The 60,948-nt window shown below is 50.6% G+C and overlaps 1 protein-coding gene across 2 annotated transcripts; it reads left to right on the forward strand.

Annotated features, from left to right (window-relative positions):
• The first annotated feature begins 30,150 nt into the window (after window positions 1-30,150).
• Window positions 30,151-60,149, forward strand: Cep72 (centrosomal protein 72). Of its 2 annotated transcripts, XM_004666115.2 has the most exons (12): window positions 30,151-30,238; window positions 36,558-36,685; window positions 38,035-38,227; window positions 39,864-39,972; window positions 42,656-42,834; window positions 44,842-45,051; window positions 47,749-48,053; window positions 49,853-49,991; window positions 50,920-51,116; window positions 54,679-54,805; window positions 58,374-58,485; window positions 59,656-60,146. In XM_004666115.2, the coding sequence occupies exons 1-12, from the start codon at window positions 30,160-30,162 to the stop codon at window positions 59,819-59,821; spliced, it is 1,944 nt and encodes a 647-aa protein (XP_004666172.2). In that variant the 5' UTR covers window positions 30,151-30,159; the 3' UTR covers window positions 59,822-60,146. The 2 variants fall into 2 exon arrangements, with proteins under 2 accessions (XP_004666172.2, XP_044994936.1); XM_045139001.1 differs by lacking the exon at window positions 44,842-45,051 and having other exon boundaries at window positions 59,656-60,149.
• The last annotated feature ends 799 nt before the right edge of the window (window positions 60,150-60,948 follow it).

Consider the following 60,948-nt stretch of genomic DNA (forward strand, 5'->3'; position numbering starts at 1 on the left):
GCTTAACCACTAAGCCATCTCTCCAGCCCTCAACACCTCTTTTTAAGTAAACAGTGTGAGGAAACTACGTACTGACTAGGCGAAGACAGATGCAGCTCAGATAACTACCCAAAGATTTATGTCCAGGAAACAAACTCCGTGAAGCAATATAAAAACTGCACACAGTCCAACTATGTGGTCTGAGGGACCTGCTTCCTCCTCTCTGAGCAGATGGGGCTGCCTCTGCCACGAGCTCATTTTCCCCGTACCCTCTCTGCTCTTCTCAGTGCCAGCTGTGACTACCAACCCACACTGCGTATCCTGCCCTGCTGGAGTACAAGGACATCACTCTGGGTTCTCCCCACACAGTGTCCCCCCGCCCCCGCTCCATCCATCCAACATGGAGGATTTCTGTCTGGTTCACAGCGACTCCAGGGTGGCCTCAGAGGTCCACGCTGTTCACAGGAGTTCCCCACTTTGGGGACATCCTCCAGTCTCCCCACCTCCAAGGTCCCAGCAGCCCAGTTAGCACCCTCTGGGGCTCAGCTGTTCCCAGTCTTTCATCAGCTTCGCACAAAGTTTCATTCAAAGAAGCCCTTGTGATCAGGCTGTTGGTCCGGAGCCGTGCCATGAACACATGGGGACCTTGAGACAAGAGTGAGACCCTGATGCTCAGGGCAGCTGGGGGAGGTGTGAGGTCCCAGTACATGGGGAGCCTGAGAGAGGGGTGAAGTGCTTGATGCCAGACAGACCCCAGGTCCCACACAGCATCTACCCCCCTGCCTGGGGTTCCACCTCCCCAAGGCCCAAAGAACCTGGGCTCCAGCGTACCCAAAGGGTCCTCCTGGTTTCCCACTTTGGGATGGAGGAATGAGGTCCTCTGGTCCCTATATGATTCCCATGTCCCGGCTCTGTGTTTGTAGGTGTCATGGCTAAGGAAATCCCTCCTCGGAGGTCAGCTCCAAAGCCTCGAAGTTCCCAGGATGCTGCCAATGCACCTTGCAGAAGGAAACTTGCCAACCATACTTCACTCCCAGGTCTGAAAAAGTTTTGAGCTTCGACACTCAAAGGAAAAGAAATGGGATCTGGGGTTGGAGAGATGGGTTAGCGCGTGAGGCGTTTACTTTCAAAGCCGAATGGCCCAGGTTCGATTCCCCAGGAGCCACGTAAGGCAGATGCACAAGGTGGCACATGCATCTGGATTTCATTTGCAGTGGCTAGAGGCCCTGGCATGCCCATTCTCTCTCTCTCTCTCTCTCTCTCTCTTTCTCTGCTTCTTTCCTTCTCTCCTTCTCTTACTCTCTCAAATAAATAATTAAATAAATATTTTTTTAAAAAAAAGAAAAGGAAAGAAGTGGGATCTGTCATGAGGCTCGTGGTGAAGGATGACTTCTGATACTGAACCCACCAACGCCCCGTTTTCTAAAACGTTCTGGTTTCACTGCACTCTCTAAGGTCAGCCTAGGTGGGGACTTAGGATCCTCCTGTCTTAGCCCGTCGACTGCTGAGATTCTACCTGCATGGGCCCAGGCCCGGCCTCATCTGTATTTAAGTAACTCATGGGCTGGAAAGATGGTTTAGCAGGTAACTGCGAAGACTAAGGACCCAGGTTCGATTCCCCGGCACCCACATAAGCCAGATGCACAAGGTGGTGCACGTATCTAGAGCTCGTTTGCAGTGGCCAGAGGCCCAGGTATGCCCATATTTCCCCCACCCCTTATAAGTAAGGAAATAAATAAGTAAAATATGAAATAAGTGAAACTCAGAAGCTGTGATAAGAGGCCTCCTTTGCTGCTCCTGATACATGGAGTCCACGGGGCTGAGACGCCCCAGTGATGCTTTGCTCAGGAATGGGAGCCTCCATTTCTCTCTTGCTTGGCCCTGTGGGGGAGGGGGTGAGCTCTGGACGCAGCCCCTCGGGGATTCCTGCCACAGGCCACTCATACTCATTAATCTCTGCCACCCTGGGGGGGGGGGTCACTCGCTCACTAAGCACGGTGTTCATAGCCACTGGGAAGTGAAGAGGACGTAGCTTTGCATCCTAGCTATGAAAATGTGCTAAGCACTGTGGGACATCAGAACCGGGGGGGTGGGGGGCGAGGGTGGGAGAACTGGGTTTCTTTATTTCTTTTTTAAAATTTTTTGTTCATTTTATTTATTTATTTGAAAGCGACAGAGAGAGAAGGAGGCAGAGAGAGAGAGATAGAGAAAATGGGCGCGCCAGGGCTTCCAGCCACTGCAAACAAACTCCAGACGCGTGCGCCCCCTTGTGCATCTGGCTAACGTGGGTCCTGAGGAATCGAGCCTTGAACCGGGGTCCTTAGGCTTCACAGGCAAACGCTGAACCTCTAAGCCATCTCTCCAGCCCTGGTTTCTTTATTTCTTTATGTTAGCTCAACCTCCTATCCCCACATGCAGCTCCCAAGAGGACACAGAGCCCTGGCCACCTAGTAGCTGGCCACCTAGGACAGGTTTCTCCTTCTGGGAGTAGCAGGTAAACCTGGGCCCCCCACCCGCTCGGTTCCGCTTCGTGTGCTGCGCCGTGACCTGTGTCCGTGGCCCCTCAGCGGCCAGGCAGGGGTGACACAGGCCCAGCCTCCGCTCCCCGCTCGGCTCCTTGCAAGGCGTCGGCTGTGCGTGTCAGCCTTTGTCACCAGCTGTCCTACCCATGATCCGATCACCTCCAGATGACCAGCCCTTCACTTAACTGTCCGCAACAACCTCGCACCTATTCTCCCTTGGAGATGTGCCATCCGTTCCACGCGGCTTTCCTCTGGAGCTGTCCATGCAGAGGCATTTAGTACCAGTATCGGCGTTTGAGGTCAGCCTTTGCGTGGACGACATAATAACCTGAAGGAAGGTATCGAGCACTTCAAGGGGACCAGCTGAACACACACAAGGGACACAACCGTCTCTGGGTCGTTCGGGCACAGGAAGATGATTGCCAGGCACAGAGGACGTCCCCAACTCTGGGCAAGGGACAAGTGGACCGAGTCTATGTATGCTCACAATTCACCCAGCCCTCTGCTTGCAGAGCCCACCTCCCCTCTATGCTCCTTAAAACCCAGTGGCTGGATAGCCTGCCTGGAAGAGGCAGGAGGCAGAGAGCCCAGTGGGCATCTGGGATTCAAGCAGCCTGTGAGAGGCCCAAGTGACCAGGGACCAGAAGACCAAGAACCTAGTGACCATGCTTGTCACGGAAAAAAAAAATGAGGCTACTGGACCACTATTGGTGATGCCCAGAGAGCAAGAGACCAAACAGCAAACAAAAGCGCTACCACCAAACATCAGGACCAAAACCTCAAGCTGACACAGGCTGCTTACCCAGGACGGACAAGAGGGCCACCAGGGTCCACGTGGTGACGAGGAAGGGAGGCCGCACGGAGGGCCACTGCAGACTGACCACCGAGAACCCACTGCCGTTCTGCGAACGGAGGGACTCTGGCCCCAGACCCGAGCCTGCAAGGGCATGGGGACCGGTGGCGCCCACCAGCAAGGCCAGCAGCATGAGAAAGCACGGGCCCAGCCCCTGTGCCCGTATGTTGGGGTGCATACTCCCTCTAAGCCGAGTATCCACCGGGGGTTTTTTAAGGGGCAGGCCTCATCTGGGCGGAGACCTACCTGGCTGCTCTCTAGCCATCAGGACAGCAGGCTCCCCCACGCCCAGCCTCTGCCCACAGACCCTCCCCTTCACTGACCACAGGCCCAGCCTTGTCCTGGGCAGCACGTGTCCCCTGCCATCTCCAGATGCCTCCCCATTGAGCAGCGGGTCTCCTTGTGGCCACTTCCTCCAGGCAGGAGTTCAAAGCCATTACTCACTTCCCTGTCCTCGGAGATAAGAGGTCACCCGTCCACGGAGATTAATTTCTGCCGGCACATAAAATAAAAGCAGATGAAGAAGTGGGGTTTAATGGGCTCCTTATCAGGTGTTTTGGTCTCTGATGGGAACAGCACTTGGGCGAGAGAAACTTCAGGTCACGCCCAAGCCAAGCCAATGCTGTAATGCCGCCCACTGTGGAGGCTGCAAACAGGGGCTCTCTGCAGAGCCCCTCGGGCTTCTGGTGGCCCCAAGACCCACTGGCTCTTTCCAGACCCTCTTTCCAGGACCCCAGGCTGGGCCCGTGTCTCTGCTGGCTTCCCTGTGCCACCGTCTTTCTCCCTTAACTGTGCCAAGGTGGCCTCGCTGTAGGGGATGACCCCTTACTTTCAACCCGAGGTCATGTGGTTGCTGAGGAGGAGGTGTTTTTTTTTTTTTAATTTTATTTATTTATTTGAGAGTGACAGACACAGAGAGAAGGACAGATAGAGGGAGAGAGAGAGAATGGGCGCGCCAGGGCTTCCAGCCTCTGCAAACGAACTCCAGACGCGTGCGCCCCCTTGTGCATCTGGCTAACGTGGGACCTGGGGAACCGAGCCTCAAACCAGGGTCCTTAGGCTTCACAGGCAAGCATTTAACTGCTAAGCCATCTCTCCAGCCCAGGAGGAGGTGTTTTGCATAGTCAAGCCACCAGGAAAGGGGACACAGACAGTCCTCTGGCCTGTCGTGTGGCCGGTGAAGAGTGGGACCCCAGGCCTCCGTGGGGACTGATCAGGTAGGACCTGATCAGGTAGGACCCTGTGGTCAGAAAGGCTGAGATTCTGAACAGAACAGGCTGTTACAGTTTGACTCGAGTTGGAACGGGAGGTACCCATGCGACGTTCAGAATGAATGGGCACTTGGAGAAATAAAGTCCAGCTGTCGATAATCACGTGTGCACGCAAGCATGCGTGTGGCTCAATATGTCTGCTCCTGCACACGTTTTCTCCACTTTTCTGGGAGAGTGCCCAGTCCTGTCTTCGAAGCCCCTTCTCTGCTAAGAAAAGACATGTGGACTCCAGCTAAACACAGACAGCATGATTCGAAAAAAATAATAGAAAGAAGGGGCTGGAGAGATGGCTTAGCAATTAAGGAACCTGCCCGCAAAGCCTAAGGACCCAGGTTCGATTCCCCAGGACCCACGTAAACCAGATGCATGCGGGGGCGCAGGCATCTGGAGTTTGTTTGCAGTGGCTGGGGCCCTGGCGCGCCCATTCTCTCGCTCTCTCTATCTTTCTCTCTCTCTTAAAACAAATAAATATTAAAAAAAAAAAAAAAGAAAGAAAGAAAGTATGAGACAAGCTGAATCACGTCAACTCAGAAAGTCAGGAAGGGGCCCCAGGGTTGTGAACAAGAAGCCACGGAATGGTTGTCCACGACCTCCGCTGCCATTATTAACGTGGTCAGGGACAGTCTTTAACTATCCCTCCGGTCAGAAAGCTAGGAGCTAGAAGCCTATTGTAGATGAATCAAGGAGACATCTGGGGGAACAGTATGCTTGCATACCCTCAGACAACCTTCCATAAAACGCTTGTTAAACGGGCTTGTTTAACAGCTTTAACTTTTATTTTTTTATTGACAACTTCCATAATTGTAAACAAATATCTCATGGTAACTCCCTCCCTGCCCCCACTTTCCCCTTTGAAACTCCACTCTCCATCATATCCCCTTCCTCCCCCGCACCTCATATCAGTCTCTCTTTTTAAAACACTTTTTTTTTGAGCTGGGCATGGTGGCGCACGCCTTTAACCCCAGCACTTGGGAGGCAGAGGTAAAAGGATCACCATGAGTTCTAGGCCACCCTGAGACTACAGAGTGAATTCCAGGTCAGTCTGGGCCAGAGTGAGACCCTATCTTAAAAAAAAAAAAAAATAGGGCTGGAGAGATGGCTTAGTGGCTAAGCGCTTGCCTGTGAAGCCTAAGGACCCCAGTTCGAGGCTTGATTCCTCAGGACCCATGTAAGCCAGATGCATAAGGTGGCACATGTGTTTGGAGTTTGTTTGCAGTGGCTAGAGTCCCTGGCTCACCAGTTTTCTCTCTCTCTCTCTCTCTCTCTCTCTCTCTCTCTCTCTCTCATTACTGTGGTAGGGTCTCACTCTAACCCAGCCTGACCTGGAATTAACTATAGTAGTCTCACGGTGGCCTTGAACTCACAGCAATCCCCTAACCTCTACCTCCCGAGTGCTGGGATTAAAAGCATGTGCTACCGCGCCCGGCTTCATTCTCTCTTTCTATCTCTGTCTCTGTCTCTGTCTCTCTCTCTCTCTCTCCCACTTTCACTCTCTCTCTCTGACACACACACACACAAATAAATAAATAAATAAAATATTTTAGAAAATGTTAAATGAATTTTGGCTTCGGATTAGGGAAGAATGTCCAATAATTTCTGCAATAGTTCTAAAGCTACCTGGGCTGTAGTGTATTATGTAGTCATGGAAAGGGGCATTCTCAGCGTTGACCATTGTCCATCAATTCGGAAAGACACTGAAGATGCTCTCCATCCTACAGGAACAAAGCTTCAGACAAGATTTAATCCTTTATGCAAAAATAAACAAGCATACCCATCTTATTAATATGTGAATTTTCTCTTGTCTTTAAAAACAGCAAATTTATGTGCACAAAAGAATTATTTTAAAATAAATCTTATGATTTATTATCAGTCAATGTTTGATTTATATACCGAGTTTATATCCCTACATACTCAGAGTTGTGTAAAAATTTCTCAGGCAGGGCTAGAGACATGGCTCAGCAGTTAAGGCGCTTGCCTGCAAAGCCTAATGCCCTAGTTTGACACCCCAGGGCCCACATAAAGCCAGATGCACAATGTGGCGCACATGTCTGGAGTTTGCAGTGGCTTGAGGCTCTGGCATCCTCATTCATTCTCTCTCTGTCTCCCTCTCTCTCTCTCTCCTCTCAGTCTCCTTCTGCTTGCAAATAAGTAATTTTTTAAAAAACTTTTGAAAAACCTCAGGGAAAAGGAGAACTGGGCCCTGGGGCCGGAGAAGATGGCTCAGCGGTTAATACCTTTGCTGGCAAAGCCAAAGGACTCTGGTTCAATTCCCCAGGGCCCATGTAAACTGTATGCACAAGGAGGCGCATGTATCTAGAGTTCATCTGCAGTGGCTGGAGGCCCTGGCGTGCCCATTCGCTCTCTCTCCTCTCTGTCTCTCTCTTTCTCCCTCTCTCTCTCTTTTTATCAAATAAATAAATAAAACATACATATTTTTAAAAAACAGCAGAACTGGGCTCCGCAGAGTTCTGAAGGCGTCTAAAGGGGTGAGCTGACGTGGGGCTGACCACTGACCAAGCTCCACCTCAGCGCCATGTCTGCCTTGTTCAGGGTTCTCCACCCACCCCTTTCTGACAGGAGGCTGGTACCATCTTCTCCCGGCCTCCTGTGCATTTAGGCAAGCCTATGCTCCAGGGTCAGCACCTTGAGACTATGCAATGGACATCTGACACTATGACCCTTGCCCTTGGGTCCTGGAGCCTCTGCCCTCCCTGCATGGAGGCTGCATGGGAAGCCTCTGCAAGCCGGCACCCCGCCCAGGGACAGGACAGGGACAGTCAAGTGTTTGTGGTCATTGGGTTCCCTCCAGCCTGTGTATAGACAGTGGTCAGCAATGGTATTTTTTTTTTTGTCCAGTGGTTGCTTTGGCCTCACTTTATAGCACAAGGCTCCCCAAAACCTGAGAGCGCCAGGAGGGTGGCCTATGAACAAGCAGGGGTCCGCGGAGCCCATGAGCAAAACACTCCTTTCACAGGACCCTCAAGTGGATGTCAGGACCTCCTTCTCCCATTACCTCTGCCTTCCTTACATCCCACCCAGTGTCGCATGGGCATCTGAAAGATGGCTTTGTATGTGTTCTGCCCTGTGTCTCCCATGACAGTGGGCCCACAGTGCCCCCTGCTTGGATCAGTAGAGTCGCTCCTGGCACTTATTCTTCTTGAGCCTGTGCTTCCACACGAGTGTCTCCCCAACCTCGATTTTTGTTCCCGTGAGAGGCGCTGATGGTTTGCCCTTCAAATACTGGCTGTGGACAGCGGGCTGGGCCCTGAGCCAACTTATGCCCGAGTCAACACCAACGTGTCAAGACTGCGGGCACTGTGAGGGCATGCAGGGCCACGGGTGGGCAAGCCACTGTGTGGCTCACAAGGGAGCCAGTGCACACGTCCCCTCTGTGCCTGTGATGTTAGCAATATTCACCACTGATGGCAGTGGGCAAATGTCCTGTTTGTTTCCCTGAAGTGAACCTTCAGCCTTGAAGTGTAATCACAGAATAGCTGCCGGGACTGTGAAGAGAGTTACAAGAGTCGTCACCGCAGGACAGATGTCACCATCTTCAACGGCCAGCCCCTGGAAGCAAGGATGCTCCTGAGGGCAGGAGGGAAGGAAGGTGAGTGTGGACGTGTTGTGACTTTGTGGAGGACGGACAGAAATCACAGCAGGGCTGGGCAGCAAGAGGGCTGGGTTTGCTGGCTTCCCTCATGTGGCCGCTTTGCACAAGTTCCAAAGAACGAAGAGGGGTTCAGAAGGGGAAGGTATAGTCCCCCTTTTGTTTATTCTGTGTGCTATAGCTGAGACTGATGACTCAATCCATCATCTGACACCAGACACAGTGCCCATCTTTGTGGGACGACAAAGAAACCAGCTGTGGTGGTTTGATTCATGTTCCCCCCCCCATAAACTTAGGTGTTCTGAATGCTAGGTTTCCAGATGATGGAGATTTGGGAATTAAAGCCTCCTGGAGCTCCAATAGATTATCGTGGATCTGCCCGGGTCACCTCTTAACTCCACTGTCTTCTGTTGCTTAGTCTCTGGTGTAACGTCTACCTCTCTCCTGAGGGCTCCTAAGGCCTTGGAGCTCACCAAAACCAGCTCGAGTTGTCCACTCTAGGTGCTTTTTGGAACATGTGGATGAAGAACGGGAAAGACAGTCTCTCGGGGAAAGTCAAGGGGCTCATGCCAGATAAGATGAGACAGAGCTTCGGGCCACCCACATTCGGGGGTGTGGCCCTGCCCCCGAGTAGAGTCATGTCCAAAGGAGGCCAAGTGGGGAGATGTCTGGCAAGTAAGGAGCCGGGATTTTGTTGAAGGCAGTTGGTGGGAGCGATGAAGGGTTTCAGTAGCAGAATGTGGCCATATCTGCACACTGGGCATCCCTCTGGCTGCCAGAGGCTTATCCCATCAATTACCAGGGCCTGTCACCCACTGACCATGGATAGATGGTGTGATGGCTTTAGTCCCTGGTTGTCAACTTCACGGGATTTAGAATCACCACGGAAACAAATTTCTTGGTATGTCCATTGGGGATTTTCTAGGTTAGAATAATTGAAGTAAGAAAACCCACTCTAACTATGTAGGGGAAGAGGATGCCATTCTAGGGGATAAGGGTTCCGGACTATATAAAAAGGAGAAAACTTAAGCCAGGTGTGGTGGTGCACGCCTTTAATCCCAGCACTCAGGAAGCAGAGGTAGAAGGATCACCATGAGTTCGAGGTCACCCTGAGACTACATAGCGAATTCCAGATCAGCCCGGGCTAGAGTGCGACCCTGCCTCAAAAAACAAACATAAAAAGGAGAAAGCTAGCCAAGCATGGGCTTTCGTTGTACTTCCCACTTGCTCCCCACTGGTTTGATGATGTGATTGATGCTGGCCGTCTGCTCTTGAGGGGCAATCGTTACGTAACTGGTTGGAAATTAGCAGCCTTGGAAGTTGTTGTGGATGGACTGCTCCCTTAATAATCAGCTGTGGACCGTACCTCCTATGTCTTTGTTTACACAGTATTTTTTAATATTTTATTTATTTGAGAGAGAATGCTAGAGAGAAAGATGCAGAGAGAGAGAGAGAGAGAGAGAAAGAGAGAGGTGGGCGCACAAAGGCCTCTAACCACTGCAAATAAATCCCAGACGCATGTGCTATCTTGTGCCTCTGACTCACATGGGTACTGAGGAATCAAACCTGGGTCCTTAGACTTCACAGACAAGTGCCTGAACCACTAAATCATCTATCCAGCCCTCTTTAATTCTTTTTAATCAGCTCTGTTTATAGAATTTGGGGGGCAGGGTGTTTCAAGGTAGAGTCTCGCTGTAGCTCAGGCTGGCCTGGATTCACTATGTAGTCTCAGGGTGGCCTCAAACTCACAGTGATCCTCCTACCTCTGCCTCCCAAGTGCTGGGATTAAAGGCATGTGCCACCACACCCGAATCTTTAATTATTATTATTATTAGTGGCATTATCATGAGAGTTAATACTAATGTATGGAGTAATGAATAAACAAAATTTCATCTTCAGCCTCTAAAATTATCATATGAAATAGATATTGTCATCGTTTCAGTATTACAGGTAACGAGAAATGAGATCCTGAGTGTCAGGCCATCTCAGAACAAGGAGCTGGTTTAGGACCTGGGCGACTGAGTTCTAGGCCTGAAATGGGGACTGGGTAGATGGCTGATCAGGTGAGAAGCTTTTTAAGTTCAAGCCCCAGCACGCCCACAAAAGCTCATGCACACCTGTCACCCCACTAGTTTTTTTTTTAAAAAAATCTGAAGCCAGAACCAGGCATGCTGGCGCACACCTTTAACCCCAGCACTCGGGAGGCAGAGGTGGGAGGACTGCTGTGGATTCGAGGCCACCCTAGGACTACACAGTGACATCCAGGTCAGCCTGAGCTGGAGTGAAACCCTACTTCAGAAAAAAAAAAAAAAAAAATCTGAAGCCAGCCTCCTCCGGCCTTCCAGGTCTGAGTTCCTTGCGCGGTCAGTGAGTGGGCAGGTGCAGCCCTCTGGAATTGGACCTGAGGAGATAAACACCCCAGCGCACTCCACCCTGGCCCCACAGACACCACAGAGGAAGTGGAGAAATGAGCAAGAATGCTGCTCTCTCAGTTAAGCTGGTATCAGCACAAGGGTGATGGAGAAAGATCCTGAGATCAGTCACTCAACACCTACCAAGCCAGAGATCCCGAGGCTCCTAAGAGCCCATCACTGAAGTCGACTTAAAATGCTCCCAGCAGGGCTCAGGGAATTTTGCCGAAGACGGGGAGGAAAGATTGTTAGAGCCATAAGTTGGGACATTTTTGCACAGAGACACTGCCTCTCCCCCATAACTGACTGCTGCCCCCATAATGACCCACAATCTCCATGGGGTTGACCTGCGTCCCCAGTGAGGAGGGCCTCTTCAGAAAAGGGGCAGGGAGGAGGGAAAGGATGGTACCAACCTGTGCTGTCTGCATACTAAATATATCCATATCTAACAATAAAAAAGAAAGAGGGGCTGGAGAGATGGCGTAGCGGTTAAGCGCTTGCCTGTGAAGCCTCCAGACCCCGGTTCGAGGCTCGGTTCCCCAGGTCCCACGTTAGCCAGATGCACAAGGGGGCGCACGCGTCTGGAGTTCGTTTGCAGAGGCTGGAAGCCCTGGCGCGCCCACTCTCTCTCTCTCCCTCTATCTGTCTTTCTCTCTGTGTCTGTCGCTCTCAAATAAATAAATAAAAAATTAAAAAAAAAAAAAAAAAGAATGTAAGATCCAAAGGAAGGGGTAGGACTCCTTACAACGTGCTCCTCCAGACACAAAGTGGTCTGCATATCCATGACCTCACAGTGCCTGACACTACCTACACAAGACCATCATAACAGGAGGAAAAGATCATGACATCAAAAGAAAAGAGAGGTTGACTGAGTGAGGGAGAGGATATGATGGAGAGTGAAGTTGTGATGAGGAAAGCGAGGTGTGAGGGAATTATCATGGTTTATTGTCTATAATTATAGAAGTTGTCGATAATAAAAAATAAGAAAAATAAGAGTGCCTTTCTCAGTGTTGTTCCCTTTCATCTCATGAAGTTCAGAGTTGGAGACAACTAATTAGTAAATAATTTTTACATCTATGTCAGATTCTCCCACATACATGTGCCTGCATGGCACGGGAAAGGTGCAAATAGAGTAGAGGCCATCTTTCTTCCACTCTGTCTTTTGATGAGTGATGGCCCAGAACAGCTTAATTATTAATTATTAATTAAAAATTAATAACTGTGTGAGGAGAGCCATAGCTGTCACAGAGCCACTCAGCCTGCGTTGGGTGTCTGGTGTTGGCTTTCCTGGCGTAAGGCGGCTACCGTGGCTGTAACTGCTGACTGCAGACTCTGCTCTTATCATCCCAGAAATATCCAGCTTTCTATGGAGTCTGGACTGAAGTCGATTTTAGTCTCCTTGGCAATTAGCAGCCAGCTGGAATGTCAGAGCATGAAACAATGTTCTCATTGTGCAAGAAACAGGGCTGGACGGATGGCTTAGCAGTTAAGGCGCTTGCCTGCAAAGCTAAAGGTCCCAGGTTTCATCTCCCAGAATCCACGTGAGGCAAATGGACGAGGTGGTGCATGCTTCCGGAGTTCGTTTGCAGCGGCTGAAAGCTCTGGCACACCTATTCTTTCTTTCAATCTCTCTCCCCCCCTCCCCAACTTTCTCTCTCAAATATAAGTAAAAATATAATATAATATATATAAATTATAAATATATATATAATATAAATATATATATTATATATAAATTATAAATATATATATTATATATATTTATATATATTATATATATATTTATATATATAATATTATATGTGTATATATATATATATATATATATATATATATATAAACCGGGTGTGGTGGTTCATGCCTTTAATCCCAGCACTTGGGATTCAGAGGTAGTAAGATTGCCATGAGTTTGAGGCCAGCCTGAGACTACAGAGTGATTTCTAGGTCAGTCTGAGCTACAGCGAGACCCTACCTCGACAAACCAGAAAAAAATATTTAAAAAAAGAAAGAAACAGGGCTGGAGAGATGGCTTAGTGGTTAAGGCATTTGCCTGCAAAGCCTAAGGACCCAGGTTCGATTCTCCAAGTCCTGTGTCAGCCAGATGCACATGGTGGTGCATGCGTCTGGAGTTTGTTTGCAGTGGCTAGAGGCCACAGTGTGCTCATTCTCTCTCTCTTTATCTCTCTCTCTCCTTCTTTCCCCCTCCCTCTTTCTCACAAACAAAATAAATAATTTTGTAAAAACGCCATCTGCTTCAGACTTTGAGAAAATAGTATAAAGCCTCCTTGAACACCTGGGTTCAGCACCACGGTTCCTTTGGCCTACTCACAGCTTGAGAGTCCCTTGCATTACAGTGTATTCTGAGCCTTGTCTGAATTCATTCGGTGGCACACACGACCAAGGAGCAGAGGAGATGCCAGGGCACGTTGTGGTCACACACACCCTGGGGACCTCTTGTTTCAGACAGCTCAGATTTTCACCATCGGGCGAGGGAATAATTAATTCTGCGTCACCCAAGATCAAAGTCCCAGATAGGTGGCTTCAGAAACCCCAGACTCAGCGGGATTCTGCTGTCTAGACTCAGCTGAGCAGGAGTTCAAGTCCTCTTAGGACCTTGAGATACACCCGCGCCTTGCAGACGTGCCTCACTGGGCTGAGCCTTAAGTAACACAGTTGGGCGCTGGCTGCTGGCCCTGAAGACATCTCTCATGACGTCAGCCATCCACACAATTCAAGCCACCACCCAGTCCCACCCAAGCTGTCCTGGATTGCTGAGAAGCAAACGTCCCAGAATTTGGCAGTCGGAAACAGCCAGCGTGGCGTAAGTAGCTGTGTAAGGAATACGGGGGTGGTGAGGGGGCTGGTTCCATGGCAGCATCTCTTGCCACTGTGCCAGCTCCGGGTGGGGCCGGGGCACGCTGAACTCTGTGACCGGACTGAAGGATGTGTGCTCCCAGCTCACGTTCACCAGGCGGGCCAGGGCACCGGGACCTCTGCTTGAGGTTGCCAGAGCTGATGAGCCCAGAGAACATTCTGGATGTTCCCATGGTCTTCTCCGTTGCCTCCGCATCAGCTTGCTTCCACTGATTTCAAGGTCAGCGCTGGTACGATGACAGAGGTGGCCGCGTATTCACGTGGCTCCTTGAGACGGGGCCAGGGTTGACCGTGAGGGGTGCTTTGCTCTCAGTAGATGCCAGTTCACTGTGCAGCTGTGTTTCCAGTGCCCAGAATGCCCGCCCCAGTGATAGGCTGTGTGTCTGCTTAAGACCCTGACAATGGCAGTAACCCCTCACCCCATGGTCTCCCCTTTGGCCTGCAAAGCCAAAGGGCCCAGGTTCGATGCCCCAGGACCCACGTAAGCCAGATGCACAAGGGGGCGCAAGCGTGTGGAGTCCGTTTGCAGTGGCTGGAGGCCCTGGCGCACCCATTCTCTCTCTCTCCCCCACACTCCCTCTTTCTCTGTCAAATAAATAAATAAAAATAAAATATTTTAAAAAAAGAAGGGGGGCAGTCTGAGCCTCATGTGACTAGCGAGAACTACTCCCCAGGGATCCATGGAGAGGGGCCCACCCAGCACCCTGCATGACCCATCTCACTATCTCATCTCTTGGGCTGTCACAGTATCCCAGGAGCAAGGGGGCGATCACTGTGTGGAAGGGGCTAGAGGGACATCACAAAACGTGGTCACAGTTACGCCATCTCATTATCAGCCACTGATGTTAATTTCTCACCATGCCTGACGTGTACGTTGCGCCCCATCGCAGGGGCATACGTGCCAGAGGGAACGCGGCGTGGCGCTTGCTGTGAGCAGCAGCTGAAGCGTCGGGCGCTACTGGCATTCTTGGAGTTCATCCGGGACAAGGGGATGGCAGTGTATTATTGAATCTTCCCATTGCTGCAGGCCTTGCCTTTAAGACGCTGGAAATATTCTGAGGAGGATAAATAGAAAGATGAGGGATTGGTGGCCCTCATGTTTTCCATACAATTTTAGAGTCTTCAGTCACCAAGTGCCCCTCCCCACCGCCACCCTTTCTATCTCTTAAATAACAATAAAAAAAAAAAATTAAGCTGGACATAGTGGCACACACCTTTAATCCCAGCACTCGGGAGGCAGAGGTAGGAGGATCGTCGTGAGGCCACCCTGAGGCTCCATAGTGAATTGCAGGTCAGCCTGAGCTAGAGTGAGACCCTGCCTCGAAAAACCAAATAAATAAAATAAAATTTTTCTGAAGCTGGGTCCAGCCTCCAGCACTTGCCGTAGCTCTCACTTTCTAGCTGGTCTAGATTTCCATTTTTCTCTGACATCTGCACATGACTTCATTCTTTTCCAATGCCTTCTTGCAAATATGTATACCCCCACCCACCCTTCTGGGGCTCCTAACGTGGTCTTGGCTGAAGCACAGACCTAACCACTACATGTCCCTCCTGTGAAGGTCCCCCCATGGTATCCACGCACCAACTCTCCTGACCACCGGCACCACCACGTGGCTTTGGACTTGTGTCTGTAGCTCGTATATAACAGGGAGTCGCGTGATACATTCAAACTCAGCCCCTCACCTGAGCTGGCCAGAATCACGAGCAGACACTCCATGCTACCAGCCAGCCTCAATGACCCTATGTCCCTGGGGTGACAGGGAGAGGAGCCCCGACCTCCCTCTGGCTCTCTTGGCCTTAATTCCAACCGGTAAGAGAACCCCATTTCCAGGTCAGCCATGATGTCATACCAAACTGCAGAGGAAACCTTGTCTTCGGGATCAAGGAAGGGGATCAGCCCCTGTGACCCGAGAGGCCCATGTGCCCGAAGGAGAAGAGGCCAAACGCTGAGGCAGGGGCGCCGGGGCCTGCCTGGCAGCCTAGCCAGGTGCCTCATCTCTCAGTTTCTGGCTGTGCCTCATCAAGGTGTCTGAGGGACCAGGCTCCCCCTGCAGGCCCTGCACGGAGTTTGCCTGTCTCTGTAGCTCTGTGCGACAGACATTCTTGGGCACTCGGAAGCTATCCTGTGCTCTCAGCTCCTCTTCCTGGGCTCTCCGGGGCTGGGTGGCATCGCATTAGATTTTCTGTGGTTCTGCATATTCTAGTTTCCTCTCTTCAAACACACACATCAGGGCTGGAGAGATGGCTTAACGGTTAAGGCACTCGCCTAAGAACTAAGCATGAGGACCCAGGTTCGATCTCCCAGGACCCATGGAAGCTGGATGCACAAGGTGGTGCGTGTGTCTAGAGTTTGTTTGCAGTGGCTAAAGGCCCTGGTGCACCCATCCTCTCTGTATCTGCCTCTCTCAAATGAATAAATTAGAAAAAGAAAGCTTATTTATTTATTTTTGGTTTTTCGAGGTAGGGTCTCGCTCTAGCCCGAGCTGACCTGGAATTTAAACTGCAGTCTCAGAGTGGCCTCGAACTCATAGTGATCCTCCTACCTCTGCCTCCCAAGTGCTGGGATTAAAGGCGTGCGCCACCACGCCTGGCTGGAAACTAATCTTTAAACACACACACACACACACACACACACACACACACACACACCACATCATGGGCCCGTCCTACTCCATGACATCTGAATCCTAGACATCTTTCTAATTTAGTCATATCTTCCAAGACCCTATTTCCAAACCAGGACACAGGCATGGGTGTTAGCATTTGAACACTGGGCCCATGGGTGGGGCACAAAGCCTCACAGCCTGTGCCTTCTTTTGCAAAGGACTGGGGTGGCCGCCCTCACAGAACTTCAGCTGCTTGGCCCCCAAAGGCCATGGTGATGGGCCCACCTCCATCTAAGATTCCTATCGGGCACAGAGACAGAGCTCTCTAGTGAATGACAGGTAACCAGTATTCAATTAAATGTTGATTGAAAATGAGAGTTTACAGCCGGGTGTGGTGGCGCACGCCTTTAATCCCAGCACTCGGGAGGCAGAGGTAGGAGGATCGCCGTGAGCTCGAGGCCATCCTGAGACTACATAGTGAATTCCAGGTCAGCCTGGGCTAGAGTGAGACCCTACCTCGAAAAACCAAAAAAAAAGAAAAGAAAAGAAAAGAAAAAGAAAAAAGAAAAGAAAATGAGAGTTTAGAGCTGGAGAGAGGGCTCAGCAGCTAAGGCGCTTGCCTGCAAAGCCTAACAACCCAGGTTCGAGTCCCCAGTACCCATGGAAAGCTAGGTGCACAAAGTGGTGCAGGCATCTGGAGTTCCTTTGCAGCTTCAGGAGGCCCTGGCATGCCCATTCTCTCTCTCTCTCTTTCTCTCTCTCTCTCCCCCCCTGCAAATAAATAAATAGAAATATTTTTTAAGAAAAAAGAAAATGAGAGTTAAATTACTTCAATGCTAGTGAAACCATTGAAGAGAAATAGCTTGTTCTCCCCTGGGCTGGGTCGGAAGGCACATAGAGTGTTCACAAATGCCAAATCAAGAGGACAGGAAAGGCAGGCTGGCATGTTCACAAGCATAGCCGGCAGAAAGGGAGGAAGGTAGGGGCTGGAGAGATGGCTTAGCAGTTAAGGCATTTGCCTGCTAAGCCAAAGGATGCCGGTTCAACTCTCCAGGACCCATGTAAGACAGATACACAGGGGGGCATATGCATCTGGAGTTCTTTTGCAGTGGCCATTCTCTCCCTCCCTCCCTCCCTCCCTCTCTGTCTCAAATAAATAAAAATAATTTTAAAAGACAGATATATGAAACTGATTAAAATTGAGTCCTATCTTTATACCATCTAGAAAATCCATGTTACATATAAGTGGGTAGGGAAGTTAAAAGTAAAACAGGGGCTGGAGAGATGGCTTAGCGGTTAAGCGCTTGCCTGTGAAGCCTAAGGACCCCGGTTCGAGGCTCGGTTCCCCAGGTCCCACGTTAGCCAGATGCACAAGGGGGCGCACGCGTCTGGAGTTCGTTTGCAGAGGCTGGGAAGCCCTGGCGCGCCCATTCTCTCTCTCTCCCTCTATCTGTCTTTCTCTCTGTGTCTGTCGCTCTCAAATAAATAAATAAAGATTAAAAAAAAAAAAGTAGAAGAGTTATACCAAGCAAATGCCAGACAGAAACCCTGCAGTATCAAGGCCAAGGTGAAAGCAGCAGAGGGTCAGAGGACAGGCGACACTCCCACAGTGACCACAGGCCAGTTCACCAGCAGGACACCATGAAAGTGTGTACACCCCTAGCAACATGACCTCAAAAGCTTCTGGGCTGCAGGGAAACTGACAGCCTGTATTAGAACTGGAGACGTCGGACCAGGGTCAGCTTGGATGGCCGGCTCATGATGCCCAGAGCAGGGCTGAAACAGCACAAATTAATTTATTCATTCATTTATTTATTTATTTATTATTGGAGAGCGACAGACACAGAGAGAAAGACAGATAGAGGGAGAGAGAGAGAGAATGGGCACGCCAGGGCTTCCAGCCTCTGCAAACGAACTCCAGACGCGTGCGCCCCCTTGTGCATCTGGCTAACGTGGGACCTGGGGAACCGAGCCTCGAACCGGGGTCCTTAGGCTTCACAGGCAAGCGCTTAACCGCTAAGCCATCTCTCCAGCCCCACAAAATAATTTCTGTGTCAGAGTGCTAGATCCCAAAAGCCCAGGGATGATGTCTATGAGACGTCTTTGCTGGGCTGCCAACAGTCCACTGAACAAGTCCTCAGACCGATTTCCCTCTATGCTCTCATGCAGAGGTTGCTTAGCGTCTCCTGTGAGCACCCTAGTTCTGGGGAGTCAGGAGCTATGCACTGCCTCGTTAGAGCCTGCCTCCAGAAACAGCCACACTGGGCCTTAAGCTTCAGTGTGGGAATAAGAGGCCACATCAGTCCTTCCCCATGCCCCTCACAATGGGTAAAAAAGTGGACAGAAAGCTGGGCGTGGTGGCACACACTTTTAATCCCAGCACTCGGGAGGCAGAGGTAGGAGGATCGCTGTGAATTCAAAGCCACTCGGAGACTACACAGTGAATTCCAGGTCAGCCTGGGCTAGAGTGAGACCCTACCTCAAAAAAACAAACAACAACAACAACAAAAGAGGTCTGGAGAGATGGTTTAGCGGTTAAGCGCTTGTCTGTGAAGTCTAAGGACCCTGGTTTGAGGCTTAACTCCCCACGACCCACGTTAGCCAGATGCACAAGGGGGTGCATGCGTCTGGAGTTTGTTTGCAGTGGCAGGAGGCCCTGGCATGCTCATTCTTTCCCCCCCTTTCTCTCTCTCTCTCTCTCTCTCTCTCTCATTCTTGTTCTTGCTCTCTGTCTAAAAACACAGTGCACAGAGGAATATTTATAGTAGTTGCTTCTATTGTGAACAATTAATTAGAGCATAAAGAAATGTTCATACTTAAAATAGAAGAAAACTGAAAACAATCCAAGTTCCCACCTTAAGATTTGTTTTGTTTTGTTTTTTTTGAGATAGGGTCTAGCTCTAGCCCAGGTTGACCTGGAATTCACTATGTAGTCTCAGGCTGGCTTGAATTCATTGAGGCCCTCCTACCTCTGCCTCCCGGGTGCTGGGAATAAAGGCTTTTGCCACCACACCTGGCAAGAAATTATTATTATTTTTTAATTTTTTGGTTTTTCAAGGTAGGGTCTCAGTCTAGCCCAGGCTGACCTGGAATTCACTATGGAGACAGAACAGGTATTTTGGGAACCTGTGAGCTGGTGTTGTGAGCAGGCCACAGCATTCATGACTTGGTTTAAATGATGAATTTTTTTTTTAATTTGATTTATTTATTTGAGCAAGAGAAAGAGGCAGATAGAGAGAGAGAGTGAGGGGGCAATCCTCCTACCTCTGCCTCTCCAGTGCTGGGGTTAAAGGCATGCGCCACCACTCCTGGCTAAGAAATTATTTTTGAAAAGTGAAAATTAAGAGGTAGAGAAGTAAAGAAATAATAAAAAGGAGTCAATGACATTGAAAACGATACAATTTTTAAAAAAAAAATCAATGAAATTAAAAGCTGGCTATTTGGAAAGATCAATGGGATATGTAAGCCTTTAACCAAGCTGGTGAAAGAGGGAGAGAGGGAGGAAAGAGGGGGGAAACGAGAGATGGAGGGGGAAAGGGAACAGGGGGAATCACGGAGTATCAGCAATGGTGAGGGAACCCTATAATCAACCCCACAGACTTCCAGCAGAGGAAGGACCTTTCTTAATGCAGTGAAAGACACCATCTGAAAAATCTCCAGCCAGCATTACCCTTCATGGTGGAAATCGGAGCCTTTCTCCTTGAAATGGGGGTGGTTGGGGGGGGGGCTCTGTTGTCACCATACCTTGCCGGGCCCTGAAAGAGTACCAGCTAGTGCCACAAAAGGAGAAGGAGATGCCCAAGCCTCACGGGCTGGAAAGGAGGAAATGAAGCAGTCGGTCCGCAGATGGCATCACTGTTGATGTGCCAAATTTCCAAGAAGTGAATAAGAGCGACAAGCTGTGATACACTCCCAGGAGAGCTTGACAAGCCCCAGAATGCAGACGTGCAGAGACCTACCTGTACGGGGCACGGGTGGCTGGTACCGCTCCACCATCATGCCGGAGTCACCCTAAGGAACCCCAAGCAGCTAATGTGTATAAGATTCAAACATGTTCCCCACAGAGCACCTAAAAAGAGGTTGAGCCTTTTAGCCACGGAGACTAGAAAAGAACCACCAGAACATGATCCTACTAAGGCCCTAAGAGAGAGCACAAGAGGGCTGGAGAGATGGCTTAGCGGTTAAGCACTTGCCTGTGAAGCCTAAGGACCCCAGTTCGAGGCTCCATTCCCCAGGACCCACGTTAGCCAGATGCACAAGGGGGCGCATGCACCTGGAGTTTGTTTGCAGTGGCTGGAGGCCCTGGCATGCCCATTCTTCCTTTCCCTTTCTCTCTCTCTCTGCCTCTTTCTCTGTCTGTCACTTTCAAATAAATGAATAAACATAAAACAAAAAACAATAAATAAAGAAGAAGAAGGAAAAGAAAGAACCAGGGCTGGAGAGATGGCTTAGCAGTGAAGGCTCTCGCTGGCAAAGCCAAAGGACCCAGGTTCAATTCCCTAGAAGCCATATAAAGCCAGATGCAAAAGGTGGCTCATGCATCTGGAGTTCATTTGCAGTGGCTGGGAACCCCTGGTAGGCTCATTCTCTCTCTCTCTGTCTCTTTCTCCCTCCCTCCCTTCCTCCTTCCCTCTCTCAAATAAATAATTTTAAAAAAGAAAGGGAGGGAGGGAGAGAGAGAGAGACGGGTGGCAGACAGGTAAGGTGGAGGTGCTGAGCCAGGATCTTGCCCACTTGCTGTCTAGTGCACTGGCTGGAGTTCAGTAGATCTTTTGGAAAACAGTTACCCTGAGACGTGCTCATCTCAGGGCCTAGCCATGCCTACATTTTACCCTGGAGAAACTCAGCTTGTCCCACCAAAACAACCAGCATGCAATTGTGCTTCACTTCAAGGTGTAGAGGATGAGCCATATGAATGGAGAGATGGCTTAGCAGTTAAAGTGCTTGGCTGTGAAATCTTAAGAACCCAGGTTCCGGGGCTGGAGAGATGGCTCAGCGGTTAAGCGCTCGCCTGTGAAGCCTAAGGACCCCGGTTCGAGGCTCGGTTCCCCAGGTCCCACATTAGCCAGATGCACAAGGGGGCGCACGCGTCTGGAGTTCGTTTGCAGAGGCTGGAAGCCCTGGCGCGCCTATTCTCTCTCTCTCTCCCTCTATCTGTCTTTCTCTCTGTCTCTGTCGCTCTCAAATAAATAAATAAAATATTAAAAAAAAAAAAAAAAAAGAACCCAGGTTCCGCTCCCTAGCACCCACGTAAGCCAGATGCACAAGATGGCACATGCATCTGGAGTTCGATTGCATTGGCTGGAGGCCCTGGCACACCCGCTCCCCCCCCCCAAGAATCCCCCCACTCTCTCTATGTATATATCTGCCTCTTTCTCTTGCTCAAATAAATAAATCAAATTTTTAAAAAAAAAAAAAAATTCATCAATTAAACCAAGTCGTGAATGCTGTGGCCTGCTCACAACACCAGCTCATAGGTTCCCAAAATATCTGTTCTGGATTTTCACTTCAAATCCTCGGTTTTTCTTGAAACACCTACAGGTTCGGCACAGGGCACAGAGGTAGAGAGAGACCTCATACCCGAGTGATCGGGTGAGGAAACGGGCCTGACAGATGAGCAGAAAGATGCCCCCAAGCGAGAAGAAACATTAGGTGGAAAGGTAAGAACGGATCTGTCATCTGCAACTCCTTCGGGAGGGTCCAGTCCAGGTTCTAGAAAGGACCTGAAGGACCTAAGTGCAATCAAGGGGACAAGGCCCTTTTACGGGAATGAACCAGCAAGGCTCCGAGGTCCTGGCCTGCTGCACCCTCCTTTCTGGGACACAGGAAGCCAAGAAAGATAGTAGTCGGGGCACAAGGCCAAGGGTCAGAGATCCAAGGCTGTGTCGGGACCCGGAGCTGGGTGCAGGCGCGGGAGGAGTTGGCAACGAGAGTCCTCCCCGGATGAGCTGCTCCTGACCGGCGCCCGGTGGATCTTCCCTGCCAACCTTGGCAGCCCGTGCCTCCACATTTCCCTTCGCAGTTTTCCCATGGCTTCGTGTCATACTGCCCATCTTACCTCGGGGTTCCAAGACAAGGGTTACAGCGGCAGGTCAAGAGGCAGTTGCTAAACATCCCTTGAAGTCACTGGGAGTTCTGGTGTGTGCTGCCCTACTGGTGGGCCAGGTGTGGAAGCTTCGGGACTTCAAAGGGCCTGAGCAGGAAAGAGGCCGTGAGCTCAAATAGGTGAGTCAAGCCTATTGTTCCGCGTATCTGAAAAAAAAAAAAAAAATCAATTGGGTCCAAAGCAAAAAAGAAAAGAAAAAAAAAAAATGGATTGAACCAGTAAAAGTGTGGCTAATTGGTTTTTAAATGACATGCTTTTCCTGATCCTTGATATGGAAAGTGACCTGAGATTGAAAAATAATCTATGTGAACTAGGTTCTGACAATGGTTGCTAGAGGCAGAAAATACCACCTCAGTAGGAGACGCCACAGAAAAAGCCACATGGACGCGCTGCAGCAGCAGTGGGCTGGAGAGGGACAGTCCCTTCCAAGTGTCCCATCTCCGTAAACTATAAGCACAGGCTTCTCTGAGTGGGCTCTGGGTCAGAACCATGCAGGTCACTGGGTCTTTGGGCCTTTGATTTGGGACCTCAGCTCACACTCTTAAACGGTCGTCGTTGTAAAAGCACACAGGTTCAACGCAGGTAAGGTCGGCAGGTCACTGTCCCTCTGTGTAATCCGCAGGGCCCACGCGCTCAAGACCCCAGAATGCCTAGAAGGTTTGGGGCCTCTTGGGATGACCGTGTGTGGATGCCAACAGCGGCTGGCAGTGGGGTGAGGGCAGGAGGCAGTTGCTTCTGGGCTCCGGACAGGCAGAGGACTAGGACTCGGAAACCATCTGTCTGTCCCCCCAAAGCAAGCTCAGAACTCTGATACAGACCACAGCCGTGGACAGGAGCTCTGCAGGACGGTCCTTGCAAACTGCAGTGCCATCCAGCTGGCATCTCTGGAACTCGTAGCGAGACCATGGATCTGTGTGTGCCGCTCTCTGGGTTAAGGCTCCATCAGGCTGATGGCCGTCTTCTGGTATCTGAAACACAGTGTGAAAGTTGTCTGAATCAAATGTGTCAAAGCTACTAGAAATTTTTTTTTTTTTTTTTTTTTTTTTTTTTTTTGTGGTTTGTCAAGGTAGGGTCTCACTCTAGCCCAGGTTGACCTGGAATTCACTATGCAGTCTCAGGGTGGCCTTGAACTCATGGTGATCCCCCTACCTCTGCCTCCCGCGGGCTGGGATTAAAGGCGTGCGCCACCACGCCCGGCCAATTGAAATGAATGTTTTAAAAACATTTTTATTTATTTGCAAGTAGGAAGTGAGATAGAAGAGAGACAGACCGAGAGAATAGAATGAGAATGGGTGCACCAGTTCCTCCAGCCACTGCAAACAAGCTCCAGACACATGCGCCTCCTTGTGCATCTGGCTTATGTGGATACTGGGAAATCAAACCTGGGTCCTTAGGCTTTGCAGGCAAGCAGCTAAACAGCTAAGCCATCTCTCCAGCCCTCAAAATGAACTTTTTTATTTGACAGCTTCCACAATTATAGACAATAAACTATGGTTATTCCCTCTCCTCTCCCACATTCCGCCCCCCTCACAAATCCATCTTCCATCATATTTCCTCCCACTCTCAATTAGTCTCTCTTTCATTATGATGTCTTAATCTTTTCCTCCTATTATGATGGTCTTGTGAGGTAGTGCCAGGCACTAAGAGGTCATGGATATCCAGGCCATTTTGTGTCTGGAAGAGCTCATTGTAAGCAGTCCTACCCTTCCTTTGACTGTTATATTCTTTCTGAATGAATTTTTAAAACACAGAGGTCTGCCTGATTGAGCCAGAACCACGGCCGAGCACAGAGGCCACTCCTTCAAGGACACTGACCAGCAATGGCTCATTCGTTCAGGTTGACATCACCTGCTTATTGGATATTGTAGCCAAGGATAAATGCTTCAAAACAATGTGTGTAGCCTTTGTTTCCCCTTTTTTAAATTAAAGGGTTTATTATTGGCTTACAGGTTCAAAGGGAAGTCTGTCTATCATGACAAACAAACATCAGTCACATCAGTAGGGTGAAAGCGGAGATAGACACACAGAAAGATGAATTATCATGGGCAGCCTTTTTAATAAGCCTTTTTATTTATTTCCTATATATATACACATATGTATATGGAGAGAGAGAAAGAGAGAGCAACAGACAGAAACAGAGAACATATGGAGCCTCTAGCCACTGCAAATGAACTCAAGATGCATGCACCAATTTGTGCATCTTGCTTATGTGGGTCCTGGGGAATCGAACCCAGGCCCTTAGGCTCCAGAGGCAAGCATCATAACTGCTGAGCCATTTCTCCAGCCCACGGGTAGCCTATATAATTTGCCTTTGAGAACCTTCTGTCCGCCCACCCCAGCCACTCAAATATGCCCACAATGCACTGCGGTTCATGTGGGTCCGTTCCCACGGCCCTTCTCAAGCACATTTAGCAGTCTTGGAGACCATTATGTAGGTTGAATGAGCCTACCTCTGCTCACACCTCAGCGCTGCACTTTTGGCCTCCAAGACTGAGAATCCAACAAACCTTGGGACTGGAGAGATTGCTTAGTGGTTAAGGCACTTGTTGCAGAGCCGAAGGACCCAGGTTTGATTCCCCAGTCCCCATGTATGCCAGATGCACAAGGTGGCCCATGCATCTGGAGTTCGTTGGCCGTGGCTGGAGGCCCTAGTGTGCCCATTCTCTCTCTCTCTCTATCTGCATCCCACTTCAATCTCAAATAAATAAATAAATAACACATATTTTAAAAAAAATAAAACCCTGCCCTGTTTCAAGGGAGTGAGTCTGCAGTAATTTGGTAATGCAGCCACAGAATCTATTACAACACACACTTTATAAACCTAGATACCAGGACACAATGATAGTTTTGAGTACAGGTGTTGACTTTTCTAGTAAAAGGATCAAATGTAAGTTTCCTTTAAAAAAAATAAAAAAACAATTTCGGGGTGGCTAGAGAGATGGCTTAGCAGTTAAAGCACTTGCCTGTGAAACCTGAGGACCCACGTAAGCCAGATGCATAAGGTATGTGTCTGGAATTCATTTGCAGTAGCTGGAGGCCCTGGCATGCCCATTCTCTCTAGCTGTCTCTTCTTCTCTCTCTTCTTTCTCTCTTTCAAATATAAAACACAAATACATTTTTTTATTTATTTGAGACAGGCAGAGGAATTGGCACATCAGGGCCTTCTGCCACCACAAATAAACTCCAGAAATACACACCACTTTGTGCGTCTGGTTTTATGTGGGCACCAGGGAGCGGAACCCAGGTTGTAAGGTTTTATAAGCAAGTGCCTACAACCACTGAGCCACCTCTCAAGCCTAGCCATTCCCTTCTTTTTTAAATATTTTTATTTATTTGAGAGTGACAGACAGAGAGGCAGGCAGAAAGAGAGAGAGAGAATGGGCACGCCAGGGCCTCCAGCCACTGCAAAGGAACTCCAGACGCGTGCGCCCCCTTGTGCATCTGGCTAACTTGGGTCCTGGGGAATGGAGCCTCGAACCGGGGTCCTTAGGCTTCACAGGCAAGCGCTTAACCACTAAGCCATCTCTCCAGCCCCGCCGTTCCCTTCTTGCCTTGAACAAGCTATGGTGTGTGGAGCTATAGCACCCATGGAATAAACTAATACCAACACGTTCTGACTCTGGGTTTCTCCCTGAGTGACAGATTAAATAGTGGCATAGAAGCTGGGCATGGTGGCCCACACCTTTAGTCCCAACACTCAGGAGGCAGAGGTAGGAGGATCACCATGGGTTTGAGGCCACGCTGAGGCTACATTGTGAGTTCCAGGACAGTATGAGCCAGAGTGAGACTTTACCTCAAAAACCAAATAAATAAATAAAATAAAAATAAATAATAAGACCAGGTATGGTGGTATATGCCTTAAAAAAAAAATACTGCCGGGCGTGGTGGTGCATGCCTTTAATCCCAGCACTCGGGAGGCAGAGGTAGGACGATCACCATGAGTTCGAGGCCACCCTGAGACTACATAGTGAATTCCAGGTCAGCCTGGGCTAGAGTGAGACCCTACCTCGAAAAACCAAAAAAAAAAAAAAAAAAAAATACTGGCATTGAACAACTGTCATTGTGGGTAAAGGCATTCCCCCCCACCATCGTGAGATTTGTGAAGGTGGTATGAACAGAATGTTTGGCATATACCACACAGTGAGTGCATGGCCGTGAGGTGTGTGACTGTGAGAAGGTTTTGAGGTGTCTGTGAGCTCAAAGGTGGGCTCTGTTCCACTTGGGCAGATCAGAACAGAGACCAAGGAGGCCCAGGAGCTGGAGAACGTACAAAGAAGTGGGGAGCCAGAGATCAGGTGTGTGGGGGCCGGATGATGGTCACTAGCCGGGGTCCAGCAGATCAGAGCCCGAGCCCTGTGGGCAGGTAAAGGTTGATGTAGAGAAACTGGACTGGGGAGACAGCCCAGTCCGTAAAGTGCTTGCCTGGCAAGCATGAGGACTGGAGTTTGCTCCTCAGAAACCACTTTTAAAAGCACAGTGGGGGCTGGAGAGATGGCTTAGTGGTTAAGGCGCTTGCCTGCAAAGCCAAAGGACCCAGGTTCAATTTCCCGGTACCCACTTAAGCCAGATGTACAAGGTGGCGCATGAGTCTGGTGTTCGTTCTCAGTGGCTGAAGGCCTTGGTACACCCATCCCCACCCCTGCTTCATCCCTCTCAAATAAATAAAAAGTTTTTTAAAGCAGGGTGTGAGACTGGAGACATGGCTCAGTGAGTCGTTAAGGTGTTTGCCTGCAAAGCCTAATGACCCTGGTTCAGTTCCCCAGTATACACATCAAGCCAGATGCACAGTGTGGCACATGCATCTGGAGTTAATTTACAGTGGCTAGAGGCCCTGGCACGTCCATTCTCTCTCTGTTTTACACATAAATAAAAATATTTTGGTGGGGGGACTGGAGAGATGGCTTAGCAGTTAAGTGCTTGCCTGAGAAGCTGAAGGACCCCAGTTCGAGGCTCCATTCCCCAGGACCCAAGTTAGCCAGATGCACAAGGGGGCGCATGCATCTGGAGTTTGTTTGCTGTGGCTGGAGGCCCTGGCACGCCCATTCTCTCCCTCTCTCTCTCTCTCTCTCTCTCTCTCTCTCTCTCCCTCTTTCTCTGTCTGTCGCTCTCAAATAAAAATAAAACAAAAAAAGTAAATATATATATATATATATATATATATATATATATATATATATATATTTTAAAAGCAGGGTGTGGTACTGTGTGCTTGTTACCCCAGCTCTTGGGAGGTCAAAACAAGTGGATCCCAGGGTTTGCTGGCCAGTAGGGGAGCTCCAGGCAAATGAGAGACCCTGTCACACACACACACACACACACACACACACACGCACGCACGCACGTTCGCCTGCACACCCACAAACACATATGTAGAAAAAGAAATAAACTTGAAACTTGCTTACTGACCTGGATTCTAACTGCACAGTCAAGCACTCAAAGAGTTTCACCCTGGCCCCTCTTCCCATCTCACTGTTAGTGCTGACATGAGCAGCAGTCAGATGAAACTCCTGGACCTGAGCTGAGCTGGACGTGTGTGTACAGGCAGCATCTAGAAAAAGAAGGCAGAATTTTGTCTTCAAAAAAGCTCACAATCAGCTTGGAGTGGTGGCACACGCCTTTAATCCCAGCACTCGGGAGGCAGAGGTAGGAGGATCACCGTGAGTTCAAGGCTACCCTGAGACTACAGAGTTAATTCCAGGTCAGCCTGGGCTAGAGTGAGACTCTACCTGGGGGATGGGGGAGGGGGAGGCAGGTGTGGTGGCGCCCTTCTTTAATCTCAGCACTTGGGACTCAGAGGAAGGTGGATCACTGTGAATTCAAGGCCACCCTGAGACAACATAGTGAGTCCAGGTCAGCCTGGACTAGAATGAGACCCTACTTCAAAACACACACACACACAAAAAAAAAAAAAAAAAAAAAAAGCTCAGTCTCCAGGAGTGGTGCATACCTTTAATCCCAGCATATGGGTGCCTGAAGTAGGAGGATCACTGTGAGTTGGAGGCCAGCCTGAGACTACGTCCAGGTTGCCCTGTGCTAGAGTGAGACCTTACTTCGAAAAACAAACAAACAAAAAAGCCAAAAAACAAAACAAAACAAAAATCTGCTGAGTGTTGTGTGCAAAGACAAACTCTTCAGTGAAACTAAAGTAGGCCTTATTATTGATGGCACATTTGTGTCCTCCAAATTCATATGTCGAAACCCTAATCCCAGCAGAACAGGGTTAGGGCCAGGGGTCTTGGGAAATTCACAAGATTATGATGGAGTCTAACCATGAAATCAATCCTTTTCTTTGTTTTTTAATTTTTAAAATATTTTATTTTTATTTGTTTGAGAGAGAAACTATTGATAGAGAGAAGGAGAGAGTGAATGAATGAATGAATGACTTTGGGCGCGCCAGGGCTTCCAGCAGCTGCAAACAAACTCCAGACACGTGCACCACCTTGTTCATCTGGCTTACATGGGTCCTGGGGAATCAAACCTGAGTCCTTTTTGGCTTTGCAGGCAAGCGCCTTAAGCACTAAGACATCTCTCCAGCCCTTTAAAAAAATTTTTTTAATTTATTTTTATTTATGAAGAGGGTATGGCGCACCAGGACCTCCTGCCACTGCAAACTTGGTTACAAAGGCAGGCACCTCTTCATGCATCTGGGTGCTGGAGAATTGAGAACCCGGGGCACCAGGCTTTGCAAATAAGTGCCTTTAACCACTGAGCTATGTCTGCAGCCTTGAATGAGCCCCTTTCAAGAAGCAGCAGCACTCTTGTTCTGGGTTACCAGGCTGGCCCAAGCGCAGTACTTTTAAGACACAGAAGCATCCAGAAAGAACCTTTGAAGGCAGAGGCACAGGCAGAAGGGGCACACAGCCCCACTCCAGGAGCACCTAGCATCACAGAAGCCGGAAAAGTCAGGAAGGACCCCGCCCCCCCCCCCCCACACAAGGTCAACCATACTTTCTCTAGCACTCTTAGGTCAGCCTCGGGTTGCCCTCTCACCTTCCCAGACTCTGATGGTGACTGACCTTGCAGTTTGAGGCCCACGGGTACAAGGATCAAGGCTGGAGCCTGGGAGCCCTCCTAGAAGGTTTTAAAAAACTCTGGGCCACCAAGTAGGACGATTGGCACTCACGAAAGGCTTTAGACCTCTCCCCCCCCCCCCCAGCACCCCGCCCAGAGTCCAGGAAATCGTGGCTCATGGGACCTGGACAAGGTGGAGGCTCCAGAAGGTGACAATGACCACATCACATCTGATGAACTAAGATTCAGGAAATCCGTGCCAACCCATTGGTGGGGGCCTACGGGGTGGGGGGGAGAGAGGTGGTTGTGATGGGGGGAGGGGAGCTGCAGAAGGTGCCCTGAGACAAAGTCCTGGGCAGAAGAGCTGCCTGCTTCTGAAAGGCCCTAGGCATGGTGGGAAGTCTGGTTCGCCAGGTTCCAAACTGCGGACTCCAGATATGATGAAGGGGGGACTTACTGACCACATCCTAAGCTGCGGAACATTGGCAGATCTTTGGTCACCCGTTTCCCCAGAGAGGCCGGGTCAGGGTTAAGGTAAGCACACCCATAACCCCTCCCCCATGCGAGGGGTCCTGGGGAAGCATCTGGGGGAGGGGAGGGCGATTGCAAGAGGAACGTTCTGGATGGAGCGGTCTTGAGTGGTCAGGATCATTGGCAGCCCTTGCGGCAGGATGGCATAAACCGAAATGCACCGGGCACACAGAGAACGCACTCACTCTCCAAGGCCAGCGTGGGCGGAGTTGGCCTGAGCCTGAGGCTCCGCCCACTGGGCCTGAGGCTCCGCCCACTGGATGTGAGGCCCCGCCCACCCAGTGATCCCGCCCAGAACCGCCGCTCCGCGCATGCGCGGAGCCGCCTTTGCACTCTCTCCCCCTCCCCCCGCGCATGCGCAGCGCGCCGCCCCGTTGGGCTTGCAAAGATGGCTGCGGCGGTGCGGTTGGTGCTGAGCGAGGAGACGGTCCGGGAGCGCAGCGGCTTCGGTGCCCACGGCGACCTGGGTGCGGGCCGCGGAGGACGGGCAGGGGTCGGGCTTGTCCCGGGGCGGCCGTGTGCTGAGAGCTGGCTGCGGGCGGGGCCTGTGCTCCTGAGCCTGGAGGAGGCAGCCCTGCATCCTCCTCCATCCTTCCCTGCTGACTTAGTGTGTAGTCTCTTAGCAAGTTCGCTTCCAAGCCTTTAATTTAATTTATATTTTATTTATTTGCCACAGAGAGAGAATGGGCACGCCAGGGCCTCCAGCCGCTGCAAATGAACTCCAGATGCGTGCACCCTCTTGTGCATCTGTCTTACGTGGGTCCTGGAGAATCGAACCAGGATCCTATGGCTTTGCAGGCAAACGCCTCAACCACAGATCCATCTCTCCAGCCCTATTTTTATTTATCTGTTTATTTGACAGAGAAGGAGAGAGAATGGGCGGGCCAGGGCCTCCGACCACCGCAAACGAATTCCAAATGCATGCACCCCCTTGTGCATCCGGCTTACATGGGTCCTGGGGAATCGAACCTGGGTCCTTCGGCTTTGCAGGCAAACGCCTCAACCACTAAGCCAGTTCTCAAACCCTATTTTTATTTTTTAAAGAACTCCAGGCGCATGCACCACCTTTTGCATCCGGCCTAACTGGATCCTGGGGAATCGAACCTAGGTCCTTAGGCTTGGCAGACAAGAGTGCCTTAACCAGCCCAGGTCGCTGTTTTTATATGATCGTGGCATCAGGGCCTCCTAAGAGGCTTTGTTTATTTGGGCCAAAAAAAAACTTTAGCCTGTCGTGGTGGCACATGACTTTAATCCCAGCCCTTGGGAGGTGGAGGTAGGAGGATTGCTGTGAGTTTGAGGCCACCCTGGACTAGAACAAAACCCTACCTCAAAAAAAAAAAAAAAAAATCATTGAATGGTTTAAGGATATTTTTCATAGAAATTATGTGGGCCTAGAAATTTCTATTCTTAAAGACTTTAAGATACAACTTTGTTTTCTTCAATTAGAGAATGAGTCATATCCAATAGCATCTTGAGTGAATTTTGTTTGTCGAATATTTTTGCTAAGTGGATTCATTTTATCTTCGTTGTCAAGGGAAATGTATAGAGTATAGCATTCCCTTACTAGCTTGTGGAGGTGTGCTCCGTTCCGTACTTGATAATCTTTTTTTTTTTTTTTTTGGTTTTTCGAGGTAGGGTCTTACTCTGGCTCAGGCTGACCTGGAATTCACTATGTAGTCTCAGGGTGGCCTTGAACTCACGGCGATCCTCCTACCTCTGCCTCCCTAGTGCTGGGATTAAAGATGTGCACCACCACGCCCGGCTCGTACTTGATAATCTTTGTTTCTTAATCAGGTTAGAAGTTTATTTTTGTTCATATTACTATTATTATTATTTTGGTTTTTCTTTATTTATTTATTGGAGACAGAGATTGAGAGAATGGGCCTGCCAGAACCTCCAGCTACTGCACACAAACTCCAGACTCATTTACCATGTGCATCTGGCTTACATGGGTTCTAGGGAGTCAAACCTAGGTCCTTAGGCTTTGCAGGCAAGTTCCTTAGCCTTCTCTCTGGCCTTTATTTTTAGTTTTTTTGAGATCGAGTCTCACTCTAGCACAGACTGACCTGGATTGGAATTCACTGTGCAGTCTCAGGCTGGCCTTGAAGTCATGGCAATCCTGCCTCTGCCTCCCAAGTGCTGGGATTAAAGGTGTGGGCCACCACTCCTGCTTTATCAAAGACCCCCCCCCCCCCAGGTAGGGTCTCTCTCTCTCTAGCTCAGGCTGACCTGGAATTCACTATGTAGTCTCAGGGTGCCTTGAACTCATGGCGATCCTCCTACCTCTGCCTCCAGAGTGCTGAGATTAAAGGTGTGCGCCACCATTCCCAGCCAAAGAACCCATGTTTGTCTTGCATGATTTTTCTTAACTTTTTTTCCCCTTTTAAGTTTTAGGGTTTTTTTTTTTTTTTAACTTGCTTTCCCTTGCATTTATTTTGCTCCTGTTCTGGATTGTCGAGGCAAAGCCTTTGAATATTGATTTGAAATTTCTTTCCTACTTTGAATATTTTAGTGTTGTGAATTTCCCTCAGAGCACCACTTTAACTGAATCCACACCTTTCGTTAATATATCCTTCCTCCTTTCCTCCCTTCATCCCTCCCATTCAGGGCCTTTTATATGTTAGGTAAGCACTCTTATTGCTAAGCTGTATGCCTCTCCTTTTTACTTTTTATTTTGAGATGAGTCTCAAACCAGGATGCCCTTAAATTTTGCATCTTCCTGCCTCAACTCCCAAGCAGCTGGGGTTACGGTCATGTGCCACCTTGCCCAGTTGGCATTTCATTGACTCCAGTGTGCTTTTAAATCTCCCTTGGGTTTCTTCTTAGACTTATAGATTAACATGTGTGTAGAGGTTTTCTTATTTTTCTGTTGGTTCTAGTGTAAGAACATACTGTGATTTGAATTCTTTCTAGGTTTGGGGGAGTGGTTAATGACCCAGGATCTGGTCTTCCAAAGAGATTGTTCCAAGAACACTTGCAGAATATGTGTTGCTCAGTGGACTGTTAAGAAATAAATGTCAAAGCCAGGCATGGTGGCACACGCTTTTAATCCCAGCACTCAGAAGGCAGAGGTAGGAAGATCAAACTGAATTCAAGGCCACTCTGAGACTACGTAGTGAATTCCATGTCAGCCTGAGCTAGAGTTGAGACCCTACCTTTAAGCCCCCCCAGAAAAGAAAAAAATGTCAAATCGATGTTGTTGGGTGATGTTATTGTTGGATAAGAGGGATTTTCTGGTCAGTGTTTCAGTTAATTATTGAGAGGGTGAGGAAAGCCCTAACTGTGGCATTATCTCTTGTCACTTGACATGATACTCCATAGTGAGGTGTACATTCAGAACCGCTGGTCACTTCTTGGTGGACTGACTCATTAGCACCCACTTACTGGTCTTTGGTCCATGATCATTCTCTCTGCTGAGCCGCCTACTTTACGTGACATTGTGTGGTTATGCCCGCTTTTTGCTTGTCACGTCTTTTCCCATCTACTTTGAACTTTTAACTTACCTATATCATTGCACTTGAAGTGACTTAGTTCATTTTTTTAAAAAATTATACACACACACACATAGAGAGAGAGAGAATTTATTTATTTATTTTTGAGGTAGGGTCTTACTCTGGCCCCAGGCTGACCTGGAATTCTCTGTGTAGTCTTAGGGTGGCCTCGAACTCATGATCCTCCTACCTCTGCCTCCTGAGTGCTGGGATTAAAGATGTGCAAATTTATCATTTACTTTTTTAATTAAGTAATCACTTTTTATTGACAGCTCCATGATTATAGGCAATAAGCCATCATTCCCTCCCCTCCTCCAGTTTCTCTTTCACAAATCCACCCTGCATTTTATCCCCTCCCTTACTCAATTAGTCTCTGTTTTATTTTGATGTCATCATCTTTTCCTCTGATTATGAGGGTTTTTTAAAATTTTATTATTATTATCCACACTTGTCTCTGGCTTTTAGTAATGTATTTAGATCACTTACATTTATTGTAATTATTAGTATAGCGGAACCATGTTGTGTTTTTTTTTTTTCCATTGTTTCTCTTGCTTTATCTTGTTTCTTTGCCTGCCTTCCTGTGGTTTGATTTTTGTTTTGTTTTCACTAATCTATTGCATTTTAAAGTATATCTATATGGCTTTTTTTTTCTTGGTAGCTATGTTCACGTTGCAATTATAAATATATAATTCAGCGCAGTTTACTATAGTGGACACATTACAACTTCTAAGCAAATTGGAGAACGCTTATGCTCATTTAAATCTATCCTTCCCTTTTTTTTGTTTTTTGGTTTTTTTTGTTGTTGTTGTTTTTTCAAGGTAGGGTCTCACTCTAGCCCAGGCTGACCTGGAATTCACTCTGTTGTCTCAGGGTGGCTTGAAACCCATGGTGATCCTTCCACCTCTGCCTCCCAAGTTCTGGGATTAAAGGCATGTGCCACCATGTCCGGCTCCTTCCCTGTTTTTTTAAATTTTTATTTTATTGACAACTTCCATACTTGCAAAGAATAAACCAGAATATCTCCCTCCCCAACTCTCCCCTTCACAAATCCACTCTCCACCATATCCCTTCCCTCTCTCTGCTAGTCTTTCTTTAATTTTGATGTCATCATTTTTTCCTCCCATTATGAGGGTCTCATAAAGGTATTGCTAGGCACTGCAAGGTCATGGATATCAAGACCAATTCCTGTGTGGGCGATTGCATTGTAAGCAGTTCTACCCTCCTTTGGCACTTACATTCTTTCCACCACCTCTTCCACAATGGCCCCTGAGCCTTGGAGGGATGATAGAGATGTTTCAGTGCCGAACCCTCCTCCGTCACTTCTCCTCAGCACTATGGTGCCTTTTGGGTCATCCCAGTGGTCACTGCCATCTGCAAAGAGAAGCTTCTCTAACCAAAAATGAGAGTAGTATTAACATATAGGTATGACTATTAAGTAAAGTGCTTACAGGGCACTTTGGTGAGCATAATATATGCATTTAGCCAGACAAGAGCAGGTGTTACATTCCTAAGGTTCATGACCTCCCTCGCCATAGACTTTTGATTAGGTTTTAAGTACCATAGAGGGGCCTCCAGTCTAATTAGAGAGCAGCTGGTTTCCCCATAACGGATGTGCTACTAATGCACCCAGTCAGTCATTTGGCCTGGCTGGCCAAACTTGAGACTGTCATTGCCCACTCTTGTCACTGCTGATGACTTCTGTCTCCCATCCTTCCCTCTTCCCTCAAGCCATGTAGAGAGAATCTTGAATGTTCTCTCTACATGTCTTGAAAAGCACATTCACATACACACATTCCTACATGTCTGTCCTACCCTGGGTTCCTGTTGGGACAAATTGTAAATTTTCTGCTTTACTTCTCTTAAAATAAATCCGTCGTCATTCACTCTTGTGTGCACATTTGTCAGTTTGTTGCTAATCATAAGGCCTTGAGAGCCACTGGCTGTGGGGGTTCTGTGCCCACCCAGAGCCCAGAGGCGCCTCACCGCTCAACTCGTGTAAAGTACTTGTGTTGCACACCCACTCTGTCCTTCAGGCTACACAAATGTTCTTTTTTGGCATCGTTTAGATGGCTGCTGTGTACTGGGTGTGTCTCTCCTCTGTGAGGAGAGCAGGCATCTGCCCAAGAGGTGAGGGCCTGGTGACTTCAGATTGTGACCTTTCCATAGAAGCTACAAGGGACTGGAGCCAAGAGTGGAGCTAGGACTGAGTGACCACGCTTGTGAAAAAGGAATTGAGGCTGGAGAGATGGCTCAGCACCTAAAGGCACTTTCTTGCAAAGTCTGGTGACCCCGATTCAATTCCCCAGAGCCCATGCAAAGTCTGATGGGTAAAGTGGACGAAGTATCTAGAATTTGTGTGCAGTGGCAGGAGGCTCTGATGTGCCACTTCTATCCCCCCACCTCTCTGCTTTATCTCTCTCTCAAATACAAACTTTTTAAAAAAGAAGAAAAAAGGGGGGTGGAGGGAGAAGCAGCCAGGAAAACAGAATGAGTTCACAGATATTTTGAAGAAAGCATAAGCCAAAACTTTAAGCCCAGTCCATTTTCTGTAATGTTACTTAAAGTTTAAAGGGATTCCATAGTCTAAGTGACTTTTTCAGACTGTGAGCATAATGCGCGCGCGCGCGCACACACACCACTTAAGAAAACCTGGAAAATACGCCTGTTGTCCCAGCTGAGGCAAGGACATTAAAGGTGTAAGAGGAGTTTGGAGCACATCGGCGCTATCTCAGAAACAAACAAACAAACGAGTAAAAATAAGGGTGACTCTCTTCATAACTGTTGAATGAGCCCAGGGCCCTTTACCGCCGGGTTTTGCAGTGTTGGAGAGATTGGCCTCTGTTCCCAATATCCATAAGGAAGTAAGCATTTTAGCCAACAACTGGAGGTGTGGAGGTCTGTGGCTGGAACGTTACTAAGAGGAAATGAGGGTTCCGATTCTTGCTGGGGTCATTGGGCTAGTGGAGGATGAGGGAACCAATGAGGTATTGGGGTGATGAGCAGACCCCAGGGGTGGAGAGTTCTTTCTGAGATGTCTTAGAAGGGTTCCCCATCCTGGGTCTACGGGGGTGCCCTAGGACAGCACCCACAAACCTATCTACACTTTGGTCAAGCAGAGACCATCAGTTTCTGTAAACTTGAGAATTTAGACTTCTAAAGACTTATGGTAAAGATGGCGGCGTAGGAACCACGCCAAAGCAGCCTAGGGGAGAAAAAGCCAAAAAAAAAAACCAGCAAGATTTTAGACTTTTTCAAGCAAAAAAGAATTGAAACCTTACCCTTTTTTTATTCTTAGCTGAGCTTCGGTCTTTATCTATTCCTGGCACATACCAGGAAAAGATTACTCACCTGGGGAATTCTCTGATGCACCTGACAGGCCTCAGATCCTTAGATCTCTCACGCAACTCTTTGGTTAGTCTCGAGGTGAGTTCTAGGTTTGTTACCGCTTATCAATATCAGTGGAACAATTATTAATAGTAAAAATAAAATACAGTACATTTTGTAACTGCAAAGGACTTAGAACTGTGTCCTTAGAATGGTTATAATGTATGTCACCAGTATTGACTCTGAGTTAGGTCTCTTACAAGCCTTATACATGTTTAAATTTGTTTGCACACCAAAGGAATAGCTTCCTGAAGAAGGTGGACTCTCTTTATTAATTTTTTAAAATATTCATTCACAAGAAAAGAGAGAGGGTGCACCAGGGCCGCTAGCCACTGAAAATGAACTCCACGTACAGGCGCCACTTTGGGCATCTGGCTTTAACGTGGGTCCCGGGCATTGGAACGTGGATTGTTGGACTTTGCAGGCAAACACCTTAACTGCTGAGCTATCTCCCCACCCCAAGATGGATTATCGTTAAAGGCAAAGAAAAAGCCCCAAAACTAAAGTGTGTGCCCACACCTCAGCATCTGTTCATCTGTCCATTTTTCTGTTTCCTGTGCTCCGCATCCACTCACAGCCTGACACCAGCCTTGAGTTCTAAGTGGCTTGTGTGTGCGCTTGGCGCTCATTGTAGTGTGGTCCGTGGCAGGGCCTGAGGGACTAAGTCACAGATGACGTACGTGGGCAGGTTGGGTAAGTGCTGCTTAATGGCTCCCCTCAGAGAGGGCGATCTTGCCTTGAAGAAGCCCCGATGGGAACACAGTGCTTTGTAGAGACCTGGGCGGTGGAGCCTGGCTCAGCCACACGCAGCTACCTCCAGAACTGGGGCCTCTCTCGGCCCCCAAAGCTCCTGATCTGTAAAATGGGGCAATTCTGACCCGATCAGGGGTGCAGAGGAAATGAAGCTGTGTAAAGTAAATAGCTCGGTTCCCGCTGGGTGCTCAGCAGAGGGCACCCCTGGGGCTGGCAGATCTGTGCTCAGACGCCCCATGCTGTCGCTGCCCTGGAAGAACACAGAGCCCCCCACGTGAGAACTTGCTCCATTCCTGGGCTTTTTGTTGTTGTTTATTTTTACTTATTTATTTGAGAGCGACAGACAGAGAAAGAGACAGATAGATAGAGAATGGGCACGCCAGGGCCTCCAGCCACTGCAAAGGAACTCCAGACGCATGCGCCCCCTTGTGCATCTGGCTAACGTGGGACCTGGGGAACCGAGCCTCGAACCGGGGTCCTTAGGCTTCACAGGCAAGCGCTTAACCGCGAAGCCGTCTCTCCAGCCCCATTCTTGGGCCTTTTCAGGTAACAGCATATATTTTTCACAAGTGTATCCAAGTGGGCTAATGGCATCTTTTCACCGTGAACTGATGGAAGCATTTTCTTGCCAACAGGGCATTCAATACCTGTCTTCCTTGGAGAGTCTCAACCTGTACTACAACAGCATCTCCACGTTGTCGGAAGTGTTCCGGCTGCACTCCTTAGCCAAGCTCCAGGATGTGGACTTGCGGCTGAACCCCGTTGTGAAGAACGATTCTGAGTACCGCCTGTTTGTGGTGTACTTGCTCCCCAATCTCCGACAGCTGGGTAGGTGGGGGAGCCATTGGGCTCGGCAGAGGAGTTGTGAGTGACATCTGTGCTCCCGGGTGGATGGAACTGTTGATCCTTGCCGGAAAGGGAAGTTGTTTGTGTGTGTGTGTGTGTGTGTGTTTTTTTGTTTTTTTTTTTTTTTTTGGCGCTGATGGCCTGAGTCCTGCAAACTCACAGCTCTGGGGTGTCCTCTCACCTATATCATACAATGTGGGTCTAGTACAAGAGCTGCTTGGGGGTTCGTGTCCACAGACCTCTGGTCCTGGGAGTCCTGCTCTCCAGCTTCTCACTCAGGCACATTCCAGAACTTACCCTGCTGTTTCCAGTTCCTCTCCTGGAGTCATCTTGGGCTCACCTTGACAGCTGCGTTCTTCCTGGTTTTGCATCTACCTAGACGGACAACAGCGAGCAGGGAGGAAAGACAAAATACGGCAGCCACCGTGGCTTCACAGCCTCGTGCTTCTGACAGGAACAGGACTCTTAACATCCTCTAAGGCAAACTTCCCCTTGTCTTCACAGGGAAAGTTACAGGGCATCTCCTGGCTGGCCAGCTCAGGAGGCATCTTAGACATGAGCTGTGTGACCCTGGTTCTACTGATGTTGCCAAGGAAGAGAGCTGGGCCCCAGCTGAGAGACCAGGCCTGGGGTGGGGATGGGGGCTTGGAGTATGTCAGCCTCGGTCCTGCTGGGTGATGTGATGATATGAATGTCAAATTCGTAGACTTGTTCCTGAGTTACTGTCTGTACATCTCCAGGATACTGCCTGCCAGGCAAAGAGCCTGTGAACCTTGCCCGGTGCTCCTGATGTTACCGGGGCGTGTGCAGTGGGTGTTGGAAGCCTGGCCCTTCCTGTAAGCCCACAGGTCATCCCAGTGAAAGAACCCACCGAGGATAGGTCACATGTCTCTCACAGCCAGTACCCTGAACAAGAGCGCTTTCTGCAGACAAAGATGCCACAGATTTCTTTGGGAAATTTGTGGTCTAGATGCCACTAGTCAGTCAGCAGCAGCAGCAGGGAGAGGCCGATGTAGCTTGAGCGCCTGCAAGCTTGGTGTCCCGGCCAGAGACACGATTCCGCAGTTAAGGTGCTTGCCTGAATCAGGTGTCCCCCATAAACTCGTGTGTTCTGAATGCCGGGTCCCCAGCTAGGGGTAATTTGGGAACTGAAGCCCCAAGCTCTGTGTGGGGCATTGGATCTCCTGTCTTTCTCGGCGGTCCAGCCCTGGGATCCTGAGGACTCCCCCTTCTGGACAAGCTCACACAGCGCAGTCAGTCCTCTTAACTGTGTTGAGGGCTCTCCCTGCGGTTTCCCAGCGTGCCTGTGACAAGACTCATCTCGCATCTGGTGTGCAGCCTGGGAGGGTGCCAGGGCTGGTGCCCCCCGCGTGCGTCCAGCAGCAGCTTCCAAGGAGTGAGCGGGGACCGAGCAGGCTGCCTTCTCAGCGTACTTGGCATAGCTGAGAAGCAAAGTGTGACCACCACAGCCCACTGTCCGTAACCAGGCCTTACAGCAGGCTCAGCCCCAGAGCGTTGACGTGGGCTTGCCCCAGGGTGGGGGACTCAGAGTGTCCCCTGGCTTGCAGAAGACGGTTGTCACCTTACCTCCAGCCGCTCTCTGGCATTTTCTCTCCAGATGATCGTCCCGTGAGAGAAAGTGAGCGCAAGGCTTCCCAGCTTCATTTCGCTTCCGGAGACTCCCTGGACTCAAGCGAGAGCTTCCCAGCCACCCTGACCACGGGAAGGTATGGACAGGCGTGATCCTCACACTCCGAGGTGGATTTGAGACCTGCTTGTCTACAGGGCATTGAACCTTGAGGGGTAAACATCTGTGTGCCAACATCTGTGTTTGAAGGGCAGGCACGCAGAGCAGAGGGAAGAGGTCTCCAGCGCTGGCTGGTTCAGGCTGTCTCCGTAGTTGCTAGAAGTTATATCGCAGTATTTAAAATGCTCCTGAGCATAGGCTCTGCAAAGTCAGTGCTTCCCAGCGCTCCCAGGGGGCCGGTGGCTCTTCTCTGGTCCTTGGTGGCTTTTCACTTAGGGTGACTGCTTCTAGTTCCAGGTTTTCTTGGAGTTGCTTCCTCATCTCCCTCCAATGAGTCCCACGCCCAGTGGACATCATGCCCCACAGCCCCTCATGTCCCCATCCTGGGGCCATTTGACAAGTGTGCCCTTCCTGACCCACACCCCTGCCTTCCTGCCCCTGTGCCCAGTGTGCTTGTTCAACTGTGGTCTGGTTCTGGGTGTTGTGCCCACCTCCCCACATTGCCTGCAGCTCTGCATCTGGGTGCATCTTGTACTGTCTGGCCAAGGGTCATTACCGTTTGTGAACAACATGAGCAGCCTTCCTGCTGTGGACATAGGCTGCTTCTAAAGGACAGAATTTGTGAGCACCGTCACATGCTGGGATTTAATCCTCTTTGTTTTATACTGTTTTATTTTATTTTATGATTATTATTATTATCTTGGTTTTTCGAGGTAGGGTCCCACTCTAGCCCAGGGTGCCTGGAATTCACTCTGTAGTGTCAGGGTGGCCTTGAACTCACAGCAATCCTCCTACCTCTGCCTCCCGAATGCTGGGATTAGAAGCGTGTGCCACCACGCCCGGCTGCGCTGTTTTATTTTGCTTCAATTGCCTTATTTTGCTCGTAATAGTTCTTTCCTCTCATGTTGTAAGTCTTAGCTCAAAGTGAATCTCTCTAAGGCACAGATCAGCCACATGTTTGTTTGTTTGTTTGTTTTAATTATATTTAATTATTTGCAAGGAGAGAGAGGGAGAAAGAGAGAACGGGCTTTCAAGGGCATTGCAGGGCCTCAAGCCTCTGCAGAGAAACTCCAAACATGTGAGCGGAGGAGCCGCCACATATCTGAGCACCTCAGCCAACTGGTATTTCCCACAGTATCCCCCCCTCCACCCCGTGTTCCTGCCCGCTCCACTCTGCCCTCTGCACGTGGGGTCTGAATGACGGTGTCCCAGAGCCTTTGGAGCCCCTCGTCTCTCTCAGTTGATTCCTTCCTGATCCTCAGATGGCCCGTCCTCCCACGAGGACCCCGCCTGCTCGCTTCCCCACCCAGCTCTCCCACGGGCTCCACTGCGTTGCACTCTGGGTTGGTTTTCACTTGTGTTCCTTGTTGACCCTGTCTTTGTCATGAGGCCTTGTTCTTGTGTTTTCCTTTGTTGTTTGTTTATTTGTTTCGTTTTGTTTTCTGATTCTTTCTCATTGTACCTCTGGCTCTAAACTCATGGATTCAGGGCTGGAGAGATGGCTCAGTGGTTAAGGCGCTTGCCTACAAAGCCAAAGGAACCCTGTTCGACTCTCTAGGACCCACATAAGCCAGATGCACAAGCAGGCACATGTATCTGGAGTTCGTTTGCAGTGGCTGGAGGCCCTGACGTGCCCATTCATATTCTCTCTCCCTCTCTTATTCTCTCTGCCTCTTTCTGTCTCTCAAATAAGTAAATAAAATATATTTTTAAAAAAAGTCATGGATTTAAATTCTTTGTCTAGGAGGTATGTAATGTCTGGATGTTTTGGATCCTGGGTTTCTTATGTTGTTTCATTTTTCTTTTTATGCTTATGGTCTGTACTTTCCTGTTTCTTGGTATCTCTTTTAGTTTATGCTGATAATTGGATGTCTTGAGTATTGTAGCATCCCTGGAAATCAGTCTGAGCTGTTCACTGTAATTACCATTGTCTCTCAGCCAGTTTTGTGACATCTGTTTGTTGCATATGGTCCTTGAAGTCTCTGTGGGTTGCATGGGGCATTATGATGGCTGTATTCAGGTGTCCCCCATAAACTTGTGTGTTCTGAATACTAGGTCCCCAGCTATTGGCAATTTGGGAATTGGAGACTCCTAGAGGCAATGTAATTTGGGGGGTCAAGATTATGGGTGTTATAGCCAGCTTCCCCTTGCCAGTGTTTGGCACACTCTCCTGCTGCTGTCCACCTGATGTTGGTCAGGAGGTGATGCCCACCCTCTGCTCATGCCATGTTTCCCCCTGCCATCGTGGAGCTTCCCCTTGAGTCTGCAAGCCAAAATAAACCCTTTCCTCCCGTACATTGCCTTCCGTTTGGGTACTTTGTGCCAGCAGCAAGAAGGTAACTGCACCAGGCTTGCCCCCTCACTCATCCATAGGTAAAAACTATACCTTAGGCACACGAAATCCTTTACCTGTCTTCACCATGTGTATTTTATTGTGGTTGTTCTTGGAAAAGCACGAATTGAATTTTAACCTCCTGGAGGACCGTAGAAAAGAGGAATGTTCGATATTTTTCATTTCGGTGTCTCATGACCTCATACTGGTTTCCAGTTGTCCATCCTCCAGGTCACTTGGGTAATAGGAACCAGTCTACCACGGCCGAGTCTCCCCGTGGACTGGAGTGTGCGTGGGCCGCCGGCACTGACGCGGTTTCGTTCTCCTGCAGACAGCTCAGCTCCAGAGCCAGGAGTGCCGACGCCTTAGCCAGCAAGCGCTTGGCCATGGACGCCGACGATGAGGCCGTCCTGAACCTGATCGCCGAGTGCGAGTGGGATTTACGCAACCCGCCCGGGAGCCCGGGCTCCGGCCGGAAGGAACTGGACGCTGACCTCCATCACGCCCAAGGTGCGCTCTCAGCGTGGTGGGAGCCCCTTGGGCCAGGCAGGCGTGGACGCCCGGGCATGTGACAGTCACAGCACTGGGTTTGAATGCCAGTGTATGAATGATGAAAGAGAAAGTCAGTGAGTCTAATTGGAGTATAGTCATGCTACACGGTGTGTAAAATTTATTCTTCCTTAGAGCATAGAAAATTATATATATATATATGAAGTAGACACAAAAGTCAGGTGTGTCTTGTGGTGGGTGGGGCTGGTGACATGTCGGTGACGCCCGTGAGGGACAGTAAGTCTTAAAATGCGCAGAGCTCAGGCCTCTGCGCCTGCGTGTGAGTGTGACCACTCACCGACAGTGCCTTGGCATTGGCACAGTGGAGGGACCGACTCTGCCTGTCTCCAGGGCCTTGTCAGCGCATTAGGGTGTGATCTGAACGAGACGCCCCCGTGGCCTTGCGTGTTTTGAACAGTTGGTCCCTAAGCCCGTAGCAACTTTAGGAAAGTGCTGGAAAGGCTGGGCCTTTGGATGTGGAGACTTGCAGAAAGGGCTGTGTCCCTGGAGACAGGCTTGGGGTGTCACAGGCAAACTGCCAGTGATAACTCACTCCGGCTACTTCCAGCCAAAGAGGAGAGCTCGGTCGGCCACCGCGCTGGGGGGGGGGGGTGCCCAGCCCCTGTTCTGCCCCCCTTCCCCTGCCATGGTGGAGCTGCCCGTCCAGGCTGCTTTTGGTTGGTGTCTTGTCCAGAAGCGAGAAGTCACTTCTGCATGTGGCCTTCCTGCTCCTTGATAAGCTTCTCAGAGCGATCCCTGCAGACGGGCAGCGCTACTTTAAACTGGAATCCTGGTTCCCTAACCCGTGAGTGTGTCTTGCTGCACTGTGACTTCGCTTTGTCGCGGAGGTTGAACTGCTACCTGCTTGGGCATCTTCTTTCGTGAGGCTTTTGTTCGGGTCTGCCTACCCTGCCCAGTGATGTTAATGATAAGAATTCCCTATGGATTCCATGGCATGGCTTTTCATTGTCCTAACAGTGCCTGTTAGGGAATGGCTTAACTTCAGGAAAATCCATGTGGTCAGTTTTTTTTTTCTTTAATAGCTTGTGATTTCTTTTGTTTGTTTGTTTATTTTTATTTATTTATTTGAGAGCGACAGCCAGAGAAAGAGTGAATGGGTACGCCAGGGCCATCAGCCATTGCACACGAACTCCAGATACATGTGCCCCCTTATGTATCTGGGTAATGTCAGTCCTGGGGAATTGAGCCTCAAACCAGGGTCCTTAGGCTTCATAGGCAAGCACTTAACCGCTAAGCCATCTCTCCAGCCCCTAGTTTGTGATTTCTTGATTTCAGTGTCTAGACTCACTGGGTTGGCCAGTGATGAGGAGTGTGAAAACACTATGTTATAGTCAGCACTCCCTGCCTCCGTCTTCTGGTTCTGGTTGTTGAAAAGTTTTTCATCATTTCCTTGCTTTGGACATTTGTTCCAAGCCAGCTAATCTGTATCTGTATTTCATTCCGTAGTCTGTCTTCTGTGAACTGCTACGCCATCTTGTCACTTGGGGTGGAGCCCCGTCAGCCTTGGCTCTGTCCTTCGCCATCTTGTCACTTGGGGTGGAGTCCTGTCACCCTTGGCTCTGTCCTTCGCCATCTTGTCACTTGGGGTGGAGTCCCGTCAGCCTTGGCTCTGTCCTTCGCCATCTTGTCACTTGGGTGGAGTCCCGTCAGCCTTGGCTCTGCCCTTCGCCATCTTGTCACTTGGGGTGGAGTCCCGTCACCCTTGGCTCTGCCCTTCGCCATCTTGTCACTTGGGGTGGAGTCCCGTCACCCTTGGCTCTGCCCTTCGGCTACCTGTAGAACCATCTGGAATGTACTGCAGTGTTGGCTTTTGTATTAACCCATCCAGCCATCATTTTCTTATTTAACTATTTTACGGAAAGTGTGTTTATAGCTGTCATAAGCTATCACAAACTTAAAAATGCCATTTTTAATGAAGTAAAACTTAAAATGTTTTTAATAAGACAGCGTGCAGACACGTGTTGAGTCCTCTGTCCATCCAGTACCAGTGTGGGGACGCGGTGAGAAGGGGCCATGAGAAGAGGGCAGGCAGCTCCCAGGGGTGCTTCCCAGGAGAGCCAGCCCTGGACCAGCACCGTGCAGAGCTCTTCCTGCAGCCCAGAGTGTCCGAGGCCTGCCCTGAGCACGCGCAGTACGCTCGCTTCACTCCACACCCAGGTGATCACGCAGCCCTGCGGGCATCCTTCTAACAGTTACTCTTCACGCTGTGTGTAGCTCTTCTGAGTGTTCACCATTTTCTCCTTATTATTTATGAAGCTCTAAAATGTCTTTAGAGGCCAGGCATGGTGACACACGCCTTTGATCCCAGCATTTGGGAAGCCGATGTACGAGGATTGCCATGAGTTTTAGGCCACCCTGAGACTCCATAGTAAATTCCAAATAGCCTGGGTTAGAGCAAGACCCTACCTCAAAAAACAACAACAACAAAAAAGTCTTTAGAATGTAGCATATTAAAATTGACTGTCCAGGGCTGGAGAGATGGCTTAGTGGTTAAGGCGCTTGGCTGTTTGCCTGTGATCCCAAAGGGCCCACGTTCGACTCTCCAGATCCCATGTAAGCCAGGTGCACAAAGGTGAGGCAAGCATAAGGTCGCACATGCCCACTAGTGTCTGGAGTTCAGTTGCAGTGGCTGAGGCCCTGGTGTGCCAATTCTCTATATATCTAAATCACAATTTTGCGGGCTGGAGGGATAGCTTAGTGGTTAAGGCGCTTACCTGCAAAGCCAAAGCACCCAGGTTCAATTCTCCAGGACCCACATTAGCCAGATGCACATGGGGGTGCACACATCTGGAGTTTGTTTACAGTGGCTGGAGGCCCTGGTGCACCCATTCTGTCAGTCAGTCTGTCTGTCTGTCTCTCTCAAATAAATAAACTTAAAGAAATTAATTTAAAAAATTTGCTATCCGCACCTATCTTCAAATGCCTGTGTGCTTTTCCTCTGCGCACAGTTCTTAATCTGCCTCTCCTCTTCCTTCCCTCCGCCGGCCATAGGCTCACATTGTTTTCAAAGTATTCTGGCCCAAGTTATGACTGTTGGTACATTTTATTTTATTTATTTATTTATTTTAGTTTTTCGAAGTAGGGTCTCACTCTAGCCCAGGCTGGCCTGGAATTCACTATGGAGTCTCAGGGTGGCCTCGAACTCACGTCGATCCTCATACCTCTGCCTCCCGAGTGCTGGGATTAAAGGCACGCACCACCATGCCCGGTGTAGGTACTTTTTTTTTTTTTAATTTTTATTTATTTGAGAGCAACAGACACAGAGAGAAAGACAGATAGAGGGAGAGAGAGAGAATGGGCGCGCCAGGGCTTCCAGCCTCTGCAAACGAACTCCAGACGCATGTACCCCCTTATGCATCTGGCTAACGTGGGACCTGGGGAACCGAGCCTCAAACCGGGGTCCTTAGGCTTCACAGGCAAGCGCTTAACCACTAAGCCATCTCTCCAGCCCTACATTTTTAATTTAAAAAAATTTGTGGAAAATTAAATGAGCTGACAGAGCGTCATGAGCATCTGTGATGTTCGCTTAGGTATCAGAGAATCTCCCACGTAGAAGTGAGCCTGGTACCTTCAGGGCTCTCATGCGGTCTGGGGCTGTGGTTGAGGCCTGGGCCATGTTCCTGGGCAGTGTTTCCCTGATGGCCATTGTCCTTTCTTGGACAAGGACATGTCTCGACTTCCCTGGACAAGGGCACATCTACACCTTCCAGGAGGTCCAAGGGCCAGCAGATGCAAAGGGTCTGCCATGTTAGCTGCTGCCACAGCGCACCCACATTTAGCCTCCCAGAGACACACCTGTGTCCTTGTGCTTTGTGGAAGCATGATCCGGGTGCCCCGCTGCAGGCTGCCCCCTCACAGGACTCTGCCTCGATGCAGCAGGGTTCACCCAGGCTCCCCCCAAGTCCAGGTTTTACCACGTTCACTCCCTTGTGCCTCTTCCTCCCCCCACAAGCCTCCTGGCCTCTCCCTCGGCGTGTCTCTGCACAGTGTGACACTCCTGTATGTGGGTGTACAATACACACGCACGTGTGTGGACACTCTCACGTCTGTGCACGCGCATCTGAAAAATCACAATACTCCCCTGAGGCTCCACCCCTTGCTGAGGGGCCACTGGCAGTCCCTGGTTGCTAGGGGGAGGGCACGTGCTCCTCAGTGGCCCTCCGCTGGTGAGTTGCCCATGGTCTGGTGAATTACCCCTCACCCATGGCCAAGCCAGCAACTCGAGTTAAACTCAGTGGGTCACAAGAAAAAGACATGAAAGTAGAAACGGGAGTAACAGTCGGTCAGAGAAAGGATTAGGGGCTGGAGAGATAGCTTAGAGGTTAAGGTACTTGCCTGCAAAGCCAAAGGACCCAGGTTCCATTCCCCAGGCAGGACCCATGCACGAGGTTTCACTTGCATCTGGAGTTCGTTTGCAGTGACTGGAGGCCCTAGCATGCCCATTCTCTCTCTCTCCATATGTATAAGCCTCTTGAATAAATAAAATATTTTTTTCCAAAAAAAAAAAATGAGGCCAGGCGTGGTGGCACACATTTTTAATCCCAGCACTCAGAAGTCAGATGTATGAGGATCGCCGTGAGTTCGAGGCCACCCTGAGACTCCATAGTGAATCCCAGGTCAGCCTGGGCTAGAGTGAGACCCTACTTTAGAAAACCAAAAAAAAAAAAAAAAAAAAAAGTGAAAAAGGATTCCAGGGAAGGGGGTGGGACAAGAGAAAGCCAATGGGCTTCAATATGACTAAAATACACCGTGTCCATGTATACCATTGTCAAAGGGAACTTTTAAAAATTACAACGCTGGCCACACAACTGCAGAGAACTTGATCTAATTTGACCTTACTTGGGTGTGTCGCAGACTCCATGGAGACCGAGGACTCCACCTCATTCTCTCCGAAGTCAAGTTTGTCATCACAGAACACGATCCGCCCTTTGCCTGTTCCTGAAATGTTCCGGAAGCGCCGGATACCCGGCGGAAGGTTCCAGGTGCCCTTGGACCCGGGGTGCCCGAGCTGCCTGCAGAGGCCCGATGGCCCCTCCAGCCTCAAGCAGAGTTTGAGCGGACGGGATGGCCTGGACAGCTCTACGCACGTGGCCTTCTCCTGCCCGGAGCTTTCGGAGGTTGGAGAGCAGACGTCCTACGGCCCAAGTGACATCAGAGAGGTGAGCTGGCCGCCGGCCTCTCTGTCGCGGGCTGCTTCGCGGCAGAATGATCGGGTGGTCTGCACAGTCTTAGAACTGCGGCCCCGCCGGGAGAACTTCTTTAAAGCAGCCTCCCTGGTTCTTGCTGGCACGCACCGCGGCTTCCTGTGACAGCCGGGGTGCTTAGGAGGCGGCACGGTCACATGTTACGGCTGGTTTGTCCCCAGCGATGGACTCAGTCCTTTATGGTCAGCTGAAGCCATCAGGGACCCTATCGCGAGTGGACAATGCTAGAAGTGTATTTTATGGTTTTCCTGGCAGGGCACTGAGATTCTCCCACCTCGACTGGGAGCCTGGAGGCTCTGAGGCCTGAGCGAGGGCCACCCTCGGGAGAGCGGGCAGCACGGACTGCCACTGGAGAAGGGGTGCGCCAGAGCAGAGCAGGGCGTAGCCGGAAGGGGCAAGGTGGGGACAGGAGCCCCTAGGCTTGGGAGAGAGAGGGGCTTCTACGATCTTGAATCTAGTCTTGAGCTGGACTTGAGGCAAAAGTAACAAAAGCTGATGGGGCTGATCACAGTTTCGCTGCTGTGAGGAAAGCTGACTGGACTGATCACAGCCTGGCTGTTGTGAGGAAAGTTGACTGTGCTGATCACAGCCTGGCTGTTGTGAGGAAAGCTGACTGTGCTGATCACAGCCTGGCTGTTGTGAGGAAAGCTGACTGGGCTGATCACAGCCTGGCTGTTGTGAGGAAAGCTGACTGTGCTAATCACAGCCTGGCTGTTGTGAGGAAAGCTGACTGGGCTGATCACAGCCTGGCTGTTGTGAGGAAAGCTGACTGCGCTGATCACAGCCTGGCTGTTGTGAGGAAAGCTGACTGGGCTGATCACAGCCTGGCTGTTGTGAGGAAAGCTGACTGTGCTGATCACAGCCTGGCTGTTGTGAGGAAAGCTGACTGCACTGATCACAGCCTGGCTGTTGTGAGGAAAGCTGACTGGATTGATCACAGCCTGGCTGTTGTGAGGAAAGCTGACTGCACTGATCACAGCCTGGCTGTTGTGAGGAAAGCTGACTGGGCTGATCACAGCCTGGCTGTTGTGAGGAAAGCTGACTGGACTGATCACAGCCTGGCTGTTGTGAGGAAAGCTGACTGTGCTGATCACAGCCTGGCTGTTGTGAGGAAAGCTGACTGTGCTGATCACAGCCTGGCTGTTGTGAGGAAAGCTGACTGCACTGATCACAGCCTGGCTGTTGTGAGGAAAGCTGACTGCACTGATCACAGCCTGGCTGTTGTGAGGAAAGCTGACTGGGCTGATCACAGCCTGGCTGTTGTGAGGAAAGCTGACTGGGCTGATCACAGCCTGGCTGTTGTGAGGAAAGCTGACTGGACTGATCACAGCCTGGCTGTTGTGAGGAAAGCTGACTGCGCTGATCACAGCCTGGCTGTTGTGAGGAAAGCTGACTGGGCTGATCACAGCCTGGCTGTTGTGAGGAAAGCTGACTGTGCTGATCACAGCCTGGCCTTTGTGGCCTCCATTAATTAAGGTCACTGAGGGTTTTCTAGACATGCTAGAGATGGTAGACTGATGCCTCTAACTACACAGTAGCTGGCAGTGCAAATGGGGAAATGGGGTCCCATGCTGTCACCCCTCCTGAGGCCTGGGCCTGCCTCACACACAGGTACTGCTGAGGTGGGGCCCCCCTCTCCCAGCTCGGGGCTGGCACCCCATGGGCCCTTGGGGCCCTGGCATGCTGCCGCTAGGGCCCCAGACGTTCCATGAGCTGCTGCTCGAGGACTGACACCGACTGTGTCTCCCTCACAGCCGTCCCCCCAGGTGGGCCCAGCAGCTGCTCCCGGGCCGAGGGCTTCGCTGGAGACGGCGCTCCCAGAGGCGCTGCTCGACCTGGTGGACAGGTGGTGGAGCGGCAGCGGGTCCCTGCACAGCAACGAGGCATTCCTCGGTGAGTCAGGCTGCGACTGTCGGCAAGGGCTGCTCATCGTCTGGGCTTGGGCTTCTCAGCATGCACATCCTGGGGCTCTGGAGGATTGAAGAATGGTCCCCATGCTGGGTAATACATCCCCCTGTGAGCCCATCGTGACCCCTCGCCCTGCCCCTCACTATTGGCCACTTCGCAGAGGCTCGCGTGCCTTGTGGCCACGGGCTCCCACCCGCCAGGACTAAACTTGCTGTGCCCAGCGTGGGCTCTGATCACTCTGCGTTCTCATGGGCCTCTCGGGGGCCTGGAAACCAGCTGCTCGCTGCCCTTTCCTGATCCTGTGTGCGCAGGGCCCCAAATTCATTCACAGAGCTTTGGGAAGATGACGGAGGCCCAACAAGCTTGTCCCCCTAAGAGGGGACCTGGGTCTGTTCACGTCAGCCCCCTTGTGCAGCCTCACACTGTGAGCCCACACAGTGGCCTGTCTCTCTTGCTGCCTGGGATGGCTGCTAATGTCCCTTTGGGAAGCGGACCCTGGACATCACTGTGCTGCCTCCAAGACCACCTGTCATGGATCCTGACCACTCCCCTCAGGGCTGTGACTCTTCGCTGCTCCCGGGCCAGGAGTCCTGGGAGCTGCAGCCCTGGATAGCAGCCATCTGTCAGGTCAGGGCCAGCGTCTTGTGGCAGTGCCCACATGGAGCTGCCAGGCTGTGGTCTGCAGGCCGGGCTGCCATCCGGTGACTCCAACATTCCGGATGCCATTGTTGTTAGGGAAAAGGGTGCCACATTTTTCTAGGATAAAAGCCATTTTCTGTTTGCTCCACCCTGACCATGAGTGCATGTGGGGAAGCCAAGCAAAGTGGTGTCAGGGCTTCCACACCCCAACAGGAGGGAGCATGCTGAGCTTCTCTCTTGTCCTGTCATCCCAGCGTTTCCTTCCTCCTCACAGCTCAGGCCAGGAACGTTCTCTCGTCTGTTCAAGAGCCCACAGCAGCTCAGAGCAGCCCAGCGCCCGAGAAAGAAGGAGCCGGCTCCCTGGCCCTTGAAAACAAGTGTCTGCAGCGCCGCCTGGCGGAGCAACAGCAGCAGCACACGGCGACAGTGAGCGCTGTGACGGCGGAACTCCAGGACGCGCGGAAGGAGCTGGTGAGTGCTGCCCTTGGGCTGTTGCTGTTTAAGAGGCCCAACCTCAGGGCTGGAGAGATGGCTTAGCAGTTAAGCACTTGCCTGTGAAGCCTAAGGACCCTGGTTCAAAGCTCGATTCCCCAAGGCCCACATAAGCCAGATGCACAAGGTGGCACATGCCATTGGTTGCAGCGGCTGGAGGCCCTGGTGCACCCATTCTCTCTCTCTCTCTCTCTCTCTCTGCCTCTTTCTCTCTCTATCTGTCGCTTTCAAATAAATAAATAAAAATAAACAGGGCTGGAGAGATGGCTTAGCAGTTAAGCGCTTGCCTGTGAAGCCTAAGGACCCCGGTTCGAGGCTCGGTTCCCCAGGTCCCACGTTAGCCAGATGCACAAGGGGGCGCACGCGTCTGGAGTTCGTTTGCAGAGGCTGGGAAGCCCTGGCGTGCCCATTCTCTCTCTCTCCCTCTATCTGTCTTTCTCTCTGTGTCTGTCGCTCTCAAATAAATAAATAAATAATTTTTTAAAAAAGGCATAACTTAATCTACCAGATAAAATAAAATTAAAAAAAAAAAAGAGTTCTGACCTCACAGAACAAGGGTAGCCCAACGCTGCACTGCTCTGCGCTGTACTGTTGGGAGGCGGTCCGCCCCCCAAGATTGTTCCCCCAGGGTTCTGCCTGCATATTCTACACCCACGCCCCCTAGAAACAGTGAACCAGTGAGGACCCTGCTACTGATGGTCTTTGCTCTTCTCAGAGAGTCTGCTTGAAGAGATAAAGGAAGAAGGAATGTTCTAGGCTTAAGGCAGGCTTCTGTCCCCACCGTCCCCTGGCATGGGCAGGCTTCCTGGGCCCACGGGAAGTTCTCCCTAGCTAGATAATCAGTAGACCCTGCCCCTGGCCTGCACAAGCCTGGCAACATGATGATGGTCCTGAGTGTCCTGGTGGCGGCCAAGGAGCCACGAACTTGGGCCTAGCAACCCAACTAGCCCTTGTGGGTTGTGTCACGTTGAAAATGTCAGTGTCGGGGCTGGAGAGATGGCTTAGCTTGTTAAAGTGCTACCTGTGATGCCTGAGGACCCAGGTTCGATTCCCCAGCACCCATATAAGCCAGATAGATGCACAAGGTGGCGCCTGTGTCTAGAGTTCATTTGCAGTGGTTAGCGGCCCTCGTGTGCCCATTCTGTCTGTCTCTCTCTGTCCCCCCATCTCAAATAAAATAAATAAACAAGAAATAAATAAAAGAAAGAAAGAAAGTGTCAGAGTGAAGTGGTCTGGCCCTGACGAGGGAAAAGAGCACCCAGGAAGTGTGTATGTCCTGTGTATGACAAGAGAGGCCGGTGGACCACTGCTTGGCCTGGCCCCTGCATCAGTAGCCCCTCATGTAAAATGGGTGAATACAGCACAGGATTGCTGGGACAAAGTTCTGAAGCTGTGCGAAAAACAACATCGTGAGGAGGCTTGCAAGAAAGAAGTCATAAGCCAGGCGTGGTGGTGCACGCCTTTGATCCCAGCACTCGGGAGGCAGAGGTAGGCAGCACTCGGGAGGCAGAGGTAGGAGGATCGTGGTGAGTTCAAGGCCACCCTGAGACGCCATAGTGAATTCCAGGTCAGCCTGAGCTAGAGTGAGACCCTACCTCAAAAAAAAAAAAAAGAAAGAAAGAAAGAAAGAAAAAAAGAAAAAAAAAGTCACACAAAATCTCATTTTGAAAATACAAAAAACACAGTGAAGTGATGTAGGTGGCCTTTGGTATTGAACAACCTGTGGGCTCTTGCGTGTGGAGAGAGCTCCTATTGTGGAGAGAGCTCCTGTTATGGAGAGAGCCGGAGCCCAGAGAGCCTGGACACAGAGCTGTGGAGAATGTTGTGGGTAGGGGGTGCAGGGAGACTTTGCTCCATGGGATGTGGCACAGCCTTTTGAGAAGAGGACAATCAGTGGTATCCATCAGGGCAGACCTAAGGGTGCAGGCAAACCCTGCCAGATCTGGAACGGTGGCCCCCAGACGGACAGAGCCAAAGGGTCAGCTTTACACTGCTGCGGTGCAGAAGCAACGCACAGAAGTGTGGCCACAGTGGGCGCGCCTGCTCCCTGATGTGCGCTCTGACCTCCTCTGCCCCCGAGGGCAACTCCGAGTGCCAGGATAAGAGCAGGCTGGCATTCCCTCCCTGCGTGCTGAGCTGAGCCTGCTCCTGCTTTTCTTGCCCCAGCAAATATGATAAGGAGTTCAGCAATGGTGCCACCCCTGGGGACAGCTGGGACCATGGGAGATGGGCTCTGTGGGGACCAGCAGGTGCCACCTTCCAGGGTGACTGTCATCAAACCCTGTAGGCTCTGTAGGGTAGACTCTGGCCTGCGCTGCTTCCTGTGGCATCTAGAATTATGCTCTGAGGCCGAGGTGTGGGGGAACTAACTGTGACGTCAGAGACACAGCTCCCAGCCAAGTGTCAAGACACCAATCTCCTAGGCAGAATCACTCTCATTCTGAGTGTTCTCAGGCCCTTGCCCCCTGTGCCCACCATGGCCTTGCCTGTGATTGAGAGCCAGGAATAGCAACAGCTGAGAGCTTCCCACCCAGCTGTAGCAAATGGATGGAAGAGTCTGTGTGCCAACCTCGATGCAGGAGGTGGTTTGAAAGGAGGATTTAAAAGGGAGGAATTGGTTTTGGTCTGGCGGTCAGCCTTGACTACCAGGCATCAAGGCCCAGTGGGCATATGCCTGGCGAGGGTAGCATTGCTACATGGAGAATAAACACAGCAAACGTTTCCTGGAAACCGGACTTGAGTCTTGGTGGGATGCACTTGCCCAGGGCTGAGAGCTGGCCGCCTGCTGGCCGCGGAACCCAGGGCAGGTGCCCGCGGGTCTGGGAGAGCCCCGGCCGCAACTGTGGGCACACGGCCTGCATGACTCCCCCGTGACTCGGCACCTTGGCAAAGGCTGCCATCCTGTCTCTTGGAGCCTTGTCCGTGCCCCATCTACGAACCTCGGCATGTGCTCAGCATTTTCTCCGAGGAGCTCAGGCCTCAGTTCCCATGTGCAGTTGGGGTGGCCGGTGGGATTCCTGGGGTCTGTAGACTGAGGAGCCAGAGCCAGTGGAGTTCCCACACAGAGAATGCCAGGGCCCCAGAAGCGTGGAGGTGCTACGGCCATGACAGGGAAGGACCCGCCAGCTGCCACTCCCGCAGTTAGTGGACCCGGGTTCCTGGGGCCTATGTCGTCCCCTCCCTGCACGTCACCTCCCCCACTGCAGCGGGTCAGGCTGGCTAGCCCGCTGGCAGGGAAATATGCTTGGGCATGTCGCCCACTCCCCCGTGTTGTGATTCAGAGTGGCAGTAAAGGGAAGCTGGCATCCATCCGTGGGGACTGTCTACACTTAACATTCCTTTTTTCTTTTTTCCGAGGTAGGGTCTCGCTGTAGCCCAGGCTGACCTGGAATTCACTCTGTAGTCTCAGGCTGGCCTCGAACTCATGGCGGTCCTCCTACCTCTGCCTCCCGAGTGCTGGGATTAAAGGTGTGCGCCACCACGCCAGCTGCATTCCATTTTGAAGTGAGTTTTACTTACTTTCTTTTATTTACGCCCTTAGGACACCTTGAGACAACGTTTAGACAAGTCTTTGGAGGAGAACAATGACTTAAAATCTCTTCTGTTCAGCATGAAAAAAGAAGCAAAAACTGTCGACCCGTCAACTGTGTTAACTTTGCAGATCACTGGTGAGTGTGGTCTGTCTGGCGACACGACTTGGTGAGAATCAAGTGCTCACGCACGCGTAGGACGCGCCTCGTTCGTAATCATTTTATGCTTGGGATCTGAGACAGTGACCCCTGCCTGGGGGGGTCTGCAGTCCCTGTCCCCTCGTCACTGGCATCCTGCCACGGCCAGTCGGGGTCTCTGTGGAGGAAGCTGCTGGTGTGGCTGCACCCAGCCCTCTTGTCATTTCTGTCCCCTGAGCTGCCAGTTGACCTAAGAGCCATTCCATGTCCATTTCTCGCAAGTCCAGACAATTTTCACTTCTCTCTCCACTTCTTTTTCTTGCTTCTGTTTTGCCATCTTAAGAAGAGTCAGGGGTTGGAGAGATGGCTTAGCGGTTAAGACGTTTGTCTACAAAGCCAAAGGATCCCAATTTGATTCTCCAGGACCCACGTAAGCCAGATGCACCAGGGGGCGCACGCGTCTGGAATTCGCTTGCAGTGGCTAGAGGCCCTGGCACGCCCATTCTCTCACACACTGCCTCTTTCTCTCTCTCAAATAAATAGATAAAATACATTAAAAATAAAGAAGAGTCAGGGCTGGAGGGATGGCTTAGCAGTTAAGGCATTTGCCTGCAAAGCCAAACGACCCTGGTTCAATTTCCCAGGACCCATGTTAGCCAGATGCACAAGGGGGTACATGCATCTGGAGTTCATTTGCAGTGGCTGGAGGCCCTGGCACGCCCATTCGCATGCTCTCTCTCTCTCTGCCTCTTTCTCTGGATCAAATAAATAAATAAGATATATTTTTTAAAAAAAGAAGAAGAGCCGGGCGTGGTGGCACACGCCTTTAATCCCAGCACTCAGGAGGCAGAGGTAGGATTGCTGTGAGTTCGAGGCCAGCCTGAGACTCCATAGTGAATTCCAGGTCAGCCTGGGCTAGAGTGAGACCCTACCTCGAAAAACCAAAAAAAAAAAAAAAAAAAAAAAAAGAGTCACGTTCAGACGCTGGGATTTCAGGAAGCAGTGTTTGTCGTGTTGTCTGTTGCCGTGGTAACTTCGAGGCCATGGATGCTATGTTTCGGGAAGGCCAAGTGTCACGCACTCTTCGCTCTTACCTGAGGCCTCCAGTTCCTTCTCACCACAGCCTTGGCAGCACCAAGCACCGCAGGGCAGATGTGCCACTCAGGTCTGGCTTTGGGGCCAAGGGTCTGCTCACATCTCTTGCCAGTTATGCATTAGGATGTTCTATTGAATGGGAAGAGTTCTTTATACTCTTTTTATTGTTGTAAATTGTGGGGGTTCGATTCAGGTGTCCCCCATACACTTAGGTGTTCTGAATGCCAGGCTCCCAGCTGATGGAGATTTGGGAACTAATGCCTCCTGGAGACAATATATTGTTGGGGGCGGGCTTACGGGTGTTATAGCCAGTTTCCCCTCCAGTGTTTGGCACACTCTCCTGTTCCTGTTGTCCACCTGATGTTGCCCAGGAGGTGATGTCCACCCTCTGCTCATGCCATCATGGAGCTTCCCTTCGAGCCTGTAAGCCAAAATAAACCCTTTTTTGCCCCAAAAGCTGCTTTTTTGGTCAGATGATTTCTGCCAGCAATGCGAATCTGACTACAACATAAATTTAAAGGTTTTTTTTTCCCCCAAAATCCCCTTTTCTTTTCATCTTGTTTCTGTGAGACACGACTTGTGTTTTCTCGCTGTTGGTTCTCTAGCCTGGTCTGCATTCCAGTGTCTCTTTCTTTATTGCTAATTCCGGCCCCAGTTTTATGGCACTCTGTGGCTCTGGTTTAGGTTACTGTTTATTTCTTGGGTCGTTGTTTGTTTGTTTTTGCTCTTTGGAAGCGGTGGGTCAGGGGTGAATGTGCCCTGTGGGGTTGGGTGTCAGAGTCCAGGACATCTTCACACTCCTACAAAGACCACGGGCCGTTTGTCACTCGCTTTGAGGCACTTTGCTCCCTGGCGTGTGGAGGAGGCAGCTCCTGTTGGGATGTCTGGGCTTGCTCCCTCGCCCCCCTGCTCTCGGGAGGACCTGCTGTTCTGCTCAGCCTCGCCCGCCCCATAGGAGCTCTTTCTCGCCATGTGGGCCAGGTTATAGAAACACACGGGCTTTAGTCCCACCATTGACCCAGGAAAACAGGACACCCGGGGCCTCTCCCACCTCCGATCCATCACCTGCCCCACGGATGACCCCTGCTTCCTGCAGACAGAGACAGCATCTCCCACCACGTTTCTGCAGCCTGGCCCAGCCGCTCGTGTTGGGGTCTTGAGACTCCCGTGGGGTTCTGGTTTTCATAGAGTCAGTTACCTTTGGTGTGTGACTAACATGGGCTTCTTTAGGAGGTCCCAAGACCATGCTGCTGCTGCTGTCTTCCCAGAATCCCCTTTGGCCCGTCCTTGGGAGAAGGTGGCGTCTTGTCTCAATTCCTCACGGATGCTTGGACCCTGCTGGTGGCTGCTTGACCTCAGTGTCGCTGCCGTCCTTTGTCACAGCTTGGCCTGTTCGTTGCTTTGGGTATGACAGCATAATGTACACACTGGGATTTGCCTGTATCTTGCTCAAAAGGTCGCACTCTTTCCTTCTGAGTTGGAAACACAGAGCAAGACAGGAGTCACACGTACCGAAAGGGCTCACAACTGTGCCACCGCACGCGAGGCCTCGGAGGACACCGTGAGACCACTTCTGGCTTGTAACACTTCTTCCCCGGCCACAGGCCCCCTCGGGGGAGAGAAGTCCCCGCAGGCAGCGCTCGTGGAGGAGCGTTCTGCTAGGTCCGGGCCCACGTCTCCCGTCACCCCCAGTCTGCGTGTGTCAGAGGGCGACTCCTGTGGCTTCGGCCTCACAGAGGAAACGGTGTCTCTCTGACACTCTTTACCCCTTCCCTGAACCTCTGATATCCTTTCTTTAATGCGTGTGCATGTATGCATGTTCGTGTGTGTGAGCAGGCACATGCATGTATGTGTGCAAGTGGAGGCCCACGGACAAACTGTCAGGTGTCATTCTTTTTTTTAATTAATTAATTTATTTGAGAGACAGAGGCAGAGAGAGAGAAAGAGAGAATAGGTAAACTAGGGCCTTTAGCTACTGTAGATGAACTCCAGACACATGCTCCCCCTGCATCTGGCTTACGTGAGTCTTGGGGAATCGAACCTGGGACCTTAGGCTTCGCAGGCAAACGTCTTAACCATTAAGCCATTTCACCAGCCCCTCGGGTGTCATTCTTCAGGAAAACTGGCCACATTTTTTTTTTTTTTTTTTTTTTTTTTTGGAGACAGGATCTTTCACTAGAGCTCACCAGTCTGGACTGGACTTCCAGCGAGCCTCAGGGATTCATCCATCTCTGCCTCCCCAATGCTGGGTGTTCAATACAAGTGTGTGCCACCATGCCCAGCACTTCTGTGTGGCACCTGGGGCTCAAACCCAGGTTCTTGTGCTTGGAAGGAAGCATTTGACTGACTAAGCTCAGTGTGCCCAGGTGCCTGAGGCTCTGTTTTTGGACTCATTTTAAGGGGATCCGTGAGAGTGGGCGGGTGGGCGGGCGGGCGTGGCGCGGGCTACAGCGGCCCCCTCTTGCTCCCTCAGGGCTGCAGGCGAGCATGCAGCAGCTCTCGGGGGAGGTGGTGGAGCTGAAGCAGCTCCTGGAGCACTACGACAAGATCCAGGAGCTCACACGCATGCTGCAGGACAGCCACAGGTGCGTTCGGGGGCAGGCTGGTCGCAGGCAAGGCCGGGGCGACCCCACGGGCCCGTCACAGGCCTCAGTTCCAGCAGGTACAGGGGAGATGGCTTCTGGCAGAGAAGGTTTTGGGCCGAAGAGACTGAGCTGAGACTCAACGGGGAGCATTGGGAGGGGGTATTGGCCACTGTCACAGCCAGGCAGTGACGGGCAAGGCAGGACCCCCCCCCCCGGGACTCAGTGGGCCACCTGTGGCATATTCGGTGGCAGCACCGTGGCCTCCGCGTGGACAGAACCTTGTGCGTAACTTTAAACGCAGCGGCGTCGGGCCGTGGGCCCCGGGCTCATGCTGAAGGTCAGTAGCTATCTCTGTCGTCTAGACAAGCCGGGCCAGAGCTGCTTAGCGGGTTGGTCAGCGGGGTGACCGTGTGCTTATGTGGCATGGCCCTGCGTCATCCAAACCTGTGATGCCATAAATAGCCTTTATCGCCAGGCGTGGTGGCGCATGCCTTTAATCCCAGCACTTGGGAGGCAGAGGTAGGAGGAGCGCCGTGAGTTCGAGGCCACCCTGAGACTCCATAGTGAATTCCAGGTCAGCCTGGGCTAGAGTGAGACCCTACCTCGAAAACCCAAAAAAATAAAATTAAATAAATAAGTAAATAAATATCCTTTATCGTGGCTGACTAGGGAGTAGGGCAGGGTGGAAACAGGAGTGTAAAAAACTGCATTAGCACTTGTGAATCGACCCAACTCAGCTGTTGCCACATCATGATTGCCACGTGTGACTGGGGATAAGAAATCTTTTCCACAGTCCGAATATGGTTTTGCTAGCCACAAAGGCTGTCACTACCTTGGCACAGAACCATGGAGTGGCAGGAGAGCTATCTGCCCCCTACTCCTTCAGCTCATGAATCTGGTCTGCTCGCAGTGGCTGGCAGTGCCACTTGCTGGGAACGAGAGCCCAGGCCCACGGCGAGGAAAGGCCCAGGGAAGGGACAGCAGGCAGAAGGAGGTGGGAGGTAACGGGCTGCTGACGGACCTGGCATAGCAGGGCAGAGACCTCCCAGGGCAGGGGGCAGGCATGGCTGCCAGCAAGTGGAGGTGGAGCAAGGCCAAGGCGGTGACGCGGGCAGCGGCTGGGGGCCAGGAGGGTCTCAGAAGTGCCCCCCTTTCCCTGTCGTCCCCCAGCTCCCTGGTCAGCACCAACGAGCACCTTCTGCAGGAGCTGAGCCGCACGCGGGCCCAGCACAGGGTCGAGATGGAGCAGATGCGCCGCAGCTTCCAGGAGTTCAAGAAGACGGCTTCCCTGTTCCCGCCGCACGGGGCCCGGCTCGGTGGCCGCCAGTCCTGCTGATGCCTGCCCCGAGCCACCGCCCACCTGTCACCGCCCCAGGGCAGCTCTGGCGCGTTTCTCTCTCTCAGTGTGCTGGTAAGACTTGCAGCCGCCTCGGAGTTCTTCACATCGGACCGTGTATTCACTAAAATGTATGACGAGATTTTAGTATGGATCCATTTATGCGTGCAGGAAGCAATCCTTCCACTGGTTTCTCTGTTCATCTTGTTGGGGTTCCACTGAGTTTTTCAGACCAATGAGTGCATATTTTTCATCAGATTTGTTAAATTTTCACCACAATTTCTTGTGTTTTTGTTAAAAAGTTTAATATTTCTTAACTTTTAAAAAATATTTAGTATTTCTTAAATTGTATTTATTTATTTTCAAGGAGAGAGACAATGGACGTGCCAGGGCCTTTCCCACTGCAAATGAACTCCATGTGTATCTGGCTTACATGGGTACTAAGGAATCAAACCTGGGTCCTTAGGCTTCACAGGCAAGCACCATAACCACTGAACCATCTCTGCAGCACCAATATTTTTTATTTTAAAAATTAGCATTCAGCCGGGCATGGTGGCGCACGCCTTTAATCCCAGCACTCGGGAGGCAGAGGTAGGAAGATTGCCATGAGTTCAAGGCCACCCTGAGATGACAGAGTTAATTCCAGGTCAGCCTGGACCAGAGTGAGACCCTACCTTGAAAAACCAAAGAAATTAGCATTCAGCCCGGTGTGGTGGTGCATGCCTTTAATCTCAGCACTTGGGAGGTAGAGGTAGGTGGAGTTTGAGGCCACCCTGAGACTGCATAGTGAATTCCAGGTCAGCCTGGACTAGAGCGAGACCCTACCTCAAAAAAAAAAATTAGCATTCAGAAAAAATTAACATACAAGTGGCATTTTCATACATGCTTTGTTTGGGCTGATTCTCCTCTATGACTCCCGTCCCCACCCCACCCGGCCTCTCCCCTCCACCTCCACGTTTCCCCTTTCCACAGCTTTCCCCCCTTCCATGGGCCCTTTCTAATGTCATAACCTACGCCCACTCACACATGGACACGCATCTCCTTATTGAGAGAGAACAACGCAATATTTGAAGTGCTGAGTCTGCCTTGCCTCACTTAATATAATTTCCAAATCCATCCATTTCCCT

This window comes from Jaculus jaculus, chromosome 20 (assembly GCF_020740685.1).
Source record: "Jaculus jaculus isolate mJacJac1 chromosome 20, mJacJac1.mat.Y.cur, whole genome shotgun sequence".
Taxonomy (NCBI): domain Eukaryota; kingdom Metazoa; phylum Chordata; class Mammalia; order Rodentia; family Dipodidae; genus Jaculus; species Jaculus jaculus.

Coding starts and splice junctions, on each gene's coding strand:
- Cep72 (XM_004666115.2), top strand. CDS start 30,160: ATGGCTGCGGCGGTGCGGTTGGTGCTGAGCGAGGAGACGGTCCGGGAG. Junction 36,686..38,034: donor ACTCTTTGGTTAGTCTCGAG/GTGAGTTCTAGG, acceptor TCTTGCCAACAG/GGCATTCAATACCTGTCTTC. Junction 39,973..42,655: donor GCCACCCTGACCACGGGAAG/GTATGGACAGGC, acceptor GTTCTCCTGCAG/ACAGCTCAGCTCCAGAGCCA.